This window comes from Anolis sagrei, chromosome 3 (genome assembly GCF_037176765.1).
Source record: "Anolis sagrei isolate rAnoSag1 chromosome 3, rAnoSag1.mat, whole genome shotgun sequence".
NCBI lineage: Eukaryota > Metazoa > Chordata > Lepidosauria > Squamata > Dactyloidae > Anolis > Anolis sagrei.
Genome location: NC_090023.1, coordinates 185776770 through 185848858, shown reverse-complemented (window position 1 = coordinate 185848858; position 72089 = coordinate 185776770). Strand labels below are relative to the sequence as shown.

At 40.5% G+C, this 72089-nt stretch overlaps 1 protein-coding gene across 1 annotated transcript; it reads left to right on the top strand.

Moving 5' to 3' along the window:
* The first annotated feature begins 26758 nt into the window (after positions 1-26758).
* On the top strand, positions 26759-57244 carry SLC35G1 (solute carrier family 35 member G1). Its single transcript, XM_060766830.2, has 3 exons — positions 26759-27035; positions 52390-52570; positions 55982-57244. Exons 1-3 carry the CDS (start codon positions 26861-26863, stop codon positions 56739-56741), a joined length of 1116 nt encoding a protein of 371 aa, XP_060622813.2. The 5' UTR covers positions 26759-26860; the 3' UTR covers positions 56742-57244.
* Positions 57245-72089: the final 14845 nt, after the last annotated feature.

Here is a 72089-nt window from a genome sequence, read left to right as displayed (position 1 = left end):
CCAGAGCCCCTGGAGATTTTTCGAAATTTTACAGTTTTCCAAAATATCCCATCGAAGGCCATGTCCTATAGAGACATTTCTGTATGGGGCAGGGCCGTCAGGGAAAGGGAGCCGGGCATGGTGGTCATTAAATTGGCACACCAGCCACATGCCCATCACTGCTTCCAAATCCCCAAGTGTGTGGGGAAGTGCCATGATTTGCCTAGAGAAAATCTTTTAAATTGTTCCTCCGTTGAAGTGCTGCCTTACATGAATGCCCATTTGGTGTTGCCCCCTGGATGGTTCTTCCTGTGCGGGCAGACAGCCTATAGCTACCTCCCAGCCAATTCCACTATTGGGAATTGTGCCTTGGGCAGGCTGTCTATCTTTTTGCCTTCCAAAAGCGATCTGGAGCTGGCACACTCCCTGGATCGAGAGGCTAGGTCCATACAAAACTTGGACCCAAATTGTGATCCCTCTATGGTAGTCAAGGGCATTCCTCAATTTGTGGCAGCGGCCCTGTTTACCCCTGGGGTTGCAGCGGCAATGAACTACAGGGCCATTAAACATCTGGCCTGTGCTCTGGTCAAGAACATCAATTACACCTCACAAGCCTTGGCCTCCATAGCTACTGAGATGCATGAGCTAAGGGAGGCCGTGTTGGACAATCGGGCTGCCATTGATTTTCTTTTGTTGAAGAACCACTACGGCTGTGAGAGTGTGCGACACATGTGTTGCTTTAATTTGACAGACCGGACCCCTGTAGTCAGAAAAGCCATAGAGGGCCTGAATGATTTGGCGGCGGGGATAAAAGAATCAGTAGGCTTTGACCTCGGTTTTCTGACAGATTGGCTTCCTTCGCTAGCATGGCTCAGAAAGGGCTTTCTAGTTTTCCTGGGTCTTGTTGTTCTTTTGTTGGTCTTGAGCTGCTGCTGGTCGCACATTCCCTCTCTGTTCAAAACTTGCCAAAAAAGGGGGCGTGTAGATCCGTCTAGACAGATGGCCATGCTGCCGTTAGTGGGCTACCGTGCGTGGGCGGAGGCTGTAGGAGGCCGCCTCCTGCGGACTCCAGCGCCTCCGAGTGGGGATTTGACAGCTGGCGCTTCCGGTAGCCCAGCTTTTACTTTAATCTGAACCGCAGCAGGGAGTTCCGCAGTTCCTGGGCCGAACTTTGGGGCCAGCAGATGGAATGTGCCTCAGCCGCCAGCTCCAAGACCAGGAATGCCTGCAAACCTCAGCTAACTTTCCCTTCTCCTTACTTTGTATCATTCCCTAATAAACCACTTGAAACTTGAAACTTTTTGTCTTCCCGCATGATACTTTTGTATCCCCTCCTGGCTCAGCACTCCATAAACCTTGCCATAAACTCCTTTCTGGGCTCCGGAGAGCCGTGAGCCCGCGGGGGGCGCCTCCAGGTGCTCCCCGGACCCCGAATCTGCGTTCGGCCAAAACGCGGATAAGGAAACCGCCATCTCGGACCCCGCTATCCACTAAACATTTAACATGGCGGATCGCCGCCGTTCCAATTTTGCCTTGTTCAGTGACTAATTCTAAGTCTATCCGCCACCCCAGTTTCTCTGTTTTGGGCTGCTCCTCCCGGGAAGAAATTAGTTTTGTTTTTAGAACTTCTGTCTTGCAGAGAAACAGCTGACTGCCAAACCGGGGCTCCCCGCTTCTCCGCGGCAGCCCTCGCTCCACATGGACTCAGGCCGCCTGGGACCTGCAGCAGCCGATTGCAGCGGCCCCGGGGAGGGAGGCCAGATGAGTCCCGGGTCTTGGTTGGGAGATACAGTTCTCCAAAGGGCATTGGCCCGCCTGCCACCACTCACAGATTCTTTTACGGACTTTTTCTGCCTTCTCTGACTGACTTGGTGCCCTAGCGCCACGGGCTTCCTCTATGAACTCCAAACCAGCCGCTTGAGAAGCATGGCCCCCGCTTGTGGGTGCATGCCCTTGTTGCAAAGGATCATACCTCAGGAACTCTGCCTTTATTAATTGCTGTGGGGTTTCCAAATAAACTTTGCTGGGATGGGGATCTTTCCTATGAAAACTATGAATTATGATGAACTGAAAAGAATGTATGTATGGAGTATGTGTAATATGAAATGAAATAAGATGTACCTTCGCCTCCCCCCTCCCTTGTCTTTCCCCTCTTGAACTTTACCCTATAAAGGAGTATGCGACCAGGAGATTACAGTTAAGGAAGTTCAATTTCCTTGGAAGGAACTCCATCCATATTGACATTGCATGAAAAATACTGGCAAATCTGTGGCTTTGTTTTTCAGAGTTCAGACAAACAAAAGCCAGAGATTTGATCAGCCAGAAGCCGGAAAACCAGACTGATTGCATCAATCACGGTGTTTGTGCATGCTCCCTTGTGACAAAGGACCCTTTTGCCTGCAAGGTTGAAGATCCAGACATCGCCCATAGCCACCCTCTTTTGCCTATACACATCCTTTATCGGACCCAGGAAATCCTTTGTTCCCCTAGCCGTCTCCCCTGCTGTGGGGAGACAATAGGTGTTCAATCAGCTGGCGAACGCCTCCCGGGCGTTCCGCCCTCCTGTGCTGTCAAACCAGAGCCCGCCTCCCGGCCGCTGATTGGACAATCTCTGGAGGCGCTCTGAGGGCTCTGATTGGCCCTTTAGAGGCGACAGCGGCCGGCGATTGGAGGGAGGGTGGGACCGGCGGCCAAGCCTCCTCCCAGCTGTTCCGGAGCCGGCCAATCAGGACAAGGGAAACTGACAGGAGGCGGGCGGGAGATTCAAACCAGGATTTCTTTGTTCTGACTGTATAAATATGCCTGAAAATCACTGCACTGTATGCTTACTTGAGGATTCATCCCTGTAACGCATCCTTTTCAGCTGAATCGCAAAAATAAACGCTTCGGTCGTAGATCTCCTCTTCAGCCTTGGTGAGATTGATTTTCAACGTTTTTGCGTCTTTTTGAATTGGCCTCCGCTGGTCGCTTGCCAAGGTCAGAACCCCATTTGCGGTTCTTTGGGTCTCCCCTCGCCGGGAGAACCCCCCAAAAGAGCTCGATATCAGTTTGTGGGATTAACATAACTCAAAAACTACTGGACAAATTGCTGCCAAATTTGGCCACAAGACCCCTACTAACCCAAGGAGTGACCATCACTCAGAAAAATTGATTTTGTCATTTGGGAGTTGTAGTTGCTGGGATTTATAGTTTACTTACAATCAAAGAGCATTCTAAACTCCACCAATGGTGGAATTGCACCAAACTTGGCACACAGGACTCCCATGACCAACAGAAAACATTAGAAGGATTTGGTGGGCATTGACCTTGAGTTTGGGAGTTGTAGTTCACCTACATCCAGAGAGCACTGCGAATTCAAACAATGATAGATCTGCACCAAACTTGGCACGAATATTCCATATTCCCAAATATGAACAGAGATGGAATTTGGGGGAGATAGACCTTGACATTTGGAATTTGTAGTTATTGGGATTTATAGTTCAATCAAAGAGCATGCTGAACCCCATTAATGACAGAACTGGGGCAAACTTCCCACACAGAACCCCCAATACTTAAGATCATCCAGTCCAAGTCTCTTCACCAGGGCAAGAAAATATAATCAAAGCCCTCCTGACAAAGAGCCATCCAGCCATAGATATAGATAGATATATATGATTCACACAAAGAGAGAGATCTAGTATCATAGATTTGAAAGGGACCCCTAAAGAAAGACAGTTATATGTTCCATATTCCAGAGTGGGCATATCAGACAATCTCCACATCAACACTGACAAAGAAACAGCAAGAAATACTGTTTACCCACAAGCATCAAGACATTACATATATTAGAAACCAACACTTTATAATTACTTTATTTTCCAGATCACCAGACTGGGCCACAGCAATGTGTGGCAAGGGACAGCTAGTACTGTATAAAATATATGAATTCTGAGAAATGGCTCCAGTGGAAAATATTGCCAGCTACATGGTTATTTCTAATCACCCTAAAAAGTAACCTTACCATGAAATTCCCCAAATTCCCCTTGCCTCACCCTCACCAAAAGAAAATCACCATAATCTACTGACTAACCAACACCTGAGAGCATCTTATTGTGTGTTAAGATTAACCCCATTGTGTCCACCAGAGCCAGACCATTAAGCCCATCATGAGCCCATTGGAAATGGCTACACCACATTCCTTTCTGATTGTGCCCCTCTCAGAGTTGGATCAATAAATGGACTAACTTTTAAAAGTAAACCAATGACAGTTTATTAGATTTCTCACCACTACGAAGATCCAGCCAGAGATGAAGATAGACAGAGCCCTGAGCCATTAAAGGACCAATCAGGAGCTAGCATGGGTTTTTTAAATAGCTGTCAAATGAAATAAAAATGCTCTGTGTTAGCCGTTGAGGTATGTCAGTACTTTGGAGTGCTTTCTCTGCTGACATAATAATGATGATGATGATGATGATGATGATGATGATGATGAAGAAAAACTGCAAAGACTCTGGCACAAGCCTGTAAAGGTGGTCCCAGTAGTGATTGGCACATTGGGTGCAGTGCCTAAAGACCATGGCCTGCACTTAAACACAATCGGCGCTGACAAAATTACCATCTGTCAGCTGCAAAAGACCACCTTACTGGGATCTGCATACATTATTTGCCGATACTTAACACAGTCCTAGACACTTGGGAAGTGTCTGACATGTGATCCAATACAACAGCCAGCAGAGTGATCTTGTTTGCTGTGGACTCATCTTGTTGTATTTCAAATAATAAATTATTTCTAGATCATCCTCGGTTTACACATAAAAAGGCAAACATTCAATGCCTCAAAATAGGTGGAAACTCATCAAACAATACAAAATAATGAAGAGTAACAACAGGGGGAAAATTACAAGGGATTAAGCATCAACAAAAACAATCCATCAAGACATAAAAATAAAACAAACATAAACATTACTATATACACTCTAAAAAAATTACGAGACATTACATTAAAAATGGCTGACATCCTCTTTGTTCATTGAAAATAAACCTCTGATTTTCCTTTCTACCTGTCTGTGTCTGATTTGGCCTTCTGTAAAGCTAGGCACGCCGGACTCCCCAAACCTGTGGTTATAGCCGAGCTGAAATCACTCAACAATGAAAATTAACAGGATTAAAAGCAATGTGGAGAAATCAGGAGTCTTGAATCTTTTGTATTGCCTACATGAGAGAGATGTTGCATCTATACTGTAGAATTAATGCTGTTTTGATACCATGTTAACTGCTAAGCTCAATGATGTGGAATCATAGGAGGATATTTAGTCTTCTCTGCTAAAGGTTGCTGGTGCCACACCAAATTACAACTCCCATGATTCCACTGCATTAAGCAGTTAAAGTGGTGTCAAACCACATTAATTATACAGTGTAGATGCACTCCTAGATTCTCCATATGGAAATCCTTTTATGAATTCAGTGATGCGTGTAATACAACTGGAAAATTGTCCAATTTGTCTTCTGTGACACTTCCATAACACAAAATAGGGCAGGTAAGCTGGTCAGGTTAAGATAGTTATAATTTAACCCACATAAAATATATCATTGGGATAAACGATATGAGTCTAGTGCTCATTAAGATGGTAAACCTGGCGTGTATAAATTGTCCTCTTTGGAACTGGCTATAACACAGTGTTATGCAAACAGAGCAGCAACTGGAATATTTCCTTTCACAGCACTATCCAATTTTAACCTGTGGACAGGAAAGAAGTAGTAACTGAAGGTTACTTCCAGTTTCAATCTCTGAGTTTATCATTTTTTTTCCAGGATTTTGGTTAGGTAAAGGTAAAGGTTTTCCCCTGACATTAAGACCAATCGTATTCGACTCTGGGGGTTCATGCTCATCTCCATTTCTAAGCCGAAGAGCCGGCGTTGTCCTTAGACATCTCCAAGGTCATGTGGCCAGCATGACTGCATGGAGTGCCTTTACCTTCCCGCCGAAGCAGTACCTATTGATCTTCTCACATTGATCTACCAATGAACCACCGCGGAGATTAAGATCTTCTGGGGAGGCCCTGCTCTCAGTCCCACCACCATCACAGGCGTGTTTGGCAGGGATGAGAGACAGGGCCTTCTCAGTAATTGCCCCTTGGCTATGTAACTCCCTTCCTAATGAGATCAGGACAGCCCCCTCCCTCTTTTTTTAAACAAAATTTATTGAAATTTTAAACTAACAAAACAACGAAAGAGTGAGAACAAAACCATTATAGGAAAGTAAGAGAGAGAAAATAGAAATTGAAAAACAGAGAAATATAAGAAAGGAAAAAAATAAGAAAAAATACAAAAATACACAATAAAAATAAAATTTAAATTAAAATTGACTTTCATTCCATCTTCTTGGTTAATGCCTCTTCTTTTATTCTAAATCTTTATAATTGAGATGTTAATTTCAACTGCTAATTCTTCAAATTTTCCAGATAGTCATGTCCTTTAGAAGGATGATTAAAACGTGGCTGTGGGTCTGAGCTTTTGGGACTGTGCAATGAGACAGCGATAGAAACCCTTAGTATGCCAACCAAATTCGATATGGTTGTTGAGACAGTTTTAACTGGAAGATTTTAAAGTCAAGATCAGTGATTTTAATGTTTTTGTATGTGTATGGTCTAATATGTTTTGGCATTGAATGTTTGCCGTTTATATGTTGTGCTCTGCCGTGAGTCTTTTTTGGGCTGGGAAGGGCAGAATATAAATGCTTTAAATAAATAAATTAAATAGTACTCATATTTGTATTTTTTCGAACTGCTAGGTTGGCAGAAGCTGGGGCTAACAGCGGGAGCTTACCCCGCTCCCCGGATTCGAATTGGCAACTTTTTGGTCAGAAAGTTCAGCAGCTCAGTGGTTTAATCCACTGCGCCACCAGGCTCCCAGGCTTTTGGTTATATGATCAATATTTTATTGTTGGCCTCAAGTCATGTTTTACTAATTAAAATTATTTTATTTAATTTTTGCTCTATAACAGCGAACGATTATGTTTTTACAACACACAAAAATGAGGGGAATGTATGGGGAAAAAGAAAATCCCTTTCATTGTAGGCTCCCCTTTTGTATTTAATTCTTCCAAGTTGTAGTTCCTTTTGGCATGCGGCAGATGGCATTGTCCTCAGCTTTTTCACACATTTCTCCATATAAAAGGGTTGTGTTTTTGTTTTGTTTTTTGCCAGTTAACATTGCCCTTGGTGGTGTTTTGGAATGCATATTTGACCAGCGATTTCCTGATTCTCACAAGCTTACTATGATTTGGGGATGTCTCTGAATTTTAGCATAACTATTTTGGAACCGAATTCTGTATTGCTCCCTGGAATTGTGCTAATAAATATACAGTGGATGATGAAGAAGAAAACCACATAAATATTTTTAATCAAAACTATGTGTCATAATGATGTAGCAGGTTACATACAAACATCTTCCATTATTGGGGGGGGGGGGGGAAATCAGAACATGTAGTTTTCAGGTATTAAAATTCTTAACTGAATTTAATTCTCGTCTTCTTAGTTCTGTAACAGCCTTTTAAATAATTGTTTCTTTTCAGTAAAGATATAGCTCCAGACTGTTTTAAGCTATAGGAAGTGGTTAACTGGGGAAATCCCAGCTATAGGACGTGGTTAACTAGGGAAATCCCATTTGCCACAATGCTGACAACTTCCACTAAGGTTGCCAGAGTGAAAGATGGAGAGACTACTGTACCTTTACTTGTGGTGTCATAGAGGGCAACTTGTTTTGCTTGTTGCCTGAATATGTATCAAACAACATTTGCTGAAACTTCATTTCTTTACAGCCATTAAAGGCACAGGAGTTCTCTCCAGTTTTTACGCTGGCAACCCTGCTGGATGCCTCTTTCCTCTCTAGAACAGCGTTTCTCAACCTGGGGGTCAGGATCCCGAGGAGGTTGCAAGGAAGTGCTAGAGGGGTCACCAAAAACTATCAGAAAACACATGATTTTCTGATGGCCATGGGGTTTCTGTGTGGGAAGCTTGGTCCAATTCTATCGTTGGTGAGGTTCAGAATGCTCTCTGATTGTTAGTGAACTATAAATCCCAGTAATTACAACTCCCAAATGTCAAGGTCTATTTTCCCCAAACTCCACCAGCATTCACATTTGGACATATTGATGATTCGTGCCAAGTTTGGTCCAGATCCATCATTGTTTGAGTCCATGGTGCTCTCTGGATGTAGGTGAACCACAACTCCAAAACTCAAGGTCAATGCCCACCAAACCCTTCCAGTATTTTCTGTTGGTCATGAGAGTTCTGTATGCCAAGTTTGGTTCAACTCCATCAGTGGTGGAGTTCAGAATGCTCTTTGATTGTAGGTGAACTATAAATCCCAGTAACTCCAACTCCCAAATGTCAAGGTCTATTTTCCCCAAACTTCACCAGCATTCACATTTGGACATATTGAGGATCCATACCAAGTTTGGTCCAGATCCATCATTGTTTGAGTCCACAGTGCTCTCTGGATGTAGGTGAACTACAACTCCAAAACTCAAGGTCAATGTCCACCAAATCCTTCCAGTATTTTCTGTTGGTTTTTGGGGTTCTCTGTGCCAACTTTGGTTCAATTCCATTATTGGTGGAGTTCAGAATGCTCTTTGATTGTAGGTGGACTACAAATCCCAGCAACTATAATTCCCAAATGACAAAATCAATCCTCCTCTAACCCACCAGTATTCAAATTTGGGCATATCGGGTATTTGTGCCAAATTTGGTCCAATGAATGTAACTACATCCTGCATATCAGATAATTACATGATGATTCATAACGATAGCAGAATTGCAGTTATGAAGTAGCAACAAAAATAATATTTTGATTGGGGGTCGACACAACATGTTAGACCACACCTGGAATATTGTGCCCAATTCTGGGCACAACAATTGAAGAGAGAGATTGACAAGCTGGAATGTGTCCAGAGGAGGGCGAAAATATGATCAAAGATCTGGAGAACAAGCCCTATGAGGAGCAGCTTAAAGAGCTGAGCATGTTTAGCCTGCAGAAGAGAAGGCTAATAGGAGACATGATAGCCATGTATAAGTATGTGAGAGGAAGTCATAGGGAGGAGGAAGTGAACTTGTTTTCTACTGCCCTGGAGACTAGGATGTGGAACAATGGCTTCAAACTACAAGAAAGGAGATTCCATCTGAACATGAGGAAGAACTTCCTGACTGTGAGAGCTGTTCAGCAGTGGAACTCTCTGCCCCAGAATGTGGTAGAGGCTCCTTCTTCGGAAGCTTTTAAACAGAGGCTGTCAGGGGTGCTTTGTATGCAATTTTCCTGCTTCTTGGTAGGGGGTTGGACTGGATGGCCCATGAGGTCTTTTCCAACTCTATGATTCTAACTGTATTAAGGGGTTGCAGCATTAGGAAGGTTGAGAAATACTGCTCTAGAAGGAGAGACTTATCTGAGGACTGATTCAGGAAGCTGTGATACCGAAAGTACTATAGAGTTTACTTTGGAAGTGGCAACAGCTATAACACAGTGTTACATAAACAGAACTCCTTGTGTCTTGCGTTCAGAAATGTTGGGTGGCATTGGAAAGAGGGTGGTAAAATAGATATAATAAAGCAGAAGACCAAGTTTTTAAAAATGGGAAATAGGAAGATCAGACCTTCTAGAATGCAGACAAAGCCAATGAGAATTGTGTCAAAGCAGGAGGTCTGATGAAGTCAATCAATCAAATTTGACACAAGACATCAGGCCCGATCAATTACTAACAGATCTGGTTTTTTATAAAAGGCAACACAAGCTAAGGCTTAAAAGCAGACATGTTAGTTTGGGAAAGAACATTGTTTTGAATTCTGCTGCAGGTCCACTTATCTCAAGATCCAAGATAATGACAATAAAGAGCTCCGTAAGTGCATAACTAACACGGACATGTCAGCAAGGCTCAATCAATAAAAAAGAACAATTGTATCAAGAAGTACAGCAGAAATGGAAGAACGTGCCAAGGTTGTGTTATGACTTCAAGTAGATTAAATGACCTCCATCAAATTATTCGAGGACAGGGAAATGGTTTCTGTGTTACAGTAAGACCATGCTATCACACAAAAGAAGACAGACAGAAAGCGGGAGGATCCTGAGCTGTTCCCATAACATTCTTTATCAAGCATAAGAGGTTCACAAAGTGCAGGAAATAGCAGTGGTCATCCATAAAGACTTGTGTTTCTAATGCCAGAAAAAAAGAATATATCTCTCTCATTCTCTCTCGTTTATTGTAAACTCAGGTCCCTTCCATACAGTTGAATAAAATCCCACATTATCTGCTTTGAACTGAGATATATGGCAGTGTGGACTCAGGGCGGATCCTGACAGGCCTTTATCCCAGGAAAATCCATGTTTTAAAAATGTTGATTTTCCTGGGGACCTGTCCACATCCAGCCCAGAAAGCACAGGAGAACGTCTGGAGTGAAAATAAGGTTTTACACCAAATTTAATACCACAAGGATATGGTGCGTGCCAGCCTCTTCCGAGTCTTATAATTTCTTTTGATTATTCCTGTCTACGGAATAAAGTGGCTTACATTTATTCAAGCATAAACACTTTAAACTTTCTGTATTAGATCCCCCCCCCCCCCATAATAAACCAGATTATCTCATTGCTCTTGTGACTCAGGCCTTTGGCTTTCCCAAAATCTCAGTCACAAGATCTGAACATTTTAATGTGGAAAGCTGAGTCACATATTGGCAGCCAGAATTTCAATTGAAAATATCCAATGCTGCCTTGTAATCGCATCCGCATGAGCATATATCACCATAGCATTTCTATTAACACTATGGAACTCAATTTTTGTTCCTGGGTTATAGACGTCATTTTCTAACTGTTTCTATCATAAAAACACGGAAAAGGTTTTTGCAGGATATCTTGCAACATATTTTGCTCACAACCTCTGAGGATGCTTACCATAGATGCAGGCGAAAAGTCAGGAGAGAATGCTTCTAGAACATGGCCATATAGCCCGAAAAACCTACAACAACCCAGTGATTCCAGCCATGAAAACCTTTGACAATACATATATTTAATTAATTAATTAATTAATTAACTACGCTTCTATACCGCCATTCTCAGCCCGAAGGCGACTCATGACGGTTTACAAAACGGCACAATTCAATGCCCACAACAGTACAAAAATAGTTTAAACATTAAAAACATTTAACATAGATTTTAAAATTCATTACAATTAACATCACTAAACATAATAAAAAACCATAAGTTCTCCGCATTTCATTAATCAGTCATTGTCCAGTCACATTGTCCAACCGTTCAGAGATCAGAGTTTCATAGCTACACTGTGTTTGGGAAAGCCTGCTCATATAGCCAGGTTTTAACTCTTTTGCGAAACGTTAAGAGGGTGGGGGCTGATCTAATGTCCCTGGGGAGGGCATTCCACAACCGAGGGGCCACCGCTGAGAAGGCTCTGTCCTTCACTGGGATTTAAGCTGAGGCTAGATGACCATTAGTCAGAGATGTCTTAGGTAACTCATCTTTTACAGATATTGTCTTTAAATATAGGTGCAGAATTTAACTAGATGATCTCCAAGATCTCACCCAACATGAAGGACCTCATAAGACAGGGTTTTTCTCATCTCCTATGACGCTGCTGAGATACAGCCAGGATGGAGCCCACCAGAGCCCATCACATGACGCAGGGCTACTTCCGGCAGGGCTCAGTCCCAGTTCCATCCTGGCTGTATCTTGGCAGTGTGTTGAGAGGCTGTCCTGAAAACACGGATAAGTACCCGTGTTCTCATCGGCTAAAACAAAGACAGCATGGAACAAAGCTGGGGGCGGATGGGAAATGTAATGGGATGGTAAGGTCGTATTGTTGCACTACCCAACGGTTCCACCTGCTGCCCCACAGATCGCCCCACTGTCCCCTGGCTTATGGACCTCCATCTGATGAGGTCCTAAGATTCTGTGATTCTGTTAAATAACAGCAGCAAAGGGAAACACCATACAGCAGTGTTCTGCTAAACAACATTTTTCATACCACGTTAGAGTTTTCTTTCCCCTGTGGTATATTCTAAAAAACCCTGCTATACGCCCGCAAGACGTGGACTATCTACAGATGTCACATGCAACAATTCCATCAGCTTTGCCTCCGAAAAATCCTGCAAATCTCTTGGGAAGACAAGCGGACAAATGTCAGCGTGCTGGAAGAAGCAAAGACCACCAGCATTGAAGCGATGGTCCTCTGCCATCAACTTTGCTGGACTGGCCACGTCCAGATGCCCAACCACCATCTCCCAAAGCAGGTGTTCTACTCTGAACTCAAGAACGGAAAACGGATTGTTGGTGGGCAGCAAAAGAGATTTAAAGATGGGCTCAAAGCCAACCTTAAAAACTCTGGCATAGACATTGAGAACAGGGATGCCCTGGCCCTTGAGCACTCCAGCTGGAGGTCAGCTGTGACCAGCAGTGCTGTAGAATTTGAAGAGGCAGGAATGGAGGGCGAAAGAGAGAAACGTGCCAAGAGGAAGGCACGTCAAGCCAACCCAGACCGGGACCGACTCCCAGCTGGAAACCAATGCCCTCACTGCAAGAGAACATCCAGGTCAAGAATAGGGCTCCACAGTCACCTACGTACCCACCGCCAGTACACCGACCTTGGAAGACAATCCTACTCGGACATCGAGGGATCGCCTAAGTAAGCAAGTAAATAAAAATGTGTAGCCTTTTCCCACCAAACTCAAGTTTCATGTCACTACCAGGAACAACAGGGCATTGTTCATAATTTCATAGTATCCTGGCAGATAAAGCTCCTTGCTAAGGAGTGTCTACTCACACATTATTGTCTAATCAATGAAAGAGAGAAATGTGCCAAGAGGAAGGCGCGTCAAGCCAACCCAGACCAGGACCACCTCCCAGCTGGAAACCAATGCCCTCACTGCAAGAGAACATCCAGGTCAAGAATAGGGCTCTACAGTCACCTACGTACCCACCGCCAGTACACCGACCTTGGAAGACAATCCTACTCGGACATCGAGGGATCACCTAAGTAAGTAAGTAAGTAAGTAAAAATGTGTAGCTTTTCCCCACCAAACTCAAGTTTCATGTCACTACCAGGAACAAAAGGGCATTGTTCATAATTTCATAGTATCCTGCAGATAAAGCTCCTTGCTAAGGAGTGTCTACTCACACATTATTGTCTAATCAATGAAAGAGAGAAATGTGCCAAGAGGAAGGCGCGTCAAGCCAACCCAGACCGGGACCGCCTCCCACTGGAAACCAATGACCTCATTGTGGGAGAAGATGCAGATCAGGAATAGGACTCCACAGTCACCTATGTACCCACTGCCAGTACAACGATCTTGGAAGACAATCCTACTCGGACAACGAGGGATCGCCTAAGTAAGTAAAATTCTAAAATCCCACCATTAACCACAGGGGAAGCCCTGTTCCATGATGAGTTAGTTACAAAACATCCAAAGTCAATCTTCAGGCATGTAAATACCTGAAATGTTATGCAAAGATGCTACAGGTTTAGTAGTGCAAACATAGTTTAGTACTTTCATTTTACACACAAGTTCTAGCTGTGACAGTCTTTTTAATGCCCTCTCAGTATTATAATTTTACTGAACGATAATGGAAAGTGTTGCTCAACAAAGTAGGAAGAGAGGTTGCTTCAAGTACAGGTGTCCTATCAGATTGGTACAGTGCCAAGTCAAAACAGGAAATATATATGATGCTGCTATATAACCACAGATTTGGTTGACAGGGTTAGGTGCAGGAAGTACTTTATATTTTGTGCTAACAAATCACAGAAGTTCATTGCTCTTTCTATATTAGTTTTTTTTTTATCTTCTGTGCATATTAAGACAGGATTTCTTTTGGAGCCTGCCGGTCATTAGGAGGTAGAAAAATAAGCCACAAGATCCTTTTCATGTGGTTTGACAACTTATTAATATGCGTTATGGAATGTGGTCTGTAGAGTGTTATTATTTTCTCACCAAAAGCCACTCATGTTTAGGAGAGAGTTTATAAAAGGCAAAGGACATCCTTACGAAGGAAAACAGGCCTCCTTTCTCTGGCATACTTGATGTTCTAGACAATACTAAATTTGACACTCCCCCCTCTGTCCTATTTTGGATAGAACTGACACATAGACAATCTGAATAAAAACAGAAAAAACAATATAGTTTGTGGTGGCAATAACAACATTAGGAGAAAATGAAATGTCACAAAAGTTTGAATGCATCTTTACCGAACATGACAAACAATGATATTTATGCCAACTATTATTTTGAGTGATTGCTGCTGAACTCTGAGTTTTGATTGAAGTCATTTTTTCACACAACAATAAATGACTCCATCTACAGTGACAATTTAATGCAGTTTGAAGAATGGGGAACTTGGTCCCTGAACAGACTCAGAAGTTGCCTTAGCAAATCAAAAGACAATCTGGCAAAATGGCACTATCTAGAACAGGGGTCCTCAAACTACGGCCCGCGGGCCAAACCCGCCCCCGCAAGGACCTTTATCCGGCCCGCAGGTTGTGGAGACGAGTGAGTCCCCCTCCTTCCCAAGATGCTCTGCACCAGGCGGCACTCCACTATGTGCAGAGGAGGCCGGGCTTCCTCCTCCTCCTCTTTCTAGAAGAATCCTCCACCTTGTGTGACTGTGAAGCAGAACAAACAACTCAGCATCTGTATGCTTGCCCACAATGCCCTGCCTCATGCACAGAGGAAGAACTGTTTAAAGCTACAAACAATTCAATCTCTGTTGCCCGTTTTTGGTCTAAAACTATTTAGCTGGTTGTGATTGCTTTATTTTATCAGTTTTTAAACTTATTTATGCAATACTTTTGACAGGAAATAAATAAACAGGCACAGCAAAACCACTTTAAAGAAACCAACGTGAAACTGCATTAAATGATCAGTGTAGACACCATCAGATATGTTCACATCTAGATGTGCAAATGAAAAACATTTATAATCAACTGATCATCAGCCTACTATAGTGGAAATCAATCGTGCTATAGGAATCTCACAGCAGAAAAACAAGCTAGGAAGCTGGAACACTGGTACAAAGTCCTATTGACTGATAGAATATCATACTGAATACACAACATGAAAGAGGACATAGAACATTGGCAAAAGTCATCTGGTATATATGCCAAGCAAATAAATGAAATACATAACAATGTAAAATGTGCAACATAAACATGAAGAATCATGCAATTAACTGGGCTGTAATTAATCAAATGAAATTCAACTGAGACAAATGCATAATTCTCCATTTATGCATTATATTATAAAATCCACATTGAACTGGATTACCATATATACTCAAGTATAAGCTGAGTTTTTCTGCCTTTTTTTACGTGGAAAAGGCCCCCCATCGCTTAGGTCACAAAAATCAAATGCATGGAGAAGACTTGGCTCAGGGTTAAACCCTTGTGCTGGCTGAACTGCTGACCTGAAAGCCTGAATGTCAGCTGTTCGAATCTGCAAGATAGGGTGAGCTCCCATCTGTCAGCCCCAGCTTCCCATGCGGGGACATGAGAGAAGCTTCCCACAGGATGGTAACAGATCTAGGCATCCCCTGGGCAATGTCTCTGTAGACGGCTGATTCCCTCACACCGTAGGCAACTTGTAGTATTCTCAATTTGCTTCTGACCTGATAAAGAAAGCTAAACTGTATGCAAAAAGGACCTTGGAATTCAGCATAAGTTGAACATGAACAAGGAGTGTGATGCTGCAGCGAAAAGGGGAAATGCTATCTTAACCTGGATTCATAGAAGCATAGTTTCCAAGTCACAAGAAATAGTAGCCTCATTTTTTTTTCTTTGCTGCTCATGCCTTACAAGAACTATGTTAAGTTCTGGTCACTTCATTTTAAGGATAAACAAGTTGGAACAAGCTGAGAGAAAGGGAGCAAAGGTGAGAAGAAGTTTGGAGAACAAAACATGTAGAGAGGTTGAAGGAAATGGACAAGTTCAGCTGGGTGAAGAGAAGATTGAGATGTGACATGATCTCACTCTTTAAATACTGCAAGGAGGGCCATGAAAAGGATGAAGCAGTCCTGTTTTCTGCTGCCTCAGGGTGTAGAATATATGCAAGTTGTGGGAGAATAAGCTTTGCTGAACCATCAGAAGGAACTTTTTGACAGCAACAGTGGATTGGCAATTGCCTAGAGAGGTGGTGGGATCATTTCTGGATGTCACTGGAAAGAAGTTGGAGAGCTATCTGTCGGAGATGTTATAACTGGCTGTGCTGCATTGAGTAGGGGGTTGGGCTTGGTGGTTAATAGGACCCCTTCCAAATTTATGATTCTACTAGCCGTCCCCTGCCACGCGTTTCTGTGGCCCAGTCTGGTGATCTGGAAAATAAAGTAACGAGAAAGCATTGGTTTCTAATATATGTCATTTCTTTATGCTTGTGGGTAAACAGTATTTCTTGTTGTTTCTTTGTCTGTGTTTAGGTGGATATTGTCTAGTTTGCCTACTCTGGAACATACAACATATAATTGTCCTTCTTTAGGGGTCCCTTTCAAATCTATACTATATCTGTGTGTGCATCATATATCTCTATCTATATCTATGGCTGGATGGCTCTTTGTCAGGAGGGCTTTGATTATGTTTTCTTGCCCTGGTAAAGAGAATTGGACTGGGTGGCCTTAAGTATTTTCTGTTGGTCATGGGGGTTCTATGTGGGAAGTTTGCCCCAATGCTGTCGTTGGTGAGGTTCAGAATGCTCTTTGATTGTAGGTGAACTATAAATCCCAGTAACTACAACTCACAAGTGTCAAAGTCTATTTCCCCCAAATTCCATCCGTGTTCATATTTGGGCATATGGAATATTCCTGCCAAGTTTTGTTCAGATCCATCATTATTTGAGTCCACAGTACTCTCTGGATATAGGGGAACTGCAACTCCCAAACTCAAGATCAATGCCCACCAAACCCTTCTAATGTTTTCTATTGGTCATGGGAGTCCTGTGTGCCACGTTTGGTTCAATTACATCATTGGTGGAGTTCAGAATGCTCTTTGATTGTAGGTGAACTATAAATCCCAGCAACTACAACTCCCAGATGACAAAATCAATTTTTTGAGTAATGGTCACTCCTTGGGTTAGTAGGTGTCTTGTGGCCAAATTTGTCAGCCATTCGTCCAGTGGTTTTTGAGTTATGTTAATCCCACAAATGACCGTTACATTTATATATATATAGATGATCAAGTAGTCATTAAAAATACGAGGATCAAGTAGTCCTTTAAAAATTAGGATCAAGTAGTCATTAAAACTATGATCAACAATCCAACAATGACAAAGAACTCATTCAAAAGTTCAGAAGATTGTAAATCATATGTAACTGAACTCCAGCAAACAATTAGTAATGAGTTGCAGGCTATAAATCATATGCAAACAGACAGTTGTTCCCAGGACTTGTACAACTATTTCTTCAGCTTTTCAAAACTTAATTTGCCCAAGTCACGCATAGGTACATTTCAAACAAACCTTCCACTACTGTAACTGCATTCATTGATATGCAGCACCTGATAAAGCTGGTGTGTTGCTTATGAACCTAGCTGTTAAATGTGACCTGATCTCTGTATTTCAAGTTCAAAGTCTGGCCTGGTTGCTGCTCATATTTGAAAGAAAGAGAGACACCCCAAAAATATTGATTCGGGTTGTAGAGATCAGTGAAGTGAAAACATTTCCAGGCATTTGTTGCAGAGCAGAAATTTCTCCCCAGTCCAGGAATCAGCAAAGTATAGCCTACCACCAACCTATAACTTCCCAAGGCTGATTCTGTGCCACTGAATGGCCCATATTATTCCTGAAGGCCAGAAGAGGGGGTTACTATGACCCCTTCCACACAGCTGTATGAAATTCACATTGAACTCGATTATCGTATATAGTTGAGTATAAGCTGAGTTTTTCAGCCCTTTCTTAAGCTGAAAAAGTCCCCCATGGCTTATACTTGAATGAAAGTTATTATTTATTTATTATTATTTGCACTTGTTAACCGCCACTCTCAGCCCGAGGGCAACTCGTGGCGGTGTACAGAACATAGAAAAGACAACAATTTACAATAGATCAAGACCACAACACAACATCTTACTAATACAACAACTAATTAAACTAAAAATCCGCTTCGTCTAGTTTGGGGTCATAATCAATCTCGTAGTCATAGTCCATTCCGGTGGTCATTCCAAAAACATAGCACTTAGTTGAAGGCCTTTTCGAAGAGCCAGGTTTTCAGGCCCCTGCGGAAGGCCATGAGGGAAGGTGCCTGTCTGATTTCAGCAGGGAGGGAGTTCCATAGCCGGGGGGCCACCACCGAGAAGGCCCGCTCTCTCGTCCCCGCCAGGCGTGCCTGTGAGGCAGGCGGGACCGAGAGAAGGGCCTCCCCAGATGATCTCAAGGTCCTCGTGGGCTCGTAGGCCGAGATGCGGTTCGCAAGGTATTTTGGGCCTATTATTAATATTTTTATTACATTGATTATTTTACTCTATTATTATTATTATTATTATTATTATTATTACTACTACTATTACTACTTTGTTTAGGACATTTACACCCTGTCCATTCACGACCTCTGGGGAGGGACTCAGGATGGCTACCAACAGGCAACAATTTGATGCCAACACAATATATAAACACATAATAAAATACAATAAAATACCAAAAATAAATATAAATATACATTAAATCAGTTCGCCAGGTTAAAAACATCATGCAAATCAATCCAAATTGTGGTCAAATAAAATCTCATTTATAACACTTTATTATTATTATATTTATTATTTTTTCTCTATTTATTATTATTACATTTCTTATTTTACTCTATTATTATTACAGGTATTATTTTACTCTATTATTGTTATTATTACATTTCCATTATTTTACACATAATAAAATACAATCAAATACCAAAAATAAATATAAATATACATTAAAACAGTTCACCAGGTTAAAAACGTTATTCAAATCAGTCCAAATAGTCGTCAAATAAAATCTCATTTACATCACTTTATTATTATTATTATTATTACATTTATTATTTTTCCTCTATTTATTATTGTTATTACATTTATTATTTTACTCTATTATTATTATTATTACATTTATTATTTTACTTTATTATTGTTATTACTACATTTCTATTATTTTACTTTATTATTATTGGAATGATACGTAAACACATTTACATTGAAGAAGGTTAGAATAATGATTTAATCAGAGTTGGACAGTCTTATCTTAAATTACTGTTTTACGTTAATATTCAAAAGCGTTTAACCTACTGATGCCTCAATGTATTTTTATTGGTATCTATTTTCATTTTGCAATTTACCAGTAGCTGCTGCATTTCCCACCCTCGACTTATACTTGAGTCAATACGTTTTCCCCAGTTTTCGTGGTAAAATTAGGTGCCTTGGCTTATATTCAGATCACCTTATACTGAATTTATGGCAGTGTGGATTCAGATAACCCAGTTCAAAGCAGATGTTGTGGATTATCTGCCTTGATATTCTGGGTTGTATGGCTGTGTGGAAGGGCCCTGTCTTAATTCAAGGAGCTCAGTTTTATAAGGATCCTTTTATGTGCTGGAAGAATAAAACAGTCATATTTGGCACCATTAATCTGGAAGAAGGACTTCACTGGAAAGGGTGACGTTTTTACGCTGACCCAGCAGGAAGATATATAAGCAGCCACGTGGCTAGCTTCAACCTTCCTCTTGCTATCCTGCCTCCTGTTTTGGAGTTTTGATCTCATGTAACCTAGGGCTCTTCCAGACATGCCCTATATCCCAGGCCCTGATCCCAAGTTTTCTGCTTATCCCAGATTATCTTGCAGTGGGGACTTATATAGAAAAAACCAAAGTGCTATTCCACCAGTCACCAGCCAATCCCTCTCCAATGCCATAAATACAGCTTGATGTTGTAACATTACAAAATGTTGACCATTTCTGCTACATTGGCAGCCCCCTCTCCATAAAAGTCAACATCGACACTGAAATACAACACTGCCTGAGATCTGCGAGTGCAGCATTTTTCCAAATGAAGCAGAGTGTGTTTGAGGGATACCAAGGTGCTTGTTTATAAAGCTATTGTCTTCCCAACCCTGCAATACGCCTGCGAGATGTGGACTGTCTACAGAGGTCACATGCAACTCTTGGAACGATTCCATCAGCGTTGCCGCCAAAAAATCCTGCAAATCGCTTGGGAAGACAAGAGGACAAATGTCAGCATGCTGGAAGAAGCAAAGACCACCAGCATTGAAGCGATGGTCCTCCACCATCACCCTTTACTGGACCAGCCACATTGTCTGGGTGCCCAACCACCATCTCCCAAAGCAGTTGCTCTAGTCTGAACTCAAGAACGGAAAAATCCTGCAAATCGCTTGGGAAGACAAGAGGACAAATGTCAGCATGCTGGAAGAAGCAAAGACCACCAGCATTGAAGTGATGGTCCTCCACCATCAACTCTGCTGGACCAGCCACATTGTCCGAATGCCCGACCACCATGTCCCAAAGCAGTTGCTCTAGTCTGAACTCAAGAACGGAAAACGGAATATTGTTGGGCAGGAAAAGAGATTTAAAGATGGGCTCAAAGCCAACCTTAAAAACTCTGGCATAGACACCAAGAACTTGCAAGCCCTGGCCCTTGAGCGCTCCAGCTGGAGGTCTGCTGTGACCAGCAGTGCTGTAGAATTTGAAGAGGCATGAGTGGAGGGCGAAAGAGAGAAACGCGCCAAGAGGAAGGTGCATCAAGCCAACCGCGACCAGGATTGTCTTCTACCTGGAAACTGATGTCCTCATTGCAGGAGAACATCCGGGTCAAGAATAGGGGTCCACAGTCACCTACGTACCCACCGCCAGAACACCGACCTTGGAGGACAATCTTACTTGGACAACGAAGGATCACCTAAGTAAATAAAAATGTGGACCCTTTTCCCACCAAACTCAAGTTTCATGTGACTAACAGGAACAATAGGGCATTGTTCATAATTTCATAGTATCCTGGCAGATAAAGCTCCTTGCTAGGGAGTGTCTACTTACACATTATTGTCTAATCAATGTTTCCATTTATATGGGAGGTATTTATCAATAATTGTATTTTAGTTGGAAGCTATATTCCTGCTTATTTTTTGATAAGTACTTTGATCATTTGTTTTGTTTTGTTTTGACCACAAATGGGGTTTTTTAAGAAGGAGATACCAAGCTTTCTGGTTCATACCGACCTGTCCTGGCTTGACTAAGTTCCAAATTTCACCTGTGTAAAGCATCCAGATAGATACAAGCATGGGCAGGTATTTTTGCAGGTCCAAGTAAACATTGCCTGCCAAAAGTATAAAAAGGGAGCCATTGATACATGTAAGTCCTTCCTCGGATGTAAAAGCTAACCTGTAATCATCTCTACATCTGGAGATCTTCAAATCCACCGCAGGGGAGAATCTTCCTATGTCATGCATATGCTGGTTTTCATAAGTAAAATGAGAAGGTAGGCATGTGATTGAGTACATATTTACTCAAACTGTTTAGGGAGATCATACATGTAGCATTAGCATCTCCCTAATCTAGAATTCACTGGATTATTTTAGGGAACTAATGATTTCCTATCTATAGTATTAATGGCAAATAATGAACTTTAATTCATGCACTAGAAAACAATGGTAACAATGATAGGCATTAGGCAATCCCATTTTTTTTTGCAGATATACAGATTAATATGGGAAATGGAGAGCTAAGAAAGGCAGGCCCAGATAGTTCAAGAACACATGAGTTCCGTTTACAAAATACTGGCTGTCAATTTGCGGGAGATGGGATATACCAGAATTACTTTCAGACTGAAATTATGAGCAGGAGCACCCTGTACTGCAATCTATCTAGTGGCTCTACACCAGCGTTTCTCAACCTGGGGATCGGGACCACTGGGGGGGTCGCAAAGGGGGTGTCAAAGGGATCTCCAAAAACCATCAAAAACACAGTATTTTCTGTTAATAATAATAATAATACTTTATTTATACCCCGCTACCATCTCCCCATGGGACTCGGTGCGGCTTACATGAGGCCGAGCCCACAATACAACAATACAAGCAATAACAGACACAATACAAAGCAATTTAAAATAAATCTCATACACAAATAACATAAACGTTAAACAAGGTACAGTGCACATTTAAAATCTATGGCTGGGCCAAATGTAATTGAAGTTTAAAAAATAATGCTAGGCATGAACAAGATAGAGGAGGTGGTGTGTTGGTAGAAACATACAAGCAGTCCTAAATCAGTATAAAGTGCTTTTGGAGGACATAATACTAAGGGTACATTATTCTGGGAAGGCACACTGGAACAACCACGTTTTCAAGCTCCTCCTAAAGACTATCAGAGATGGGGCATGCCTGATGTCCTTAGGGAGGGAGTTCCAGAGTCGAGGGGCCACCACCGAGAAGGCCCTCTCTCTTGTCCCACCAATCGTACTTGCAATGCAGGTGGGAGCGTGAGTAGGGCGTCTCCAAATGGTTGAAGAGATCGTGTGGGTTTGTACACAGAAATGCGGTCACGCAGGTAGGCAGGTCCCAAACCGTTCAGGGCTTTGTAGGTAAGAACCTGCACCTTGAATTGGGTCCGGAAAATGAATGGCAGCCAGTGGAGCTCCTTAAACAGGAGGGTTGACCACTCCCTGTAAGGAGCACCAGTTGGTCATAGTGGTTCTCTGTGGGAAGTTTGGCCCAATAAGAATTGTGGTGTAATATATATTGTACTGAAGCCAATACATTGAATGTCTTAAGCAAAGATATAATACACATTATTGCAATTATATAACTGCTTTACTTTTGGTCTTAGGGACCTTTTGCCTTTTGGATTACAGGGAACCCTTGTTCTTTACTAATTTGGTCATGGCACCAACACTCTTTGGCGAAGAAAGCCAAAAAACCTTGTAAAATTACAACTCCCATGATTCCATAGCTTTGCCCCATTGCAGTTAAAGTGGTGTCAAACTGCATTAATTCTACAGTGTGGAGTCACCTGTTGACCCACATGTGAAATCAGTTGTGTAGCATGTTCTCTTTATTAAAAACTGCTATTGGAGAAAATATCCCAGTTTATGCCAGCAATTGCTAGTTAGAGTCCAACAGTATTGTTTTGAAAAGGATCATGTTGGGCCAGTGTTTTTGAACCTTTTGACATGACACATGTTTGGCGGTTTTATTGGCAGTTTGACCGGCATGAAATTGGATGCTTATATGTCTTGGCAAAAACAAGCAGGTCCCTGAAACTCTCCAGCTCTTTTAAAAGCGAAGCTAGAAACAGGCTCTCTTTCTCTAGGTGCCAATTCAATCACGTTTAATAATTTCTTGAAAGCTGTAGTCCATACTTCGGGATGCAAGTTGTATTGAACTTAGTACGGTTGACTTTTGAGCAGGCGCACATAGCGCTCTGTTGTAACAAAGCTAGTTAATTTGTTAAAGTTGTAAGATACATGTTTTAGAGCTTTTAAATCTCTTACAAACTTAAAATTATTTTGAAAATTCTATAAAAATGACTTAATTTGGAAACAAGAAGAAAAAAAGTAACACAATGAGTTTTCTAGTCCATTTTGTTCAAATAGTGGTTGCTTCTTTTCTCAAGGAAGAGAGGCACAATTCCCGGAATGAAACACATTGTGTGTGTATGTGCACAAACACGCATATGCATATATGCATATAAACAAATAAGAGAGGGTAGGTGTGTGTGTGTGTATTGACAACCCCGGGCACTTAAATACAACACCGCCTGAGCTCTGCAAGTGCAGCGTTTTTCCGAATAAAGCAGGGAGCGTTTGAGGACCGGGACATCCGTAGGTGCTTGTTTATAAAGCTATTGTCCTCCCAACCCTGCTATATGCCTGCGAGACATGGACAGTCTACAGACGTCACATGCAACTCCTGAAACGATTCCATTAGCGCTGCCTCCAAAAAATCCTGCAAATCTCTTGGGAAGACAAGCTGACAAATGTCAGTGTGCTGGAAGAAGCAAAGACCCTCAGCATCGAAGCGATGGTCCTCCGCCGTCAACTCCGCTAGACTGGCCTAAGTAAGTAAGTAAGTGTTTGAGTCCACAGTGCTCTCTGGATGTAGGTGAACTACAACTCTAAAACTCAAGGTCAATGGCCACCAAACCTTTCCAGTATTTTCTCTTGGTCATGTGCCAAGTTTGGTCCAGATCCATTGTTGGTGGGTTTTAGAATGCTCTTTGAGTGTAAGTGAACTATAAATCCCAGTAATTGCAACTCCCAAATGTCAAGGTCTATTTTTCCCCAAACTCCATCTGTGATTGGGCACAGGGCCGTAGCCAGAAAAAAAATTCGGGAGGGGTTGAAATTTTCGGGGAGAGCGGGTTGAAACCTGCCTCCTAGCTCACGCTGAATCAAAGAGCACTGCAGGGGCAGGCATGTAGCCGGGGGGGGGGGGGGGGGGGCTTGAGGGGCTTCAGCCCCCCCCCCCCCCGAAGTTCTCATGGTGGTTCGCGAAAAGGCCTTATTGGTGCATTATTTAAACTGCTATGTTTATTAATATCATGATCTGATCATTATAATCAATATATTCCATATGCATAGGGGTATTGGGGTAACGATACAAAAGGTTTGCTAGGGTAGACCCTCTTTCACTCAGACTCAGCCCCCCCCCCCCGAAACAAACTTACCCCCCCCCCCCCAAAAAATCGAAATCCTGGCTATGGGCCTGAGCAGGGGACAGAGCAGTCTTCTATAGCCTGCAGCTCTGCTCCTGTCAACCACCTCCACCAAGTCTGGCCTCCTTAATGAGAGCATTCAACACACCCCCAACTTGGTTGCTTCACTACATCGGCTATTGCTGCAAGTAATGACAGTGTGAATAAATTGTCAATATTTGCCTGAGACAGTGCTTGCAGTTCTGGAGGGACTCTTAATTTTTTGCATCTCATAGACTTAGCATGGGGATTTGGTTAACCAGTTAAAATTCATGAGTAAACCAGGTTTTTTTAAAAATCTGAAACATTTGGGGGGGGGTTGAACCCCTAAAACCACCCCCTCGCTACAGGCCTGATTGGGCATATAGAATATTCGTGCCAAGTTTGGTCCAGATCCATCACTGTTTGAGTCCACAGTGCTCTCTGGTTGTAGGTGAACTACAACTCCCAAACTCAAGGTCAATTGCCCGCCAAACCCTTCTAGTGTTTTTTGTTGGTCATGGGAGTCCAGTGTGCCACGTTTGGTTCAATTCAATTATTGGTGGAGCTCAGAATGATCTTTGATTGTAGGTGAACTATAAATCCCAGCAACCACAACTCCCAAATGACAAAATCAATCTCCAGCAGCATTCAAATTTGGGTATTTGTGCCAAATTAGGCTCAATGAATGAAAATACATCCTGCATATAAGATATTTATTTATTTATTTATTTATTTACTGTATTTGTATACCGCCTTTCTCAGCCTATCAGCGATTCAAGGCGGTTTCCAACAAAACAGTATACATAATATCATAATACAGATTAAAACATTAAAACAGTATAAAACACAAGGCAATAAAAAACAGCATCATTGGCGTCTCCTTATTATCAAGCATTTTCCAGTTCCATCGTCAAGTCGTTAGATTTCCTATATCAATTACTCTGCATTTGTAAACGCTTGTTCAAATAGCCATGTTTTAACTTGCCTCTGAAACATTAAGATTGAGGGAGCAGATCTGATCTCCCTAGTGAGGGCATTCCATAGCTGAGGGGCCACCGCTGAGAAGGCCCTGTCTCTCGTCCCCGCCAGACGTACTTGTGACAAAGGTGGAACCGAGAGCAGAGCCTCCCCAGACGATCTCAAGGTCCTTGAGGGTTCATAAGGGGAGATGCGTTTCGACAGGTAAGTTACCTGTCCTATGTATTTTCAGATGTTGTCATTTTGTTAAATATAAAGGAAGCATAAGCTATTTACATAAAGCTATAATGGATGGCATCCTTGAAGTGACTGGACTGACCTTGAAGGAGCTGGGGGTGGTGACGGCCGACAGAGAGCTCTGGCGTGGGCTGGTTCGTGAGGTCACGAAGAGTCGGAGACGACTGAACGAATGAACAGCAACATAATAAAATAATTTCCACAAAAAAACTTGAATGTGTTTGACGTATTATTTAAACTAAATATGTTAAATTAGACAACATTATTTAGAGTAAAGGAATAAAATCTGATTCTTCTTTCTGCAGAAACTCGTTTTACTGCTAAGACAACAATCTGATCTATACAGAGAAATCTGCCCACCAAATAAAAACACTTACTGCTGAAAGTAAATATACAGAACAGCATCTAAAGGTGTCTGATAATCCCAGACCATAACTTCACAACCAAAATGTGTGGACTATTGTGCAGGAGACTTACACAACAATCCATTTACATGATTTGGAAAATCAACATGTTACAAAAAAAATCTCCAAATGTTGCAACAATTTTGATCATAAATAATTCAAGTCTTTAAGCAGTTGTTTATCTCACCTTTCTAATGTCATATGCTTGCACTATGATATAGAGGGGACCTCATAATTTTAGCTATCACATCTTCCCTGATCCTTAATTAAAACATATTTTCAAGACAAAATTTACATAACGATTCATAACAGTAGCAAAATTACAAGTTGCAAGGAAAATAATTTTATGGTTGGGGTGTCAGCAGAACATGAGGAACTGTATTAAGGGGAAACATTGCCTGAGAGGCACTTTGAGGGCCGGCCTGAACTTCACCCCGCGAGGCAGAGCAATCAATCCGCTTTCCAGGAAGGGAGGGAGGGAGGGAAGGAGAGGGGAAAGCCGGCTGGGCGCATGCGCGGTGAAGTTGCCGGCTCCCAGCCGGACAGCAAGCGAAAGAGCCGGCAAACGGAGGGAGGCAGCAAGCAAGCGAGGGCGCCGCCGGGGCTGCATGGGGCCGGCTCAGGAGGGTCCCACGGCCGGGGAGGAGTTGCTGGAGCTGCCCCCGCCGGGGGCCCAGGAGCCCTGCCTGGAGCCCCACCTGCCAGAGGAGCCGGCCAGCCCCTCTTCCGCCTGCTGCGGCTCCTGTGGGCGAGGAAGTTTCCCCTGGAGACGGCGGACGCCCGGTGGGTGAGGCTTGTCCCGCGGGGGTGGGGGTTATGCAAGGCAAGGTCAGGCTGGGCCACCGCCCTTGACCCTTGGCTGGCGCAGAGGGAGCCTTCCTACCAGCCCTGGCGCTGTAAACAACACCTTTTGCCCTTTCCTTCTGGCTTCACCCTTGGCTGCTGCTGCTGATGTTGGTGCTTGCAAGTTGGGGCTGAGAGAGTGTGACTCCCTTGAGATCCATAGTGTCTGGATCTAGAGACTTCACAACCTAAAATGGTATTGGCTTTGTTAGCTGGTGCATCACACTATTGGCTCATCTTGAGCTTATGATGATTACAAATAATAATATAATGCTATAATATTCCTAATTATAATAAAACACTGCTATTCCAGGTTTGTGTCGTGTCAGGAGTGACTCCTGGTGTGAGAGAATTGGCCGTCTGCAAGGACGTTGCCCAGGGGACGCCTGGATGATTTTTGATGTTGTTTTTTTTTATCATCCTTGTGGGAGGCTTCTCTCATGTCCCCGCATGAGGAGCTGGAGCTGATAGAGGGAGCTCGTTTGCCTCTCCCCGGATTCGAACCTGCGACCTGTTGGTCTTCAGTCCTGCCGGCACAGGGGTTTAACCCACTGCGCCACCGGTGAATTATAAATAATAATGTAATGGTAAATAATGCTATATTCTATACACAATAGTTATGAATAATGCTATACTAAAGGTAAAGGTAGTCCCCTGACATTAAGTCCAGTCATGTCTGACTCTGGGGTGTGGTGCTCATCTCCATTTCTAAGCCAAAGAGCCAGCGTTGTCCGTAGACACCTCCAAGGTCATGTGGCCGGCATGACTGCATGGAGCGCCGTTACCTTCCCGCCGGAGCGGTACCTATTGATCTACTCACATTTGCATGTTTTTGAACTGCTAGGTTGGCAGAAGCTAGGGCTGACAGCGGTAGCTCACGCCGCTCCCCGGAATCGAACCTGCGACCTTTTGATCAACAAGCTCAGCAGCTCAGTGCTTTAACCCACTGCGCCACCGGGGGCTCCAATGCTATACTATATTATTGTAAATAATCACAATATTTATAAATAATAATAATCATCATACTACTAATAAATAATAATATAATGGTAAATAATACTTTATTATTATAGACAATAATAGTATCACTGGGTTGTTGTAGGTTTTTTTAATAATCACAATAATTATAAATAATAATAATAATAATCACACTAATAATAAATAACAATATAATGGTAAATAATACTTTACTATTATAAACAACATTGGCAGTCTTCAGAAAGAACTTGAAGACCTGGCTGTTCCGACGTGCCTTCCTAGAATAGGAAATCTCCAATACCAAGTCCCAGAAGCACTTTATTAGAACTAAGATTGCCGCACACTGCACACTGCACTTACCCTATAATCCTTATATACCACCTGTCACATCAGCACTTTTAATTCTGTACCCTTTACTCTGGCCCGGCCCGGTTTTATTGTGTTTTGGTGTATTGTTATTGCTTGTTGTTTTTGTTGTTTAATATTGCTTTAATTGTTTTTAATTTGCTTTAGGTTTGTATTGTTATGTTGTGTATTGAGGCCTTGGCTTTTGTAAGCCGCATCGAGTCCTTCGGGAGATGCTAGCGGGGTACAAATAAAGTTAATAATAATAATAATAATAATAATAATAATAACAATAGTAGTATCGCTGGGTTGTTGTAGGTTTTTTAATAATCACAATAATTATAAACAATAACAATTACACGAATAATAATATAATGGTAAAAATACTTTATTATTATAAACAATAATAGTATCGCTGGATTGTTGTAGGTTTTCTAATAATCACAATAATTATAAATAATAATAATAATCACACTAATAATAAATAATAATATAATGGTAAATAATACTTTACTATTATAAACAATAATAGTATCGCTGGGTTGTAGGATTTTTAATAATAACAATAATTATAAATAATAATAATTACACTAATAATAAATAATAATATAATGGTAAATAATACTTTATTATTATAAACAATAATAGCATCGCTGGGTTCTTGTAGGTTTTTTAATAATCACAATAATTATAAATAATAATAATAATCACACTTATAATAAATAATATAATGGTAAATAATTATTTATTATTATAAACAATAATAGTATCGCTGGGTTGTTGTAGGTTTTTTCGGGCTATATGGCCATGTTCTAGACCAGGGGTCCTCAAACTAAGGTCGGGGGCCGGATGCGGCCCTCCGAAGTAATTTAGCTGGCCCTTGCTCAGGATCAACCTAAGTCTGAAATTATTTGAAAGCACATAACAACAACAACAATCCTATCTCATCAGCCAGAAGCAGACCTACACTTCCCATTGAAATACTAATAAGTTTATATTTGTTTAAATTGTTCTTCGATTTAATTATTGTATTGTTTTTAAGTGGGTTTTTTTTTTGTTTTTGCACTACAAATAAGATATGTGCAGTGTGCATAGTAATTCATTTATTTATTTATTTAAAAAAAATATATAATCTGGCCCTCCAACAGTTTGAGGGACTGTGACCTAGCCCTCTGTTTAAAAAGTTTGAGGACCCCTGTTCTAGAGGCATTCTCTTCTGACGTTTCGTCTGCATCTATGGCAAGCATCCTCCGAGGTGGTGAGAAATAAAAATGTAATGTTCATTTGTGGGATTAACATAACTCAAAACCACTGGATAAATTGACACCAAATTTGGACACAATACACCTATCAAGCCAATGAGTGACCATCACTCATAAAAACACTGAAAAACACAGCAGAAGAGACTTAAAAAGCAAAAAAAAACCCATATTACAACACATGCGTAAAACCACATATATATACGCAAACACGCATATATACACATATACACAAATATACACACACACATATAAACATATACGCAGACTGGGCCACAGCAATGTATGGCAGGGGACGGCTAGTTATAAAAAATAATATAATGGTAAATAATACTATAATACTATATTATTATTATGCACAATAACAATATAAATAATACTACACTATATTATTGTAAATTATAATCACAATAATTATAAAAATATAATGGTAAATAATACTATAATATTATATTATTATAAATAATAATATAATGCTATAATATTCATAATTATAATAAGACATTGTTCTTCCAGGTGAGGTTTGTTTAAAGGCCCTTCCACACAGCCCTATGACCTAGAATATCAAGATAGAAAATCCCATATATTTGCTTTGGACTGGGTTATCTGAGTCCATACTGCCATATATTCCAGTTCAAGGCAGATAATGTGGGGTTTTATTCAGCTGTGTGGAAGGGGCCTAAAGCAGAACGGAGTGGGAGTAGACTCCTAAGACCCTTCCACACAGCCATATAACCCGGAATATCAAGGCAAATAATCCACAATACCTGCTTTGAATTGGGTTATACGAGTCCACACCACCATATAATCCAGTTCAATGTGGATTCTAGGAAAGGACCCTAGATACCTATTGATACAGCCTAAAATAGCATTGGCTTTTTTGCTGGTGCATCACCCCATTGACTCATGTTCGGCTTCTGATGATGATGATGATGGAGGTGATAATAATTATGCTGATGAGGAAATAATGATAATAACAATATAATAATAATATAATTATAAATAATACTGTACTTTATTATTATTATTAAATAATACTATAATTGTAAATAATACTATAATACTATATTATTATAAATAATGATATAAAGTTATAATATGCATAATTATAATAAGATGCTCTTCTTCCAGGTGAGGTTTGACTAAAGCAGAATAGAGTGCGATTATGACCTCCCATAATCTGGACTTTATTTGTGATTACAAATAATAATTATTATAACTAACACTATATTATTATATATAATAATTACAATAGTTATAAATAATAATATAATTACAAAGAATATGATAATACTTTATTATTATAGTGTGTTATAATATTCATAATTATAATAAGACACAATTATTCCTGGCAAGGTTTGACTAAAGCAGAATAGAGTGGGATTATGACTTCCCACAATCTGGACACTATCGAGCCTAGAATTGTATTATCCTATTTTGCTGCCACATTACACTTTTAACTTACGTTTTCAGGTTGTGGTCCACTAATAAAGATCCTAGGAGTTTCCGTGCCTAGTTACTTTGAATTATTTTTTTGTTTTGTTTTTGTTCAATTAAAATAAAATAAATAAATAACAACACATACACTAAAATCGAACAAAATAAAGAAATCAAATAGTCCCGCCCCATAACATTCCTTCCACTCCTTTTTTATTTTTCGCATTTTATTTATATTTATTTTATTTCATTTATATTCTCTCTCACATAATATTATATATATACACAATAGGCTTTCAATTAACTGGCACTCATAGAAATTGGTAGATGTGGGATAAATGTGTTTCTTGTACTGTCAAAGGCTTTCATGGCTGGAATCACTGGGTTGTTGTAGGTTTTTCGGGCTGTATAGCCATGTTCTAGAAGCATTTTCTCCTGACGTTTCGCCTGCATCTCTGGCAAGCCTCCTCAGAAGTTGTGAGGTTTGTTGGAAACTAGGAAAATTGGGTTTATATATCTGTGGAAGGTCCAGGGTGGGAGAAAGAACTCTTGTCTGTTGGAGCTAGGTGTGAATGTTTCAATTGGCCACCTTGGTTAGCATTTGATGGCCTGACAGTTTTTAGCTGTGGCTTGTTACTGCTTGGAGGAATCCTTTGCTGAGAGGTGATTAGGTGTTCCTGATTCTTTCTTGTGTGGAGTTCCCCTGTGTTTGAATTTTGCTTTTTATTTATTGTTATAATTTTAGAGTTTAGTACTGGCTACCAGTACTAAAAAACTCTTTTCTGGTTGCTTGAGAGTTACTATTAAACGTAGACCTAATCCTATGTCTCATGCTATATCGTACCACAAACTCAGTACTGACTTGATGTTGAAATACTTCAATTAATTGGACAGAATTTTCTCTCTAAAATCATTTTCATTTTAAATTAATTTTTAAAAGATTTTCAAACAGAGCCAACAAATGATAACAAATAAAATAATAATAAATAATAATAAAATAATAATAATAATAATAATAAAGAATCCAATACAAAAAAACTCCATATATATATACATCTCACCTCACACATGTCAACAAGGACCCTTTCTATACTGTCATATGATCCAGATTATCAGATAATCAACATCATCTGCTTTGAACTGGATTATAAGGCAGTGTAGATTTATATAATCCAGTTCAAAGCAGATGATGTAGATTATATGAGTCTACACTGCCTTATAATCCAGTTCAAAGCATATAATATGGATTTTATATTGCAAGGTAGAAGGGGCCTAAAATTAACAAATAAACACTCCCCACTTCCCTTTAAAAAGACATTAGAAACTTTCCAAAACTGCTGCCATTCTCACTTTTGGAAAGGCGACATTAATCTTTGGTCCCCATCTCTTCCTTTGTTTTTGAAACATTAAAAGCACAAATAAGATGCATTAAAACCTGTTTATTCTGCACTGATTAAGACACTGCCTCATCAGCGCACATTAATGTCTTTGCTCCATACATAATTGAAAACAAACAAACAAACGGGGAAAACAAACTTTCTCAGTTACCAGTCTCTAATCTCAATGGCTTAGGAACAGGTAACATGTCTAATTTCCAAAGGGTAATAGGTTGATTTAAGCAAACTTCATATTTTGTTTTTGTTCTGAAAACGTGCTTTAATATTGTTAGAATTGCATCCCTCCCGCTTTTCCTTCCTTTTATTTTAGCGCAAGTTTTTAAAAGTATAAAACTAGGAGGTTGTCCCTTAAATTTAAATTAATTCTTGTAGGGTCGTATGTAAAGCCTTATAGTAATTGTTGTTATTGAGATATCTAGCCTGTTTTTCAAGGCAAAACCTTCACATCTGAATTACAACTTACTTTAACATCCCAAAGTATGGCTAAATATTAAACAGGAGTAGCCCATGTTGGAGGCAGTATGGCATACTGGCTTGAATGTTGAATTAAGGCAGGCATGGGCAAACTTGGGCACTCCAGGTGTTTTGGACTTCAACTCCCACAATTCCTAACAGCTACCGTCCAAAACACCTGGAGGGGCCCAAGTTTGCCCATGCCTGGACTAAGGGCTCTTCCAGACAGGCCCTATATCCCAGGATCTGATCCCAGATTTTCTGTTTATCCCAGATTATCTGGCAGTTTAGACTCATATAATCCAGTTCAAAGCAGAAAACCTGGGATTTTTTTGTCGTGTTAGGAGCGACTTGAGGAACTCCAAGTGGCTTCTGTTATGAGAGAATTGACCATCTTCAAGGACGTTGCCAAGGGGATGCCCAGATGTTTTGATGTTTTATCATCCTTGTGGGAGGCTTGCATGAGGAGCTGGAGCTGACAGAGGGAGCTCATCTGTGCTCTCCCCAGATTCGAACCTGTGACCTGTCGGTCTTCAGTCCTTCCGGCACTGCGCCACCGGGGGGTGGGGGTGGGTTATTTATTTATTTATCATGTCAGGAGCAAGCCAAACAGTTGTATTGCATTTTTAACAAATAAACAAACAAAACACAAAGTTTGCAAGCTTGGCAGTTGATTAAATGTCCTTTGACCAGTAGCTGGCCACTTGGAGTGCCTCTGGTGTTGCCGCAAGGAGGTCCTCCATTGTGCATGTAGCAGGGCTCAGGATGCATTGCAGCAGGTGGTCAGTGGTTTGCTCTTCTCCACACTCGCATGTTGTGGATTCCATTTTGTAGCCCCATTTCTTAAGGTTGGCTCTGCATCTCGTGGTGCCAGAGCACAGTCTGTTCAGTGCCTTCCAAGTTGCCCAGTTTTCTGTGTGCCCAGGGAGGAGTCCCTCATTTGGTGTCAGCCATTGATTGAGGTTCTGGGTTTGAGCCTGCCACTTCTGGACTCTCGCTTGCTGAGGTGTTCTAGTGAGTGTCTCTGTAGATCTTAGAAAACTATTTCTTGATTTAAGTCGACGTGCTGGCTGATATCCAACCAGGGGATGAGCTGGAGATGTCACTGCCTTGGCCCTTTCACTATTGGTTGCTACTTCCTGGCGGATGTCAGGTGGTGCAATACTGGCTAGACAATTTCTCCAATGGTGTAGGGCGCAGACACCCCGTGATAATGCAGCATGTCACATTAAGAGCCACATCCACTGTTTTAGTGTGGTGAGATGTGTTCCACACTGGGCATGCATACTCAGCAGCAGAGTAGCATAGCGCAAAGGCAGATGTCTTCACTGTGTCTGGTTGTAATCCCCACGTTGTGCCAGTCAGCTTTCATATGATATTGTTTCTAGCACCCACTTTTTGCTTGATGTTATCCGGGGGATAAGATCCTGGGATATAGAGCCTGTCTGGAAATCCCCCAAGGACCCTTATACACTGCCATATAATCCAGAATATCAAGGCAGACAAACCACTTTATCCGTTTTGAACTGGATTATCTGAGTCTATACCAGTGGTTCTCAACCTGGGGTCCCCAGATGTTTTTGGCCTTCAACTCCCAAAAATCCTAACAGCTGGTAAACTGGCTGGGATTTCTGGGAGTTGTAGGCCAAAAACATCTGGGGACCCCAGGTTGAGAACCACTGGTCTACAGTGTCATATAATCCAGTTCAAAGCAGATAATCTGGATTTTATACAGCTGTGTAGAAGGGACCAAGGACCAGGGTTCAATTCCCTGTTCACCTATAAAAACCAAGTCTGGTCTCCCCCCCCCCTTCTTCTTTTTCTCTTTTTTTGCCTTCTTTTTTTCTCTCCCCCCCCCCTTTTCTTCTTTTTCTCCTTTTTTCCCTTCTTTTTTTCTCTCCCCCCTTTTTTTTCTTTGTTTTTTAGTTTTTCTTTCTTTACTTCTTTCTACTTCAGCTCATTTCCTACTTTTCTATCTTCTTTACAATATTCCCCCACTTTCCATGTAACTGTATACTCTTTCAATAAAAAAAATAATTACAAAAAAAACAAGGCTGGATCTACACTGCCATATAATTTATATTATTAAATTAAATATTCCACAGTACTGCTTTGAACTGGATTATCTGAGTCCACACTGCTATATAATCCAGTTCAAAGCAGATAATCTAGATTTTATATGGCAGTGTAGAAGGGACCACACTCAGTGCCCCAGAAAACCAACATAAAACCGAAATGATTTGTAGGACCAAAACAACAATCAACAAAGCCTGTGATGGCTTGATGATGACATTGGCTTGGGGAATATATATTTGGAACAAAAGGCATTGAATAATTGTCTCTTTTCAGCTCAAACAACAAGGCGGTCACTTTATTTAATTGTTGTTTTACATAAGCAATCATTAGAAAAAGCTATTAATCCTTTACTTCAAGTGGCTTTGAGAATGTTATCTAATCGTCCGCTGCTTGAAATCTTAGGGTGGCAGAAAACCATGCATTTTTGTTTGAGAAAGAATGGTAATTTGCCAGCCTCGTGTTCTGTGAGCTGCGAATGGCAGTGCTTTCAGCAAAAACCATTACAGTATATAGAATAAACATTTTTCAACCAGGTTTATATAAAGCGGTGAGCTATAGCTAATTCCTTTTTAGCACAGTAAGTGTTTTGTTTGTGCCTGCTGCTTAGTATCACTTTCTTCAACCTAAAGGCCACAAAACATGTAGTGTTTTGATGCTTTTGTGTATCACACAGTACCATTAAATAGTTGTTGTATTAAGAACGGATAAACCTTTGTGCTAAATTGTCCAGCTTCAGGGGACCAGGATGAATTCTTGCTTGGCCTTGGAAGTCCACCAAAATGATTTTAGGCCCACATTATCTGCTTTGAACTGGTTTATATGAGTCTACACTATCATATAATCCAGCTCAAAGCAGATAATCTGGATTTTATATGGCAGCATAGAGGGGGATTTAGGGAGTCACAAGCCCCTTCTACAATGCCATATAATCCAGATTATCAAAGCAGATAACCCACATTATCTGCTTTAAACTGGATTATATGAGTGTACACTGCCATATAATCCAGATCAAAGCAGATCATCTGGATTTTATATGGCAGTATAGGGGCCTTAGGGAGTCACAGTCCCCTTCTACAATGCCATATAATCCAGATTATCAAAGCAGATAAAACACATTATCTGCTTTGAACTGGATTATATGAGTCTACACTGCCATATAATCGATCTTAAAGAAGATAATCTGGATTTTATATAGCAGTGTAGAAGGGGCCTTAGGGAGTCACAGGCCCCCTCTACACTGCCATATAATCTAGATTATCAAAGCAGATTAAACATATTATCTGCTTTGAACTGGATTATTTATTTATCATGTCAGCATCAACCAGACAATTGTATCACATTTTAACAAATTTTTAACATTAAAAACATCGTTTTGAATTGGATTATATGAGTCTACACTGAATATAATCCAGTTCAAAGCAAATCATCTGGATTTTATATGGCAGCGTAGAAGGGGCCTTGGGGAGTCACACACTCTCAAACTGGATCTACCCTATATCCCAGGATTTGATCCCAGATTATCTTTTTATCCCAGATTATCTGGCAGTGTAGACTCATATGATCCAGTTCAAAGCAGGTAATCTGGGATTTTTTTTTCATGTCAGGAGCGACCTGGTGTGAGAGAATTGGCCATCTGCAAGGACGTTGCCCAGGGGACGCCCGGATTATTTTGATGTTTTATCATCCTTGTGGGAGGCTTCTCTCATGTCCCCGCATGAGGAGCTGGAGCTGATAGAGGGAGCTCAGTCCTGCCGGCACAGGGGTTTAACCCATTGTGCTGGAGCTGATAGAGGGGTCTTCAGTCCTGCCGGCACAGGGGTTTAACCCATTGCACTTTTTTTTTGTCTGGATCTACACTGCTATATATCCAGGGATCTGATCTGGGATCAGATCCCTGGATATATAGCAGTGTAGATCCAGACAAAAAAGCAGTTACCAGTAAATTCGTAAATAATTACTGTATTTACGAATTTAGCACCAAAACATCGCAATGTATTGAAACAGCTGTGGATCCAGGGGGTGGGAGGGAGGCAGACTGCGTTGGATAATACAGAACGTTGAATGACCGAAGGTTGGATAAGCGAGACTCTACTGTGGTTTGACACCACTTTAATTGCTGTGGCTCGCTGCTATGGAATCATGGGAGTTGTTGTTTTACAGGGTCTGGTGCCTCACCAAAGAGGTCTGGTGCCTCACCAAACTACAAATCCCGGAATTCCATTGCATTGAGCCATGGCAGTTAAAGTGGTGTCAAGCTGAATTAATTCTACAGTATAGATGCAATGATTTATGGAGGCCACAAATGGAGTCCTTCTGCTATGTCACATGGTGTGCCCAAATTATAGGCTTCTGGGATCTACTTTGTTTTCTATTGCAATTCCAACAGCAACCAACCAGAGTCTAGTACTTGGAAGATCCCTGGTTTTCCGGGTCTGTGGGCAGATTGCAGCTATTCCATGGCATCATTCTATTCATAGTTGCTGTGCCATTTCATCACCTTGTAGAAAAACCTTCTGGTGATGAATGTCTCTGTACTTAGCTCCCTTGGTTCTCAAATGTCAAACACAGTTTGCAAACAGGGCTTTCAGTGCACCTAAGGTAAAAGGCACTCTTTACAGCTAAAAATCACCAAGCAGGAATTACAAATAAATAAACTATCCTATTGAAGCAAGCACCAAATTTATTTTTGTTATTATTACATTTATTATTTTACTCTCTTATTACTGTTATTACATTTCCATTATGTTACTCTATTATTATTTTTATTACATTTATTATTTTACTCTCTTTATTATTATTGGAAGGATATGTAAGCACATTTACATTGAAGAAGGTTAGAATAATGGTTTAATAAGAGTTGGACAGCTTTATCTTAAATTACAATTTTATGTAAATATTTTTGAATATTTACTCTACTGATGCCTCAATTAATCTAATTTTATTGGTATCTATTTCTATTTTGAAACTTACCAGTAGCTGCTGCATTTCTCGCCCTCGGCTTATACTCGAGTCAATACATTTTCCCAGTTTTTTGTGGTAAAATTAGGTGCCTCGGCTTATATTCGGGTCAGCTTATACTCGAGTATATACAGTACTTTGAAAGTAGTTGTTCTACTACAGAAACTTCATTTTTGTGGCTGCCACAAACTGTGTTGAATTGGTTGAGACTGTATGAGACATGCATTGAAAACCTAGAGCAAAATGTGCTGCAGGATGTCCCACAAAAACAAAGTTTTTGCAGTTTAACCACCCTTTTCCGTGTTTTTATGCTAGAACCAATGAGGAAATGGCATTTATAATCCAGGAACAAAAATCTTGTTACATAGTGGACAAAAACTTTTCTTTATTTAGCACAGCTTTTATAACATAGAACACACACACACATAGATAAGAAATTAAAAAAGAATACTCTATACAAACAGAAAGAAATTATTGTTAAGAAGAAGAAGAAGAAGAAGAAGAAGAAGAAGAAGAAGAAGAAGAGAAAAGTCAACGACAGATCCCAAATTTAGACTCTGCAAGGAAGCAGATGAAACAATAGATCACCTCCTCAGCTGCTGCAAGAAGATCACGCAGACAGACTACAAGCAGAGGCATAACACCGTTGCTCAGATGATTCATTGGAACTTGTGCCACAAATACCATCTGCCTGCGACAAGGAACTGGTGGGATCAGAAGCCTGAAAAAGTTACAGAGAATGAACACGTCAAGCTACTCTAGGACTTCCGAATTCAGACAGACAGAGTTTTGGAGCATAATACTCCTGACCTCACAATCGTGTTAAAAAACAAAGTATGAATTGTCGATGTTGAAATCCCAGGTGACACCAGGATTGACGAGAAACAACTAGATTTTTTTCACAAAGCAGATGAACATCAGCACTCTACAATGGCACATGAGAACTTGCTATCCTTTTCCAAAGTCACTTAAAATATGATATCGGTGTGGAGGTGAAGGGCCCTTCAGCATACTTTTCTTTGGATCCCAGCCCCTCTAATAATTCCAGTATTGAATTTGGCTCCTTATTTGATGGATATAAAATGAAAATTACATCGATACTTGATATTCTTTTCTTGTTCTTCACTCTGTCTCACTTTCTTCACCCTTTGTTTTTGTACAGTCGTCTGCAGTTCATTCTGAATCTTCTTTCTTAATCTAATATTTCAGATAATATTGTTGCATCCCATTAATATGGGCCTGTGTTATGTAATGTCAGCAAAACAGACCGATAATGAAATTAAGTGATCAAAATTGGTACACATTTGCAATGACTGTCATGAAATATCATTAAAAAGTAGTCTGTTGGAGAGGGAGACAGAGAGATGTTTCATCTAAGAACAATATCGATTCAGAACATGATTAAACATAGATGGGTGTGCATTATGTCAAGTCGTATGTTTTAACATCTCTGAAACCTGTTGCCTTTCCACTCTGATATTGAAGCAAAAGAGTTTATGCTTGCCACATTTTATGCTTGCAAGTCACTTCTGGTGTGAGAGAATTGTTCGTCTGCAAGGACGTTGCTCAGAGGACGCCAGGATGTTTTACCATACTTGTGGGAGGCTTCTCTTATGTCCCCACATGAGAAGCTGGAGCTGACAGATGAGAGCTCACCCGCTCTCCGGATTCAAACTGCTGACCTTTTGGTCAGCAGTCCTGCTGGCGCAAGGGTTTTGTTGCACTCCAGAAGTAATCCTCTGACTTTAAATACCACACATTGAATAGGAAAAAATAATCCTTTTATTGAAGATAAGTAAAAAACAGCAAAGTAAGAAGCACTTTAAAGAAATAGGTAAATCCAATTAGGTATGAAGATAAGCAGGAACAAATTAGTCCAAGGTAGAGATCAGCAGAGTCCATAAAAGCAAAGTCCACACAATTCTAATACAATCCAGAAAATCAGGAATACATTGACTCACGGCTTGGGTAAGCAATCATGAGATCCAGGAATCAGAACCATGGGACAAGAAATGTCCTAGCATGAAACTTCAGAGCAAGGCTTCCATGAAACTAGGACAAGCACTTGGCGTGATTCTAAATGATGCTTCATCTGACTACACATCCCAAACTTGAGACTTTTATCCCCTCGTTAGCTATGTCACTAGCGGTCAGAAATTGGTTTCTCTTTAGTTGAGGCTTTGTTATTGTTTTCTGTCAAAGCCTGGCAGAGCACCTAAGCCATTGCACAGCTCTCTTGTTTTGACTGAACTCTTCTCATCTATCTCTTGGCTCGTTATCTACTTGCTCATTAATTTCTGCAGGTGCCAAGCTATTTTCATGTTCTCTCTCATGAGAACTCTCTGGTAACAATTCAGAAAGCACACCATCATCCCCACATCCCTCAGGGACATTCTCATGGGAAACTACAGGGATCTCCTGGTCATTCTCTGCATCAATATCATTGACCAAACCATTGCCATCTTGAAACTCATCTTGAACCTCATGAACATCATTCCCCACATCCAAAGCACCCTGATCCTGAAACACAATCACAGGCTGAACTCCAACAGGTTTAACCCATTGCGCTACTGGGGGCTCCTTGCTTTCCACACGACTGCTTATTATTATCATACTTGCATTCTGCGTTCTTCCCAAAATGTAATGCTCCGGGTAACATTCAATAATTTAAATCAATTACAAAACTAATTAAGCAATGCATCCATTAAAACTATCACAGTAATTAAAACCATTATAGTAATTAAGAGACACTAACATGCTTTTAAAAGCAAGATTAAAGAATGATGTTTCCTCACATTTCCTAAATGTAAAACTGGGAACTATTAAGAAATTGGAGGAATGCATTTATCAATTAGGAATATAAATTTGGGAGTTATGTTTTTGGTTTCTAAATATGCTGTTACACTCAGTGCTATATATCATATTGTGTGAGCACGCACACATCCTTTCACATTTACAGTTTTGACTTTTGCAGATTTGATTTTTCATGGGTTTTTAAAACTTTTCTCTCTAGAAATCTCAAAGGCCACTTCAACACTGCCATTTATTACCAAATAATCCACATTATCTGTTCTGAACTGGATTATATGAGTCTACACTGCCATATAATCCTGTTCAAAACAGATAATCTGGATTTTATTTGGCAGTGTAGAAGGGGGCTAAGATTCTGGGTTCCGCTTCTAATAGACCTTGACATTTCTAACATTTCTAGCATAGAGATATGCTAGAAAAACTAGAAATTCCTAGGGAGGTGTTCTCCCATGTAAAAAATTGCATTTTTCCTTTTTCACATTTTTTTCACTTTCACAGGTATCCTGTGCCCCTAACACAGGTTAACTCTAGCCTGATGTGCTTTTTTGAAACAGGAATTTAGAAATTTTGTTATAAACAATTGCCAGCAAGCTGTTAATCCCATTTCGAATATATTTGTTTAATCAGTTGTTCAAGGGAGACCCAACCAATAGGTAAATCCTATTAATTGAATGGGTTTATTCTTGTAGATAGATATAGGCCAAAGTTACATCTTTTTTTTCTCCGTGCTCTAAATCAGGGCTTCTCAAACTTTTTCAGATGCAGAGCACTTTTTGAAGTAAAAGTTTCTCATGGAGTCCCAATAAATGTTTAAATATTATATTATAAATTATATTATATATAATGTATATAGGCATAGAGGGGCCATGGACATGCAGTGGGTTAAACTGCTAACCTGCAGAACTTGGTAATCAGGAGGCTGGCGACTTGAATCCACGAACATCCTGGGGATGTTCCCTTTGTTAGCCCCAGCTTCTGTCAACCTATCAGTTCGAAAACATGCAAATGTGAGTAGATCAATAGGTACCATTTCGGCTGGAAGGTAACAGTCCTCCATGCAGTCATGCTGGCCACATGGCCTAGGAGGTGTCTACGGACAATGCTGGTTCGTCAGCTTAGAAATTGAGATAAGCACCAGCCCCCAGAGTCAGATACAACTAGACTTAATGTCAAGGGGAATCAGGCATGGGCAAACTATTTGACTCATCCAGTCCAACCCTCTTCTACCATGCAGGAAAAGCATAATCAAAGCACCCCCAACAAATGGCTATCCAGCCTTAATAATAATAATAATAATAATAATAATAATAATAATAATAATAGCAACCCTAGGGGCCATCCTGTCTAACCTCTTTGAATTGACCGCATTTAGTTTTATCTACTGTATATTCCGGCATATAAGGCGACTGGGCATATAAGACGACCCCCAACTTTTCCAGTTAAAATATAGAGTTAAGACGACTCCCATGCATAAGACTACACCCGCGTATAAGACCCCTGACTTTTGAGAAGATTTTCTTGGGTTAAAAAGTAGGCTTATACGCCAGAATATACTGTACTATTTTTTTATAATTGTATTTTTTAAATTTTGTGATAATTTTATGTCACTAGTTTTATACTTTTGTACCATTTTTACCTGTTGTATGTTACATGTGCACCCTGGAGTGCCTTGTAAGCTACTCTGAGTTCCTTTGGGGAGATGGTGGCGGGATATAAATATATTATTATTATTATTATTATTATTATTATTTGAAACACAGCAAGATGAGTCCATAGCAGACAAGATCACTTTGCTGGCTGTTGTATTGGATCACACGTTGGACACTTCCCAAATGTCTAGGACTCTGTGATGTATCAGCGAATAATGCGTGCAGATCCCAGTAACGTGGCCTTTTGCAGCTGGCAGATGGTAACTTTGTCAGTGCTGATTGTGTTTAAGTGCAGGCCAAGGTCTTTAGGCACTGCACCCAGTGTGCCGATCACCACTGGGACCACCCTTGGCCCCAGTATAATAATAAATACCCCCTTCTGCCATGCAGGAAAAGCACAATCAAACAACCCCACTGATAGCCACCCAGCCTTAGTTGTAGTAGTAGTAGTAGTAGTAGTAGTAGTAGTAATAATAATAATAATAATAGCATAAATGTGAAGCCACTCATGGAGCCCCAAGGGCTCCACAGAGCACACTTTGAGAACCACTGCTCTAAATTATGTAAAGAATGCATTCCCTTCCATCAAATGCAAAAGTATTTCTTTTCTTCATACAAGAGAATTTGGAAAGTATTTTTTTCTTTGTTTTATACACCATGCAGATAGCATAGGAAGGCATATGGCCAGCTTTCTGACTTAGTAAGTTTCCAATCTCTGACCTCCCACATCTTTTTTTTTCTCTTGTTGTTTGTTGGCTAGAATTTTATACTCACACTGCATACACACATCAATGTCTAAGTATGCCCCAGATTTCAATAATGTATATTACCGTCTTAAGAGCAACAGGAGTCTAAAATTATCCAGTCGTCTCCCTACAAGATACCTAATTAGATGCTGTATGAATAATAGCATTCATTGGCATGAAAGTCAGCAAATTTATCTCAATGTATCTCATAAAATAGTAACAGCTGGTCTCAAATATGGGATTTACTAGGAGAGATGAAAGCTCTGAAGGTCTCTTTGAAGATACAGTGGAGGCAGCAATGTAAGCCTTCATGGCTTTAACCACAGACGAAGGTACAATTATGTGTTCTACTATGTGATTGACCTCACATGTCCTATACCCATTGGGACTAGTTCTTGTCATCCTTTTTTTAACTATCCAGGGCAAGCCATGAAAGTAGGAGAAATGTGTTTCATATGCTAACCTCACAAGCTCATATCTTGCCATCCTACAGCAGTTCTGATTACTGAAAATTAATCCAAAGCCTCCAGGAATCTATCAAATTACTTATGTCTCTAGAAGTAAATTATGCAACAGGTTCTTCACTGTTGCAGAAAAATTCAACCAGATATTGGTTTGCCTAAAATAATAATCCAGATTGCCATGTCTACATGGGCAATATGCACTGCCATATCTGTTGACCTAGTGACAATTTGATTTTAAAAAATAGAGTTACATTTTCAAGTGCTTTTTTTAAAAAAAAAAACCTTTATTTTTAAAAGTTTTTAAAGTTACACTAAAAGTTATAAAAGTGAATCAGGAAAAGCAATATAGAGTAGAAACACAAAAAATGGCAAGAGTAAAAAAGAAAAAAAAGAAAAAGTACGGTATATGACCTCCGATCTTTCCTCACCTGGCCAAAAGAAAACAACATACTCTTCACCCTCTAGGTCTCTCAATGTTGACTCCTTTCTTGAACCACCCTCCCCCCCCCCAAAAAAAGTATTATTCAAAACTCAAAATTGGCAAGTCCTTCAAAAAGTGAACAAAAGGTTTCCAGTCTTTCAAAAAAAAATGTCAATGTCTCTTCTTTTAGTAAACAGATTAATTTTTCCATCTTGGCAAAGTCCATCATTTTTATCATCCAATTCTCTGTTGTTGGTGCTACTGAGTTCTTCCATTTCTACGCATAGAGCAATCTGGCTGATGTGATCATATATTGCAACAGTTTATCATAGTCATTTGTATCAGTTAAACCAAGCAGAAAAATCTGATGTTTTAACTGGATATTTTCTCCCAAAACTTTCTGGATCACCTTATGTATTTAAACCCACTATTTCTTGGCATGTTTACATGTCCGTCACATATGGTAGACAGACTCCACTTGCTGTTTACATTTGCAGCAGGTGCTGGAAATGTTGCATCCTAGCCACCTGCTTGATCCCTTTTTCACCCAAACACCACACAGATCAACAATAATAATAAGTTTGGGTTGCTGTGAATTTTCCGGGCTGTATGGCTATGTTCCAGAAGCATTCTCTCCTGATGTTTCACCCACATCTTTGGCAGGCATCCTCAGAGGTTGAGGGATCTGTTGGAAACTAGGCAAGTGAGGTTGATCCAACATTATAAGTTTATTAAGAAAAGAGTACTGAATATAAAAACATTTTCAAAATAGTGTTCAACATAAACAGGCTATGCATTCACTAATGTATCAGCAAAACCCAGTATGCAAAAGCAATTTCCAAGTTACAGCCATGAGCTAGAGTTCTAGGAGCTTAACAAAAAGCAATGGCCAGCTCTGCATATGAGTTCCAAAAATCACCAAAGGAAAAAGGAAGAAACAGTAACCCGAGGGTTTGTGCACTTAAATTAGAATTATATCCCAAAGCTTGAAAACATGAACATGACCATAATCCAAAGGCTTGATACTTGAACTTGACTATAATCCCAAAGGCTTGAAACTTGAAACAAGATTTGTATTCTAAACAGGAGGCATGGAATTCAAGTAGGAAAACAAGATACAGACCCAAAAACGGATCTCCTAACTTGGATCTCCCAAGACAAGCAACTTGACACATGAAAATCCAACATTGATCTCCCCATCAAACATTGACTCCAGTTCCTTAAGACTGTTGCCCATGACATCACACTTTCTCACTCCTGGGTTCCCTTTTTTATCTTTCAGCCTCTGAGAACAACAAATTTGTCTTTGTTTTGGATTATCCTGTCTGAGCTATAAATGCTAGGTTATCTGTAACCCTCCTGTCTTTTTCAGAGTCACTCCCTAACTGTTTCTCATGAGAATCGCTGCCTGTGTTCCTGACAACAGATCTACCCAAAACATTCCCATCGTCTTGAAAAGCACTTATGCTTTCCCCCCACAGAAACACCAGGCTCAAACAAAAAACTCCCCATCCTCATCCTCAGAGGCTACACAGGCCTCAACAGGAAATTCTTTAGACATCTTTAAAAGCTTTTCAGGAGTCATATACCATCAATACATTCTTTTATAAAAATTATATTTCAAATTATAACGTAGCGTAAATGTTAGGATGTAAATGTTAGGATGGCATCCTCGAAGTGATTGAATTGACCTTGAAGGAGCTGGGGGTGATGATGGCCGGCAGGGGGCTCTGGCATGGACTGGTCCATGAGTCACAAAGAGTTGGAAATGAATGAACAACAACAAATGTTAATCCCTTGTTCCACATTTTCTCCCATTGGTCCAACATCATATTATGCCCAACATTTTATGCTCTCTTTGCCATGCATTCTTTGCTTGTCTGACATTTCTCATTTCAATAACATCCAAGTGTTGGAAACATTTTGGAAAAAGCCTGATGCATGTTGGCCTATGTATATATTTCCTTGGCTTTTTTTCAGGGACTACATAAAAAGAGATACAAATATAAATGTATACCTAACATCCAGAGTACAGTGCATAATCATGTAATAATACACACAGAATTTCATCTATGCTGATGATCGTGCCATTACTGCTCAAGCAGGGAGCCTTGAGATGGTAGAACAGAAGCTTTCCGAAGCTCTAGGTGCTCTTACTGCCTATTACAGGGAAAACCAGCTGATCCCTAATCATTCTAAAATACAGACATGTGCTTTTCACCTTAAGAACAGACAAGCATCCTGAGCTCTTAGGATGACCTGGGAAGGAATCCCACTGGAGCATTGCAGCACACTCAAATATCTGGGAGTCACTCTGGACCGTTCTCTGATCTACAAGAAGCACTGCCTGAATATCAAGCAAAAAGTGGGTGCTAGAAACAATATCATACGAAAGCTGACTGGCACAACCTGGGGATCACAACCAGACACAGTGAAGACATCTGCACTTGTGCTATGCTACTCTGCTGCTGAGTTTGCATGCCCAGTGTGGAACACATCTCACCACGCTAAAACGGTGGATGTGGCTCTTAATGAGACATGTCGCATCATCACAGGGTGTCTGCGCTCTACACCACTGGAGAAACTACACTGTCTAGCCGGTATTTCACCACCTGTCATCCGCCGGGAAGTAGCAGCCAATAGTGAAAGGACCAAGGCAGTGACATCTCCAGCTCATCCCTTGTTTGGGTATCAGCCAGCACATCAGTGACTTAAATCAAGAAATAGTTTCCTAAGATCTACAGAGACACTCGCTGGAACACCTCAGCAAGCGAGAGTCCAGAAGTGGCAGGCTCAAACCCAGAACCTCAATCAGTGGCTGATACCAAATGAGAGACTCCCTCCTGGGCACACAGAAAACTGGGCAACGTGGAAGGTGCTGAACAGACTGCGCTCTGGCACCACGAGATGCAGAGCCAACCTTTAGAAATGGGGCTACAAAGTGGAATCCACGACATGCGAGTGTGGAGAAGAGCAAACCACTGACCACCTGCTACAATGCAACCTGGGCCCTGCTACATGCACAATGGAGGGCCTTCTTGCGGAAACACCAGAGGCACTCCAAATGGCCAGCTACTGGTCAAAGGACATTTAATCAACTACCAAGCTTGAAAACTTTGTGTTTTGTCTGTCTGTCTGTTTGTTTGTTTTGTTAAAAATGTAATACAAATGTCTGGTTGCTCCTGACACGATAAATAAATAACCCACAGAAAAGTCATAATACATTTTGTGTGCTGCTTAATGTCTGTACATGCCAATATGAAATCTAACCGCAGATTTGCAAATATCATTCCATTTGCTGGACTAAAAAGAATTGAGTTAAAAAGGCTCATTTTTTAGTTATTATTTTAGCAGCTGGTCGAGGAAAAAAGGGAAGGACAAGAGGAAGTGAGATATCCTTCAAGGACGTATTTGAGACATCTCCAAACTAATGAACCTAATAAGCTAAGCCATTCAAGAGAACCTCCCTGAATGCTGAAGTCGTTCAGGATGTTGGTCTTTTCTCCAAACCATTCTCAAGACTCAGAACGACATTTGAGATCACTTCCACCATCTAATTCAGGGAAAGTGCTAGGTAACAGGGTGTGCCAATGTTTCACATTATGAATGGAAAGTTCAACTGGATGGTTTAAAGTTCTGAATAATGTAGAAGTGCTCAGCGATGTTATACCCAAATTGTTCCCTTTGGTTGTCTGTTAGAGAGTACCTTTTTAAAGTATGCAAATTGATGCAAGTACAGTATATAGTCATGCTGTATTCCGGGCCTGACTCTTTATACAGAGCACATTCTCTCATTAATCATAACCTATTCAGTGTATCCTGTGATGTGAGAATCAAAATGGAACATCCGCTGCTGCTCAAAAGCTGGTTTTAGTCACTGATTTCCTGGGGCTAAATAGTCAAAAACTTGTCTGAATGTATTCTGTCACTTTGGATTCACGGCTATTGAACATTGTTTCTCAGTTTTAAAGAGATGACACCTAGCAACTACCTCGCCGAAGCTAGTATGTTTTTTCCTAAAACTCAGAAAAGCCCCCTTTGCTTCTTTATCACTGTGGATAATACATTTTTGATGCGCTACGTGTATTTCAGTTAAGTCCCGTGCAGAAGACACAATAACATTGCACCCAGGCAAGAGGGAAAAGGACAGAAAAACTTTACTCTTATCAGCAGAGTTAAAACATAAATTTGCAATGTTAGAAACAGTTCAACAAACTTACGTAGTCTTTGTAAGCAATACAGAATAAGGCTTCTTCATCTTCATCCAAATGAGAGACGAGTAGAAATGGTTGAGCAAAATGCCTGAGCAAAAGCTGAACTGTATTCTAAAAACCATACAGTTATACCCCACCGTGTGTGGTCCAAACTTACTAGTTGACCTACATTAGCAGCTGCACATAATAATTAACAGCATAAGGTTTTCTTTAACACACACATACTTGATCCTGTTACGACTTAACTGTAATAATTTTTCAACAAATAGTTGTAGACATTATGGGGGCTGTGAGTTTGGTTAAATCTTGTGTACAAGGAAGTGAAGACATTGTGATGACACTGTGCCCCTGTAAACAAGATATGGCTTTAAAAGGCTATTTTTACATCTGGAAAACCAATTTATTGAAAATAATGATGGATCCACTGAATGTAAAGTGAATGTAAACCCTGGTTTAGTAGATATAAAAAGAATAATACTTTCAATGTATTTTGTTAACTTTATAAATTAAAGCTGTATATGACATGAATATTAATGCTGAACTAAGTGCCTCAGGGCATTTCCATGCATCACCAAATTGCGGGTTATAGTCAAGGCAAAAAATCCTGGGACCTGAGAAGATGTCCAGATATAGACCTGTTGGTCCCGGGATTTCTGCCTCCGTCATCCACACTTGCTGCTTTGTTGCGGGATTTTGCAGCCCCCAAGATGGCCGCTGCAGGACTTCTGCCAGAAATGTTGGGTTTAAAAAAAAAAACTTAGGATGCAAAGATATACATTCTGTTCCTGGGTTATATAAACTGCAGGGACATCTGTGCAGACAGGGTGTTGTTCTTGGGTTATACATGTCTGTTCCTGGTATCTCATATTGTGAAAAGATGTACAGTGTTGATTAGGGGGGCACAACTTTGTCCTGGCCACACGTTTCATGAAGTTTCTGGCACACAAACAAAGTTTTTGCGTTCTACTCAACTGTCACCTTCTTTTTTGGAGCTGACCAATCAGGAACAGACATCTAAAACCCGAGAACAAATCCAGATTAAAAATTCCCATGATTTCCGAGTGCAGGAACATAACAAACATTGAAAGATGCAGATTTTTGGCTCAGAACCGGGATATTCCCACACCTGAAAATCTTGCGTTTTTTGCTTTTATTTATTTATTTTGTATCAAAAGCATTGCATAATTTAGTATTAAACCGATAAAAATAGAAGGAGCTCAGGCAGCTAAATATCTTTTGACCAAAAACAGGCAACAGCAATGGCATTACCTGTAGCCTCCAACCATTCTTCCTCTGTACATGAGTCAGGGCATAGTGGACAAGCATACAGATTGGGAGTTGTCTGTTCTGCTCCACAGTCACACAAGGTGTGGGATTCTTTTAGATAGTGCCATTTTGTCAGGTTGTCTTTTGATCTGCCTACTTTTAAAAAAGCGTTTTTTGCTGTTTGTAGCTCTTCCTCCTGCGTTTTGAGGGAATGGCGTTTGTCCACCCTCCATTTTGCTACAGGAGCTCCTAGGATAAAAGTACTGTCTGGACAGGCCCCTAGAGGTTCCTAGAAGGTGGTTTTCTCTCTAGAAATCTCTAGGTCTTCCAGTGTGACTGTAGTTAATTTCCAGAGTGTTTATTATATATTCACACTGGAGGGGGTAGAGATTCCTAGAGAAAACATTTTTGTTAAATCTGTGAATAAATAATCAAAGCCACAAAAGTCAAACCTGCAAGTGTGGAAGGCCAACTCTCTGGTATTTATTTATTTATCGTGTCAGGAGCAAACCAAACAGTCGTATTGCATTTTTTAACAAACAATCAAACAAACAAAACACAAGTTTGCAAGCTTGGTAGTTGATTAAATGTCCTTTGACCAGTAGCTGGCCACTTGGAATGCCTCTGGTGTTACTATAAGAAGGTCCTCCATTGTGCATGTGGCAGGGCTCAGGTTGCATTGCAGCAGATGGTCTGTGGTTTGCTCTTCTCCACACTCGGTTGTGGATTCCACTTTGTGGCCCCATTTATTGAGGTTGGCTCTGCATCTCGCCCAGTTTTCTTTTCTTTTCTTTTCTTTTTTAATAATCTTTATTGATTTTAAAATGACAAACTACAAAATTACAAAATTAAGAAGGGGGGGAGTAAAGAGGGGATAGGGGAGAGGGGGACGGGTAGGGTTGTCTTGAAACAGGAGGCAGGGCGGGGTGGGGAGAGGGGGGGATGCTATAAAGAAAAGAAGAAGGGCAGGCTGGGGGAGGCAATTCCTTGGGTGATGTTACTTGTAATGATTTTCTTGTGGGTACGCAAGGTGAGTACCTTTTCTGGGATCTGGTGTGTCCCAGTTTTCTGTGTGCCCAAGAGAGAGTCTCTCATTTGGTATCAGCCATTGGTTGAGGTTCTGGGTTTGAGCCTGCCACTTTTGGACTCTTGCTTGCTGAGGTGTTACAGAGAGTGTCTCTGTAGATCTTAGAAAACTATTTTTTGATTTAAGTCGTTGACATGCTGGCTGAGGGATGAGCTGGAGATGTCACTGCCTTGGTCCTTTCACTATTGGCTGCTACTTCCCTGTGGATGTCAGGTGGTGCAATACCGGCTAAACAATGTAATTTCTCCAGTGGTGTAGGGCGCAGACACCATGTGATAATGCGGCATATCTCATTAAGAGCCACATCTACTGTTTTAGCGTGGTGAGATGTGTTCCGCACTGGACATGCATACTCAGCAGCAGAGTAGCATAGCGCAAGGGCAGATGTCTTCACTGTGTCTGGTTGTGATCCCCAGGTTGTGCCAGTCAGCCTTTGTATTAATTCTCTGGTAAATGAAAAAGAAACAAGGCCTTCCAGACTTTTCCTTGGATTAATGGGGGTGAGGGACAGACATAAGCCATAAGATACGGATTTTCTTTAATATAAACTCTGATCCCAGAAAAAGGTATGTCCTGTGATTTCAGTTGAATGTTAAGGCTGTAGAGAGATAGAATGCCAGACAAGTGTAAGAGAGGACTAGATTCTGATACATGTCGTCTTAAGGATGAATGTCCCCAGATGACCTTGGGTGTGTCACTCACTATTTCTCAGTATAACTTACAGTGTAGTGTCACAACAGCCTTTCTTTCAGGGCTATCCCAACACAGCCGCTGCTGTGCAAGCATTGCCATCTGTGCTCACTTCATTCTCAGGAACTGTTACTCATGCCTTTTGTTTAAAAACCACAGCCTCAGGAAAGACATCTCATAGTTTCTTGCCTAGTTCTTTCATCATGCAATGAATGTGTGCTTCTCTCCTAATGAACCTGTGATGCAAACAAGATTCAAGGATTTTTTTTTCCCCCTACAGCCCGCTTTTGAGAATAGTAGGTATATTTATATTTTTGGTTTTCTAAAATGAGTAAATGTGGCATTTTTTATAATAGTACAAAGGCTATCCATACCATCAGAGCGGAGGTTTAGCACAGCTGGTAAATCACCTATATCTGTTAATTGGAAGGTTGCAAGTTTGAAGCCCCGGGTCGGCGTGAGCGGTCGACTGTCAGCCCTGCTCACTGTTGACCTAAGCGGTTCGAAAACAGCTTTAGCTATAAATAGAGAAATTAGGTACCGCTAAAAGCGGGGGAGGTTTTTTACGACACCATAAGGAAAGAAGATCAGAAAATGCTGGGCGACCAAAAAGGAAGGATGAAATCCTGACGGCTCTTCGTCATAGAGAATAGAGCAACAGCGCCCCCTGTGTCTGGACTCACCTTCCTTGGCACCAAAAACAGTTGAACACTGAGTCGACAATGCATCCTTTCTGTTCTGTCTGCCTGTGTATTGTCTATACAAAGCGGCATTGAATGTTTGCCGTGTATGTGTACTGTGATCCGCCCTGAGTCCCCTTCGGGGTGAGAAGGGCAGAATATAAATAAAGTGTTATTATTATATTATTATTGTCATGTCAAAAATTGCAGTGCCTCTTCAAAACAGCCTATACTTTCAGTAGTCACAAAACTAAACCTTTTTGTTTTTCTCCATAAAGTTTGTTGCTTGGTTGTAAAATTTCAAAAATATATATAGCTAAACTGTTATTTGCTAACTGGAACCCTTAATTATTTATGTTCTAGGAATAAAGGAGATAGGTGCCTGCCCGGGACTTGGACTGTTCTATACTGTCTTGTCGGCCTTTTTTTTCTCCGTGGCTTCTTTATTCTTGAAGAAAATTGAAAATGTGCACTCGGTGGAAATCAGTGCCATTCGATGTATTTTCCAAATGGCATTTGTTCTTCCTGGTTTAATATACTACAAGTGAGTACTACTTTCTGTCCAGAAATGCTTTTCGGTTTATACAAAATGTGATGAATTAAAAAGTAGACAAATGGTTTTGTTTTTCACTGAACCTCATAAGATTGAAGTGAGTCAAGAAAATACTCTTTGATTTTCTGACTTTTGCAGTAAACTTGACTCCCTTCACAGTGACATTTTAAGCTCGTACAAGGTGCGTGAGATTTTGTGTGTGTGTGTCAGGAGCAACTTGAGAAACTTTAAGTTGCTTCTGGTGTGAGAGAATTGGCTGTCTGCAAGGATGTTGCCCAGGGGACGTCCAGATGATTTGATGTTTTTATCATCCTTGTGGGAGGCTTCTCTCATGTCCCCGCATGAGGAGCTGGAGCTGATAGAGGGAGCTCATTCGGCACGTGATGATTGGAATCTTAAAGTATGTATATGAGTCCAACGAAGTTGCCATTACATTTTTATCCATAGTAAGGCTGGGGGAGATTCAGGATGTAACATGAATAGGAAAGAGAGCTGAACCAACGCCTCTGCTGTGTTGTTTGTCACTGGCTTTTCTAGGTCCCTTCTACACTGCCATATAAAATCCAGATTATCTCCTTTGAAGTGGATTATATAGCAATGCAGACTAATACATATAATTTAGATCAAAGCAGATAATGTGGATTATTTTATTTGATAATTTGGATTATATGGCAGTGTAGAAGGGGCTCTAGATCCTGGTAGGTCTCCCTGTGCAGGAGAAATAGTTGGAGAAAGTTAAATCGGCAAAGACTTCCATTTTCCTTCTAGTTTGCTAATTCTTTATTCTGAGGGTTCTCCTTCCCCAAAGGTTTCTGGAGTATTATTTTATTTTTTATTTATTTAAAACGTTTATTTTCCTATCTTCTCTACCTCCATGGAGGGACTCAGATCGGCTAACAGCAGAAATTCAATGTACAAATACAACGAAAAGCATCATAAAGTCATAATAAGTTAAAATACAGACAGAATATATACATATAAGCCAAATCGCCAAGAAAGAATCAAGTTCAACTCAGTCCGCAAATGTGGTCAGTAATTATTAGGTTATTGCTGGACTCAAGCACATTATTCTGGGAATGCTTTGCCCCAGAGCCAGGATTTTACTAGCTTTCTGAAGGTCGGGAGGAAAGGGGCAGAGCTGATCTCCATCGGGAGAGAATTCCACAGCCGAGGGGCCACCGCTGAGAAGGCCCTGTCTCTCGTCCCCACCAGACGCAATTGCGAATGTGGCAGGACGAAGAGCAGGACCCCTCCAGAAGATCTTAACAACCTTGATGGTTCATAGGGGAGAATACGTTTGGACAGGTAAACTGGAGTATTTTGTTATATTGCTTAATATGCAACTAGTTCCCCTATATCAGGTGTGAAAACTATGCTAGAACTCTTAGCATCCCTAACTTAGATAAGTTATGATGAGGAATGCAGCGAGCTACAATCCAACAAAGTCTCTAGGGCTACACAGTTCAATCAATAGATCAATCAATCAAACTTTATATCTCACCCCATCTCCCCATGGGGACTCAGGATGTCTAACAACATAAACGGCAAACATTCGATGCCAGAAAAATAAACAATAAATTAGGCAATACAGGTAGATAGTATAAAACAATCATAAAAACAATCACAATAAAAGCCCAATAAAACACATTTCACAACATCACCACTCACCTATATATGATGTTATCCTCTGAAGTTTTCAGACGTAAGCCACGCTGAGAACAGTGGAAGTGACTTATAAGCATGTATAGGATTAAAACTTTCTACTGTATTTTTTGAACATGTTACCTACAACCTCATCACATTCATCCCCCGATTTGATATGGGCAGGGCCATAGCCAGAGGGTTTTTTTAAAAAGTTCAACCCTGCCCTGAAATGTGTCAGGTTAAAAAAGAAACCTGGTTTACTCATAACTTAGTTAAAATTATTGAGTAAACCATGTTTCGTGGGGGGGGGGGTGGAACCCTTTCGGCGGGGGGGGGGGGGGGAAGAACCCTAAACCCTTGCCCTCTGGCTATGGCCCTGGATACAGATCATGGCAGATCCAGCGAGGGGAACCCATCACCCTGCGCCCCGCATTGTCCACCTAACCACTCACCCCATCCCATGGGGGGAAGCGTCACAACCCAGCTTCCCCTTGTTGTTTATGCTTGGACTTCAGTTGAGGCATGGAGCCCCGTTGGAGGTTGATCTTCGTCATCTGATGAGAGCCAACGGGGTATTCCTCAACTGAAGTCCAAGTGTCCTAGGATGGGCAGTTTTGCCCATCTGATGAAGTTCTTGTTATTGATCATTTGAAATAGAAGTTTAAGAAAGTGAATAATAAATGGTACAGTGTGACCCCAAGGTCCCTCCAGTTTTATTAATCTACATTTATTCTCTTTGGACATTTTCTAGGTCCTCCAGGTGATTCTGTGGTTTGCTTCTTCCCAAAGTTGAGTATAGAATCACACTGGAAGAGCTAGTGATGCCTAGAAAAGTATCCTCTCTAGCCTTTCCTCTCTAGCCTTAACCCAAGAAAATCTTCTCAAAAGTCAGGGGTTGTCTTATACGCGGAACCGTCTTATACGCGGGAGTCGTCTTATACGCTGGAGTTATCTTATATGCTGGAGTAGCCTTATGCATGGGAGTCGTCTTATATGCGGGAGTTGTCTAATATACCGGGAGTTGTCTTATAGAGCGTGTGCTGAAACTTCCAATCCTGATTGGAGAATCTGTGGTTGCCACATATGGTGGGGGGAGCTAAAAAATGGCAGTGGCCGCATCCCTGCCGTATGCAGCGATTGTATGAAAGCATTAAGGGCGATGCTGTACAAGTATGGTAGAAGAAAATCCATTCATCAGGATTTGTGGACTTAATGCAGTCCCGATGGTGAGGTGAAGGCGCGCCTCACCGGGAAGGTGTAAGTGAAGGGCGGAGGCTGCGGGCGTCCGGGGTATGGAAAAAAGAGATAGAGTGGCTCTGTGCCCATAAAAACTCAACTCTTTTACCTTCTGGCCAGCCCTTGTATCCTATTACCGTACCTCCTCCTCTGCCTCTCAGATCTCGCTCCTGAAGACTGTAGTGAAGTGGTGCAGGTACGCAGGTGCGAGATCTGAGAGACAGAGAAGGAGGTACAGTAATAGGATAATTACCATATTGAAATCAAATCTGATGCTTTAAAATTTTTATTTGGTGTGTGTTGGAAGAGGGGTAGTCTTATACAGCGAATATATCCCAAACTCTATATTTTAACTGGAAAAGTTGGGGGTCATTTTATACTCCCAGTCGTCTTATATGCCGGAATATACGGTAGATTTGACATCCAATGATCTGAAGTCCATGATATGAAATTGATCATATTGATGAATATTTAGGGCATGAGATAAATGTGTCATCTGCCTCTCTGTTTCTTTCATTTCAGAACAGGATTTTTGGGACCAAGAAACAAACGAATCTTCCTTTTCTTCCGAGGACTGCTTGGCTCCAGTGCGATGATTCTTGTTTATTATGCTTTCCAAGTGATGCCTCTTGCTGACGCCACGGTCATTACTTTCAGCAGTCCAGTTTTTACATCATTGTTTGCTTGGATATTTCTCAAGGAGAAATATAGTCTTTGGGATCTTCTGTTCACCCTTTTTACTATCACTGGAGTGGTCTTGATTGCAAGACCACCTTTTCTGTTTGGAGGCAAAGTTTTGGGAATCGAAGGAACTTACACAGACCACCTCAAAGGGACAATAGCAGCAATTACAAGCGCAATAGCCGCGGCTTCAACTTTTGTTATTCTAAGAAAGGTGGGGAAATCAGTGCATTACTTTTTATCCATTTGGTACTATGCAGTCATTGGGTTAATAGTGTGTGTAATAACCCTTTTTGTAATGGATGCCTGGACTTTACCCAACTGTGGTATAGATAGATGGCTTCTGATATTAATTGGACTTCTGGGTCTCGGTGGTCAAATATTTCTAACCAAAGCATTACAAATCGAGAACGCAGGTCCTGTGGCTATAATGAAAACAATGGATGTGGTGTTTGCTTTTATTCTTCAAATCCTTTTTCTCGATCATTTACCAACCTGGTGGACTGTAGGAGGCGCCCTTTGTGTTGTCGCTAGCAGTTCCGGCACAGTCATTCGGAAGTGGTACCAGAAGTCCAAAAAAAGTACTGTAAATGAAATTTAAGAAGCTTGAACCTGTTTCATATCTTAAAACACAACAAAAGATCTTAAATATTTATTTTAAATAATGCACTTACTGTCCCATGTTTCTTCACAATCACATTTACTTATCAGAGCAGGAGTAGATACCATAACTCACTGCTTTGTATATGTGCCTTACTCCAAGAAGCATTTGACAAACCTTTCTGTAACAAGAACAATGTCTTCTAAGAGGGATTGATTGAATATGGTGTGGAGATCTACTGCTCAGTGTAAAAGTGCAAAACAAAATCTATTCTGCATCCTTGCATTTTTGAGTGCATCTAAAGTAGTAATTTGGGTCCTAGCCATAATTTCCGATGCCGTGCATCTCTATTGTGTATGTCTCTCTAGTGCTAGTTCCTCAAAACCAGTTTAAACGTTGATGGGAAGTGTATAGAAGAAAGAAGGGTCAAACTTAACTTAGTGGTCTTCTTTCTCTACCTCAATTTTAACTTGAAAGGCTAGCTAAAAGAATAATAATAATAATAAATAAACATTTATTTATACCCCGCCCTATCTCCCTGAAGGGACTCAGAAGTAAAAGCTTAACTTCTGCTCTTTTCTGCACAATTTGTAAGTACCTGGGATTCTCACAGCTTATTTTCAAAGAGAAGCCCAAATAATAATAAATAATAATGAATGTATTGTCGAAGTCCTTCATAGCCGGAATCACTGGGTTGTTGTAGGCTTTTTCAAGCTATATGGCCATGGTCTAGAGGCATTCTCTCCTGACGTTTCGCCTGCATCTATGGCACTACCTCTGAGGATGCTTGCCATAGATGCAGGCGAAATGTCAGGAGAGAATGCCTCTAGACCATGGCCATATAGCCCCAAAAAAACCCAGAACAACCTAAATAATAATAAACTTTATTTATTACTCCGCCACCATGTCCCCAGTGGGGACTCGGAGCGACTTACATGAGGCCAAGCCCAAATGACAATTACAATAAAGAAAAACCAAAAACACAAACCCAAAACGCGAACAATAAACAATAACATCATAGTTACATAAAACATATGAATACATAACAATATAAAAAAATGCACAGGCTCAATAATAATGGGTGGGCTACATGTAGTGATTAAAAGGACAAACTGATTAAAACTAATTAAAACGAATACCATTTCACGTTGGAAATAGAAACATCAGTGAAGTGTTCTCTACCATTTTCCACTTCCATACAATCTGTGAAGTGTCTGTTGTATTGATAATGATATTAGCATTGATCCAAAGACTTGTTGGACCGAACTGTGCCTGGTTCATATTTTAATGCAATCCCATTTTAATGCGATCAAGCTTGTACCAGTACAAACTAAATATAAACGGAGTATATTTAGTTTGTACTGTTACAAGCAATGAGGCAGGATCATTTAGGGCGGTTCCACACAGCGGAAAAATTAACCATTGTTCTAAAACCACATTGTGATACAGGTACAAACACTTTAAAAATATAAAATAGAATTGTACTGTGTGCTATATAAAGTTATTCACTTTAAAACCATCTACTTTAACCATTTTTGTCAAAACTTTTGATACAAGTACATCAGATACAAAGCTTTCTTTCTCTACAAATTACGGGAAGGGGGTTCAAGGGTTTTTCTCCCCCTTTGAGCCTTGAAAGAAAAGTCTTTATTTAAAACTATATATTGGTTTTGATAGTTGTTTTTCTATATTTTGTATTTGTAGTGATGAAATATTTATACCTCTTTTTTAAAGATGTTGTTCCTGAATAGACAGAGCAAAAGCCACATTGGCTATTAATTTTTATTTGCTACAGTTCTAGCAAAGGACATTGTGGGTGAAATCCCACAATATTCATCTGTCAACGGAACACACTAGGGCTGGATCTACACTGCCATATAAAATCTAGATTATCTGTTTTGAACTGGATTATATCGCAGTGTAGACTCATATAATCCAGTTCAAAGCAGATAATGTGGATTACCTGCTTTTATCTAGATTATATGGTAGTGTGGAACCAGCCTGAGTTCGCCTCTTTCCTAAAGCTTCTTTAACCTCCCCACAAAATTTGCTCTGGGATCTGGAGGACCCTCCAGAATAGATTGAGAAAGTCGAGGGTGTAGGAGAAGAAGCAGGAGGAATCTCACTTTGTCAATGGACATCTGGTTATACATCTTCAAATCGAGTCCAGTTCTTCTCAATGCAGTTTTGTTTAAGACTGTGCAAAATGTTCTTATTTTGCTATGCAATTAAAGCAGCAATTTCCTTATCAGTTATGCTAGAGTTTTGGATTTTGGGTTAAACCCAATGGTATGAACCAGGAGCTGAAACTTTCCAAAGACAAGAAACAAGTTTTTACTCTGAGAGTACAGCAATATTGTTCTGCTTATCAATTTAAATCCAAGTGTTTGGTCAGAATTGCTTGAGCATTGTGTGGGAGGGGGTTGCCAACCTGCCATGATAATATAGAGAAATAAGTATGTTGTTTATAGCAACAACAAAACCTAATGGAGATTCCATTACAAACCATACCTTTGAAGTGTTTTGTTATGGAATTTCTATTCAAACAAATGGATACCTATTAGGCTACTCAATTTCACTAAGGTCCTTTCTATATTGCCATATAATCTATATTATCAGAGCAGGGAATCCACATTATCTGCTTTGAACTGGATTATATGAGTCTACACTGGCATATAATCCAGTTCAAAGCAGATAATCTGTATTTTATATGGAAGTGTAGAAGGGACGTAAGAGTTGCTCAGCGTTTGGTATGGAATGGATGCTGTATTATATGTGCTTTTGTTGTGACAAACTTGTGTGCAACATAATGTATTTAACTGCACAATGTACACACACACACACACACAGTAGAACTTGGATAAATTTATTTTTTAAATCAAATAACTTGTGGATTTATTTTATTTTATTTTATTTTATTTTGCATGTCAGGAGCGACTTGAGATACTGCAAGTTGCTTCTGGCGTGAGAGAAGTGGCTATCTGCAAGGACGTTGCCCAGGGGATGCCCGGATGTTTTGATGTTTTACCATCCTTGTGGGAGGCTTCTCTCATGTCCCCGCATGGGGAGCTGGAGCTGACAGAGAGAGCTCATCCACACTCTTTCCGGATTCGAACCTCCAACCTGTCAGTCTTCAGTCCTGCTGGCAAAATGGTTTAACCCATTCCACTACTGGGAGCTCCTTACTTGTGGATTAGTTGTACACACATTTGATTGTGTGCTGTTTTATATTTATGATTGTTTCATGAAGACAGCAGATCTGTTGACAAATTGGTCAGTCAATCCATAGATCTTATTATAAAGTTAAATACATTATTATTTCTTTGTTGTTGCTCAATGTTTTCTCGGCTGCATTATTATTTAGCATTTACGTGATCCAAGGTTAGTTCCTGTGTCTAGATTAGATGGGTGCATTTGTCACCACTTAAAAGAATAGATTAGTGTACAGAAGATATAATCTGCCAGTAATTGTATTTATAAAAGCCAACATAAAACACAGCTTTATTTTCAGGTTGTTTGATGCTAAATATATTAGGCAGTTTTGATACCATAGGAAGAATATACCATGTCAACATCAATGTGAGAGCATTCGTGAATTCATATGTCAATCTCACAAGAGCGTGGATCACCGTGGTCAGATCAGGCTTGCCAAGGTACGGGTGCAGCTGGCGCACAAGTGTTAATTGTGCAAAAATCTCTCCCAGCCACTGCGAGACCTGGGTTCCAGGCTCAGCGGTGAGTCCAGGATCACTCCCAAGCTGCGAACCTGCGTCTTCAGGGGGAGCGTCACCCCATCCAACGCAGGGGTTCCCATTTTGTGCTCCTGAACGAAATGAAATGAATGAATGAAACAGGAGAAACGGGTACCGCACACACCGCTAGTATCTGGGTTCATGTGTGGCGCCATCATTTGTGTTATTGCTTCCTCTTGCAGTGATCTGGCTTATGCTAATGCAAGAATATATAGCATCGGGCATACATTTTTATTAATTATTCCACCTTCAAATGTTCTCATTATATGCAGTACAGAGCAGGAATATTTCTTTTATAACTTTTGAAGTCGTACCTTGTTTCAGACCTAAACCATTTTGACCTATCTTCTAATGCAGTGTAACGGTAGAAAAAATTGTTGAAATTAGGGTTCAAAAAATAACTAAAATCTTAATATGGTACTTAATTTTAAACTGAGGCATTATAGTTATTTTACAGTCAAAACACTCATTAAAATTGCTCTTTAATTAAGAATGTTCTTCACAGGCCTGTCATTTAGGTGACTGGGCTTTTCAAGTTAAGGTGTTACAAGGAATGTGTGGGTTTTGCAGACTTGCCTCCTTCCCCCATTTAAGTAATATTTAGTTAAAGGAATAACATGATGTGATGTTGGCCAGGTTCACACATGGACAAGCAGGAATTGTACTGCTGAAGACAAGCAAGCTAGTGTATTGGCTTTTCCTCCCTAGTCATGCCTAGACACCAAGGAGGGGTGGGAGCGGTAGCTACACAAATCAAGACGTTTTCTTCTGTGGTTTGTTTAATGTGACATCTGAAACCCTATCGGCACCTGGTTCTCTGGTATGTCTCACCATTGACAACCACAGAAATAACCCATGATTTGTTCAGTATAGAGGGATCCAACCACTACAAGGTTCATATCATGCCAAAAATGGAATCATAGAATCATAGAGTTGGAAGAGACCTTCCAGTCCAACCTCCTGCCAAGAAGCAGGAAAATTGCATTCAAAGCACCCCTGACAGATGGCCATCTAGCCTCTGTTTAAAAGCTCCCAAAGAAGGAGCCTCCACCGTGCTCTGGGGCAGAGAGTTCCACTGCTGAACAGCTCTCACAGTCAGGAAGTTCTTCCACATATTCAGGTGGAATCTCCTTTCTTGTTTGAAGCCATTGTTCAGCGTCCTAGTCTCCAGGGAAGCAGAAAACAAGCTTGCTCCCTCCTCCCTATGACTTCCTCTCACGTATTTATACATGGCTATCATATCCCCTCTCAACCTTCTCTTCTTCGGGCTAAACATGCCCAGCTCTTTAAGCCACTCATAGGGCTTGCTCTCCAGACCTTTGATCATTTTAGTCGCCCTCCTCTGGACATATTCCAGCTTGTCAATTGTGGTGCCCAGAATAGGACACAGTATTCCATGTGTGGTCTGACCAAGGCAGAAAAGAAGGGTAGCATGACTTCCTTGGATCTAGACACTAAACTCCTATTGATGCAGGCCAAAATCCCATTGGCTTTTTTTGCCGCCGCATCACATTGTTGGCTCATGTTTAACTTGTTGTCCACGAGCACCTACTGCTCTTGATTCACGCGTCCCCCATTCTTTATCTTTGCAATTCATTTTTTCTGCCTAAGTAGCGCAGAATATACCGTATATACTCGAGTATAAGCTGGCCCAAATATAAGCTGAGGCACCTAAATTTACCACAAAAACCTGAGAAAATGTATTGACTCGAGTATAAGCCGAGGATGGGAAATGCAGCAGTTACTGGTAAATTTCAAAATAAAAATAGATACCAATAAAATTAGATTAATTGAGGCATCAGTAGGTTAAATGTTTTTGAATATCTACATAAAACTGTAATTTAAGATAAGACTGCCCAACTCTCATTAAACGATTATTCTAACCTTCTTCAATGTAAATGTGCTGACGTATCTTTCCAATAATAATAAAGAGAGTAAAATAATGGAAATGTAATAATAATAATAATAATAATAATAGAGTAAAATAGTGGAAATATAATAATAATAATAATAATAATAATAATAATAGAGTAAAATAATGGAAATGTAATAATACCAATAATAATGAAAAAATAAAATAATAAAGGTAATAACAATAGAGTAAAATAATGTAAATGTAATAATAATAAATAGAGTAAAATAATAACTTCAATAAAAATAATACTAATAACAGTGTAAAATAATAAATAACATTGACTTGAGGATAAGCTGAGGGGAGCTTTTTCAGGCTAAAAAAGGGGTCGAAAAACTAGGCTTATACTCGAGTATATACAGTATTTAATTTGTTCTTACAACTCATAAAGCTACCTGTTGATAGGACAGATGTCCAGACAGGATCAGGAGGGACAGGGAAAAAAACCTGAACATTCTCATTGTTTATTTTGGATTTTTTTCGTATCAGGAGTGATTTGAGAAACAGCAAGTCGCTTCTGGTGTGAGAGAATTGACCATCTGCCCAGGGGACGCCCAGATATTTTGATGTTATACCATCCTTGTGGGAGGCTTCTCTCATGTCCCTGCATGGGGAACTGGAACTGAAAGAGGGAGCTCATCTGCGCTTTCCATGGATTCGAACCTGCGACCTATCGGTCTTCAGTCCTGTCGGCACAAGGGTTTAACCCACTGCGCCTCCGGGGGCTTATTTTGGATAATCGTATCATATTAAAAAGTCACAATCACCACTACCATCCCTTTGCTTTGAACCAGAGAGCTAAATTTATAGCCAATCCCCAGGGTTATTTAAGGATTCTGAACCTGTGCAGAGTTACATTTAGAATTTCATACAGCTAGACAGGAGTTTTGGCAGGGTGATTACTCCCACTGTCAGTGTACATACAAAGAAATGTGACATCTGTCTCCCTTCTTGCTCAGCTTCTTTTTGGTGCAGCAGTAGCAGCATGAAGGTCATTTAATTCTAGGTTTTGTGAGTCAGGCCTTTTTCTTTATATTTGCATTTTGTCTTCATTTGTCATATTTTCATATATCATGTGCTTTTGTTTTTTGCTGATGGCCAGCACGGCTAAAGTGGGGGTTAATATGTATCGGAGGAGCAATGTATTGATCTGCAATGGTTTGCTATTGTTAACTGCCATCAAGACAACTTAGACTTTGGGCAATCCTATGAATAATTCCGAGCACAATTCAAAGTGCTGGTTTTGACCTACAAAACCCTATATGGTTCCGGCCCAGCGTATCTGTCCGAACGCATCTCCTTCTACGTCTCGCCTCGGAGTTTAAGATCTTCTGGGGAGGTACTGCTCTCGGCCCCACCTCTATCACAAGTGAGATTGGTGGGGACGAGGAGCAGGGCCTTCTCGGTGGTGGCCCCTCACCTGTGGAACTCACTCCCCTGGGAAATTAGATCATCGACATCCCTCCTCTCCTTTAGAAGAAATTAAAAACATGGATTTGGGACCAGGCCTTCGGCTAATCTGGTGGATAGATAAGGGACAAGCGACGACTAGAATTGATGGATTGGACATCGTGGAATTTGAATTTACAGACTCTGAGCTGGTAAATGTTGAGCACTAGATTGTTTTTAGGGATTGTGATGTATAATGGATTGTTTTAATTGTTTTAATTACTGTTTATATGTTTTATTTTTTACCTTGTTGTTGTGCTGGCATCGAATTGTACCTTTTTGTAAGCCCTTCTCAACCCCCTCGGGGGTTGAGAAGGGCGGGGTAGAAGTGCGAAAAATAAATAATAAATAATAAATAAATAAAAGACCTCTCAAGTCAACCTAACATCAACAGCCATGCTCAGCTCCTGCAGACTCAGGGGGGAAGTGGCTTCCTTATTGAGTGTATCTGTTTGGAATTCATTAATCCTCTTTTCCTACTGCATTAAATCTTACCAAACATTGATGTCTTTTCTACTGAGTCTTGTCTTCTCATAAGTTTAATAATCTTGGCTCGATTTAATGTAGGAGCCTGTACAGGCAGTTCCCAAATTACAAACAAGATAAGTTCTATAGGTTTGTTCTTAAGTTCAATTTGTATGTAAGTCACAACAGGTATATAACTGAGGGTTGTTGCACACCAAGGCTGGGGTTGGCACCTTTGAACCCGTAAACACATCAATGTTCTTTATAGCAAAGCTGTTTATTGAGGATTAATATAGCTATAGCCAAAAATGTAAAAAGCATTCAAAAAAGTAATAAAGAAATGTCCACAAAACAGTCATGGTTACACATGAAAATCAAATGTTGAACTCACTAAAGAGTGTAGATTCACAGGCCCTATATTTATTCAGAAAGCCATAGCAAAAGCATTCAGTTTCTCTTGGGAAACCTCTCCTTAACCCCTTTTTTCTCTTAAAGTTTTGTTGTTGTTGTTGTTGTTGTTGTTTGAAATACAACAAGATGAGTCCACAGCAAACAAGATCACTCTGCTGGCCCTTGTATTGGATCACATGTCGGACACTTCCCAAGTGTCTAAGACTGTGAGATGTATCGGTGAATAATGCATGTAGATCCCAGTCAGGTGGCCTTTTGCAGCTGGCAGATGGTAATCTTTTCAGCACCGATTGTGTTTAAGTGCAGGCCAACGTCTTTAGGCACTGCACCCAGTGTGCCGATCACCACTGGAAACACCTTTACTGGTTTGTGCCAGAGTCTTTGCAGTTCGATCTTTAAATCCTCATATCGTGTCATCTTTTCCAGTTGTTTCTCTTCAATCCTGCTGTCACCTGGGATTGCAAAATTGACAATCCATACTTTGTTTTGTAACACGATCGTGAGATCAGGAATTATTATTATTATTATTATTATTATTATTATTATTATTATATGATGAAAGCAATGAGGAACAGACATGTATAACCCAGGAACTTCAACCCATTGTTCCCAGGCACAAGTACAGGACCAAACCTGTCTGGACAGATGGCCATGCAGCCTCTGAAAGATAATGATAATGATGAAGTATCTGTTCCTGTTTAATAGTGTAGTCTTGACTTTGAAAGTAGCGGTCCTACTCCACAACTTTTGTGTATCACAAGCATGTATGTTAAGCATGAGGATGAAGTTTCCCTTGCCAGGACAAGGTTTCATCCTCTAGTCAACTTTCGCCATCTTTTCAGGATAAAAGCAATGAGGAACAGATATGTATGAGCCAGGAACAAAACCCGTACGAATGATGAGCATATGTGCATCTGCACATTTGAAGGTTTTTTTAAAAAAAATGCTGAATTTTTCAGCAGATGTCTTGCAGCAGCCATCTTGCGGGCTTCGAAATCCCGTAACAAAGCAGCAAGACTGGACGTCACAGGCAGAAATCCCAGAACCAACACATCTGTGTGCAGACCTGCTCTCAGGTCCTAGGTTGTTTTGCCTGTCATGGAAAACCCGTGATTTGGTGCTGTCTGGAAGCACCCTGAGATGGGGACCACCAACCTGTGCTTAGAGCACTCTAGTTTGTTTTGAGAGTAAGCTTAGAGTACATGTTTCCTCCTCAACACTAGTGTTCATTTTGAGTCACATAGCAGAAGTAATTTCTAGTAGCCACAGGAGCTAAGATTTGGCTTTGAGTGTGTGTTGAGGGGGGAGTGTGGGCTCTGGCTTTTTTGGTTCCTATTGTTTATTTTCTGCACATCACATCCCCCATGTGTGGCACTCTATCTGAAAGAGTTCAATATTTTAGATCCTTATTAGCTGATGAGTTCAGTCCTGTGCATGTTTACTTTGAGAGGTTCCGTTATATATAATACATGCTAAGCTGTAATTATCCCACAAGTCTACCACATATGCAGTACCATATGGGGCTTATTACAAGCTCATCAGCACTTAAGTGATCAACATTCCTTATTTTCCTTTATGGGAGTGAAAATATTATCAGTTAATCACATTTTAATGTTTCTTATGTACAAAGCTTAAGTAGATTTGAACAGTATTTCTCTCTCTCCCTCCCCTTTCCAAATTTTCAACCCAGGAATTGCTTGAGTTTTCCAAACGAATTATGTGTGGGGGGGTTTTTTTGTCCCTTTTCTCTGCCTAATATAATTGAGAGGCTGTGTACCTTTATTAAGAGACAGAGGACCTCTGTAGTCTATTTAAGCAGTTTAGCAAGGAGTTATTTCATTTTTCTCTTTCCCAGGCCTTTTTAGCCAATCAGAAACTATTACCGGTATCTACTATTACCTGGGCCTCTTTTTATGACCTATAGTACTATTTACAGATATTGAGCAACAGTCCATTTACTACTAACTGGTCAAACAAGGAAACTGTAATCTCATTTGATGAGAAGTGTGGTAGACAGTTTGCCATCTCTTTGCAATAAGATCTTGGGGGGGGGGGGTTGTTTTTTTTTGTATTGTTTTGTTTTGTTTTTGTTTTTAATAGACCTATCATGCAAGGCCAACAACCATACACGGAAACTAGCTTCACTTCTTGATATCTTTGGAATATACCTAACACTCATATACGAGGGGTATTTTTTAAGTAAGGTCCGTTTTGTTGTAGACACTAGTAGTTCGCGCGCATACCGCAACGAGCGTGTGTGTTGTGTTCAGATGTGCCAACAGGAACCTGCCTGCTGCAGAAATTCATCAACAGATTTGTGAAGTGTACGGTGATACTGTTATGAGTGAAAGCAAAGTGCGTAAGTGGGTATGACAATTCAAAGATGTCCGTGACAACGTCCATGATGAGGACCGCTCCGGTCGCCCTTCTTTGATTACAGACGATTTGGTGGCTTCAGTTGAAGCGAGGATTTATGAAGAGGGTATTTTAAAATTGGTTCAGAGTTATGATAAGTGTTTGAACAAACTTGACAACTATGTCGAAAAATAGAGTGAAGTATGTACTTTGTGAAAATAAATTTACTTTTTTGAAATAAACTTTCGTTGTGAACTTATGTTCCAACGGACCTTACTTAAAAAATGCCCCTCGTACTATACCTAACACGCATATACTGTTATATTGCTAGCTAAAGATTTGCTAAGGTATTATGTGCTGAAAGCTTCAGAGCTCAAATGACTGTCTCAAGGATGCATTCCTGTATTTTGTAAAACCAAGGAATTAAATCAGATGTCCCTTGCACTTTTTTTCATAGACTCTGTATTGCAGATTGTTATGCTACTTTTTGCACTTTTAAAGGATTTTGTAGTAGATGGAATTATATTTTTGAAAGATGAACTATTAAAATTCCTGGATCTTCAATGATAAAGAATACTGTCATAAGAGGTTTGTATGATTTCATACATTTTAATAAATACGAAGAAAAATCAACAGTGTGTTTTCATTTTATTAATGGTATAATCAATAACATAATCAAGATTGAAAAAATAGAAGAATACTAAACAATGGCATCAAGGTTTCTAATCACTTCTATTTCTGATTCAATTTAGTGCTTTGTTTTTCATTTTCTTTAGCAAGGTTCAACCATTTTTCTTCAATTAAGGAATATGACAACTATTTCAATCTATAATATTCTTGAACCTGCATGTCTTTGCATCTCACTGTCTGGATCACCAGTCTCAATGTGTCTTTCTAGAGACTAAAAATATAATCATCCCATCTTCCAAATATTGTGGAACTACAGCTTCCTGCATCCATTCCATATACTATTGGCTATGTTGCCTGGGGCTGCTATGAGCTGTAGTCCAGCAACTTCAAGAGTACTGCGTGGCTTACTGCCGTGCTATGGTTGATAATGTTGAAAACCACTGTTAGGTCCAATATAACCTAACAGGTTGTGGTGCAGCGGGTTGGGAGTCAGCTGCATTAAATCACTACTGACCAAAAGGTCATGAGTTCGAAGCCAGCCCGGGTCGGAGTAAGCTCCTGACTATTTGTCTAGCTTGCTGTCGATCTTTGCAGCCCGAAAGACAATTGCGTCTGTCAAGTAGGAAATTTAGGTACCGCTTATGCGGGGAGGCTTATTTAACTAATTTATGATGTCATAAAACTCTCCAGCAGCGTGCAAAAGAATGAGGAAGTACTGCATCGGTGCCATGAGTAAACGGTGAAGCGACAGCTCCCCCAGTGGCCGGAATTCAAAAAGCATACCCTCTAATGCAGTGGTTCTCAACCTGGGGTCCCCAGATGTTCTTGGCCTTCAACTCTCAGAAATCCTAACAGCTGGTAAACTGGCTGGGAGTTGTAGGCCCTTAAAACTTCTGGGGACCCCAGGTTGAGAACCACTGACTAATGAATAGTAAGGTGCTGAGCTTTTCTGGTATCTACTATTTCCAGTGTCTACAATTCAAGGGAGGGAGCCCCCAGTGGCACAGTGGGTTAAATCGCAGAGCTACTGAACTTGTTGACCGAAAGTTTCAAATCCAGGGAGCGGGGTGAGCTCCCGCTGTTAGCCCCAGCTTCTGCCAACCTAGCAGTTTGAAAACATGCAAATGTGAGTAAATCAATAGGTACTGCCTTGGTGGTAAGGTAATGACGCTCCATGCAGTCATGCTGGCCACATGACCTTGGAGCTGTCTACGGACAATGCCGGCTCTTCAGCTTAGAAATGGAGATGAGCACCAACCTCCAGAGTTGGACACGACTGGACTTAATGTTAGGGGAAAACCTTTACCTTACCTTTTAAAATACTGAAGCAATAACTTTTTGATTACAAGTATAAAATGTAGACCAAATTAGGTTACTTTTTGGTAAAGGATTTTGCAGACACACTTCTAGAGTAATGTAAACAAATATCTGAAGATGATCCGACAGCAGGGGAAACAATTGCTTCATAACAATTGCTTCATAACTAGCAGATATGATGGACAGGCAGTGAGATCCTATATCACTATAGCATAAATATCAATCAGCAGAATTTTGTTGCACTACTAATATATTAAGCATCTCTTTTCAGGAATTTCAAAATGCTCCGAAATTGTCCACATGGCTTAGATAGTGACACGGTTGTTTTCAGGGTACCTAACCATTGTTTCATGGGAAAATATTATATTTAAAATTTTGCATAATTATATTTATGTTTAAAATTATATTTAAAATTATATTTAAAATTTTGTACATTAATGTACAAAACATTAATGAACTTCATATTTAGATTTGAGTCCCATCATCAAGATATCCCACTATGTACATATGTGCAAATATAGATATTTTAAAAATCCCGAACACTTCCAGTTCCAATCATTTCAGATAAGGGATGCCCCTTATCCAAAACTTGGTAACCATGAGGTCAGCCAACATAGTCAAACATATGTGGTTAAATGGTCAAGGTACATGGCTGACAAGCCATTGTGCAGTTAGCATTTTACACAGGGCATGTTTAGAAGGAATGGACATTCACATTCTTCACAGTGGCACTACACTATTGAACGTACAATGGTCCCAAATGTGCTACTCTGCACACATTGCTGTGAATTGGATACAGCTTTTGCATCTTGTCCAAACTATTGTTCCACATGTCTAGCACAGCTTATGCCTATGTATGTCAATAAAATGGTGCCAGCTACTCTTAGATCATCAGTTAAGCAGATAAATGGATTTCTTTCCACACAAGTGACCCTAGTCAGCAAGATAAATGAGAACACATTATATAGTATGCTAGCTTTCACTGTCCAACTGAGAATATATTTTACACTAAAGGCAAAGTGATGTGTTGCTGATAATTTAATTTAGCTGGGGATTTACAACAGTTTGTTTTGGTTGAGTAGCTCCCATAGAAGCTCAAAACAATAATGCCAAGAATTATTCATAAGAACTGGCACCTCCAAATTGGGATGTCAGGGGTCAGGTCTCTTTTTCCACTAAATCCCATTGCTTAACATTCCAAAGAAATGATGGAAATTTGGGACAACACTGAAATACATTTAGTTTATGTACTCAAAATGGGATTAATAATAATATTTATACCTGCCTTTTTCTGTCCTTCCGAATTCAGGAGGCTCCTGAAAAACAGATCAGGACAACACTGAAGTACATTTAGTTTATGTATTCTAAATGGGATTAGTAATAATATTTAGATTGGTCTCTTTCTTCTCCTCCTTGCATGACTGAAGCAGCCCCTACCTGAACAATTTATTCTTACAAATCGTGGTACCTACATTTACAGCTTCCGCATGGAAGAGCTAACACTCACAAATGGTATCTCCATGTAAACATTGCTCTTCTGTTCATCCTGAGGATCTTATAATAAGGGACCATGTATAAGCAAGATGTCAGTGAGGGAGACATCAGTGTTATGTGAGCAAGACCCATACACTGATGTGCTTAGATAAGTGTATCAGAACACAAGAGTAATCCTAGTGGGTCAGACAACATTCAGTTCACACAATCGGTAGTAGGCTTGTGCATGGATTCATTTCGGACATTTGCCTTCAGCTTGTTCGGCTTGTTTGGAAGCCCGCAACAGCATGGGCTCATCAACCATTTTTTTAATCTGCTGCAACAGAACAGTGGCTGTTGGAAACCGACCTCATGGGCTATCCTGTCCAACCCCCTGCCAAGAAGCAGGAAAATTGCATTCTAAGCACCCCCGACAGATGGCCATCCAGCCTCTGTTTAAAAGCTTCCAAAGAAGGAGCCTCCACCACACTCTGAGACAGAGTTCCACTGCTGAATGGCTCTCACAGTCATGAAGTTCTTCCTAGTGTTCAGATGGAATCTCCTTTCTTGTAGTTTGAAGCCATTGTAAATACTTCTTCACAGGGGAGTTGCTCTAAGTCAGGGTTCTCAACCTGGGGTCCCCAGATGTTTTTGGCCTTCAACTCCCAAAAATCCTAACAGCTGGAAAACTGGTTTTGATTTCTGGAGTTGTAAGCCAAAAACATCTGGGGACCCCAGGTTGAGAACCACTGCTCTAAGTTCTTGATTGTTTTGCTTCCTTGTTTCTGCAACTGGTTCACTGAAGGCTCTGGGATTAGTGGTCTTATATAAGACAGATCCTTGGATGGCTTCAAACTAGTGTGCTGGTCATTTTATTCATTCTGCTGAGTGCCACATTTACTGTCTGTCCCCAAGTTTTGTCCTTATGGTGCGATTACCACTATGCTCAACCGTCACACTGAAGATTTATTACATGTAGTAGAAGCTACATTTGAAAAAGCATGGATAACAAGATAAGTTTCCACTGTTCAGTGTAATAATGTAGTTAAAGACCTGGACAATTGTGAAATCATAGAGCTAGAAAAGACCACAAGGGCCATCCAGTCCAACCCCCACCTCAATAGGAAATCTTTCAAATATTTAAACATGGTTTTCATGTTTCCCCGAACCTTCTCCTCTCCAGGCCATGCGCACCATTGTCCTTCCACACAGCCACATTCCTAGAATATAATGGCAGAAAATCCTACAATATCTGCTCTGAACTGGGTTATCTGAGTCCACACTGCCATATATTCCAGAAAATGTGAGATTTTAACCACCTGTGTGGAAGGGGCCCCAGATCTTCTCTGGACATGCTCCAATTTGCCAATATCCTTCTTGAATTGTGGTGTCCCAGAATTGGACACAGTATGCCAAGTGAGGTCTGACCAAAGCAGAACAGAGTGGGACTATTACTTCCTTTGAACTAGACCCTATATTCCTATTGATGCATCCTATAGTTGAAAACATAGTAAAACAGAGGTCAAGTTACCACTTAAAGAAGCAAACAAAATAAACCTGTTTCACTTGGATTCACATTATAAG

Bases quoted from the DNA above. Each gene is read 5' to 3' on its own strand.
- SLC35G1 (XM_060766830.2), top strand. From the start codon at position 26,861: ATGGGGCCGGCTCAGGAGGGTCCCACGGCCGGGGAGGAGTTGCTGGAG. The intron at 27,036-52,389 runs GTGGGTGAGGCT...TTTATGTTCTAG, and splicing joins CTGGAGACGGCGGACGCCCG to GAATAAAGGAGATAGGTGCC. The intron at 52,571-55,981 runs GTGAGTACTACT...CTTTCATTTCAG, and splicing joins CCTGGTTTAATATACTACAA to AACAGGATTTTTGGGACCAA.